This window comes from Saimiri boliviensis, chromosome 7 (genome assembly GCF_048565385.1).
Source record: "Saimiri boliviensis isolate mSaiBol1 chromosome 7, mSaiBol1.pri, whole genome shotgun sequence".
Lineage (NCBI taxonomy): Eukaryota > Metazoa > Chordata > Mammalia > Primates > Cebidae > Saimiri > Saimiri boliviensis.
The window spans coordinates 60,895,532-60,967,620 of record NC_133455.1 but is presented as its reverse complement, the minus strand read 5'-3'; the positions used below and the strand labels follow the sequence as shown (position 1 = coordinate 60,967,620).

The window sequence follows — 72,089 nt, the reverse complement described above, 5'->3', positions numbered from 1 at the left end:
TTTGGCTTTTGTTACCATTACTTTTTGTGTTTTAGTCATAAAATCCTTACCCATGCCTATGTCCTGAATGGTTTTGTCTAGGTTTTCTTCTAGGGTTTTTTATGGTATTAGGTTTTATGTTTAAATCATTAATCCATCTTGAGTTAATTTTTTTATAAGGTGTAAGGAAGGAATTCTGTTTCAGCTTTCTGCATATGGCTAGGCAGTTTTCCCAACATCATTTATTAAATAGGGAATCCTTTCCCCATTGCTTGTTTTTGTTAGGTTTGTCAAAGATCAGATGGTTGCAGATGTGTGGCATTATTTCTGAGGCCTCTGTTCTGTTTCATTGAACTATATCTCTGTTTTGGTACCAGTACTGTGCTCTTTCGATTACTGTAGTCTTGTAGTATAGTTTGAAGTCAGGTAGCCTGAGACCTCCAACATTTTTTTTTTTTTTTTTTTTTTTGCTTAGGATTTTCTGGGCTATGTGAGCGCTCTTTGGGTTTCATATGAAGTTTAAGGTAGTTTTTTCCAATTCTGTGAAGAAAGTCAATGGTAGCTTGATGGGGATAGCATTGAATCTATAAATTACTTTGGGCAGTATGGCCATTTTCATGGCCACTTATAGCATTGAATCTATAAATTACTTTGGGCAGTATGGCCATTTTCATATTTATTTTTTCTAACCATGAGCATAGAATGTTTTTCCATCTGTTTGTGTCCTCTCTTATTTCCTTAAGCTGTGGTTTGTAGTTCTCCTTGAAGAGGTCCTTCACATCCCTTGTTTGTTGTATTCCTAGGTATTTAATTCTCTTTGTAGCAATTGTGAATGGAAGTTCACTCATGATTTGGCTGTTTGTCTGTCATTGGCATACAGGAATGCTTGTGATTTTTGCACATTGATTTTGTATCCTGAGACTTTGCTGAAGTTGCTTGTCAGCTTAAGGCAATTTTGGGCTGAGATGATGGGTTCTTCTAAACATACAATCATGTTGTCTGCAAATAGAGACAATTTGACTTCCTTTTTTCCTAAAGGAATAAGCTTTATTTCTTTTCCTTGCCCGATTGCCCTGGCCAGAACTTCCATTACTATGTTGAATAGGAGTGCTGAGAAAGGGCATTTTTGTCTTATGCCAGTTTTCAAAGGAAATACTTTCAGTTTTTGCTCATTTATTCAACATCCTTAAAGAAAAACATTTTCAAACCAAAATTTTATATACAGCTAAACTAAGCTTCTTAAGTGAAGGAGAAATAAAATGCTTTGCAGACAAGCAACTGCTGAGAGATTTCATCGCCACCAGGCCAACCTTACTAGAGCTCCTTAAGGAAGCACTAAACATAGAAAGGAACAACCAGTACCAGCCACTGAAAAAACATACCAAGTTGTAAAGCCCATCGATGCTATGAAGAAACTGCATCAACAGGCAAAACAACCAGCTAGCATCAAAATAGCAGGATCAAATTAACACATAGCAATATTAACCTTAAATATAAATGGGCTAAATGCCCCAATCAAAAGACACACACTGGCAAATTGAATAAAGAGTCAAGACTCACCTCCTGTACTCAGGAGACCCATCTCACGTGCAAAACACACATAGACTCAAAATAAAGGGATAGAGGAAGATTTTGCCAAGCAAATGGAGAGAAAAAAAAGTGCAGGGATTGCAGTCGTAGTCTCTGATAAAAAAGACTTTAAGCCAGCAAAGATCAAAAGAGACAAAGAAGGGCATTACGTAATGGTAAAGGGATCAATGCAAAAAGAAGAACTAACTATATTAAATACATATGCACCCAATACAGGAGCACCCAGATATATAAAGCAAGTTCTTAATGACCTACAAAGAGACTTAGACTCCCACACAATAATAGTGGGAGACTTTAACAGTCCACTGTCAATATTAGACAGATCAACAAGACAGAAAATTAACAAGTATTTTCAGGACTTGAAATCAGATTTGGACCAAGTGGACCTAATAAACATTTACAGAACTCTCCACCCCAAATCTACAGAATATACATTCTTCTCAACACCACATCACACTTACTCTAAAATTGACCACATAACTGGAAGTAAATTGCTCCTCAGCAAATGCAAAAGAACGGAAATCATAACAGTCTCTCAGACCACAGTGCAATCAAATTAGAACTCAGGATTAAGAAACCCACTCAAAACAGCACAACTACATGGAAACTGAACAACCTGCTCCTGAATGACTACTGGATAAATAATGAAATGAAGGCAGATATAAAGATGTTCTTTGAAACCAATGAGAATGAAGACAAAACATACCAGAATCTCTGGGACCCATTTAAAGCAATGTCTAGAGAGAAAATTATAGCACTAAATCCCCACGTTTTCTTATTACAGCATAATTTTATATTGATATTGCCAATTCAAATTTATCATTACAGAATTTTAACTTATTTTGCTTTGTGTTTGTATCTTTTTAAAAATTTTATACTAAAAAATCTTGGCTCCAAGTAGCAGTAATGTAGTCATTTATTTGCTCATCATAACAATATCTATGCTATAGTTTAAAAATGCCAATACTAATAGTACTACTGGCAGTAAAATTACTTAGTGAGATATTTCTTTAAATGTTTTGTTGTTGTTTGTTCGCAGAATATATTAAACTATGTATAATTTCAAAAGTTACTTTAAATTATTCTTTGGTTATGTTATAAATTTTATACATAAATGCTTATGATGGTTTGATTTACTACTTTTCAACTTTATGATAATGCAAAAGCAATAAGCATTTAGTACACTTGTTGACTTACAATAGGGTTACATGTGAGTAAACTCATCGTCAATTGAAAATACCATGTCAAAAATGCACTTTCAATTTGTGATCGTTTCAATTTACAATGGGTTTACCTGTATACAACTCCAATATAAGTTGACTATAAACTGTACATTTGAGTGCTTTCTTTCTATTTGTGTTAAATTTTGGTGTTCACTTTACTTTATTTTACATTTAATTTTGCATATGTGAAGGACTTAGTTTAAAACCATATTAAAAAGTCAACAGAACATACTTTTGTGGCAATATATTCTAAGAACTCTCATGCTCATTCTTATCCCACCTCATTTTCATGTTTCCTCTATAGATAACCATTTTCATTCATTTCTGTTTTATCTTGGTTTTCTTTTGCACACATAAGCAAATATATATATACATGTTATTTCTCCTTGCTTCTTACACACAAAAGCAGCATATTATAATATTGATTAATATTTCCCTTAATTCCTTAAGGACCTAGAAATAGAAATTCCATTTGACCCAGCAATCCCATTACTGGGTATATATACAAAGGATTATAAATCTTTCTACTACAAGGACACATGCACATGAATGTTCATAGCAGCAGTGTTTACAATAGCAAAGACCTGGAACCAACCCAAAAGCCCATCGATGATAGACTGGACAGGGAAAATGTGGTATATATACACCATGGAATATTATGCAGCCATCAAAAACGATGAGTTTGTGTCCTTTGTAGGGACATGGATGAACCTGGAAACCATCATTCTCAGCAAACTGACACAAGAGCAGAAAATCAAACACCGCATATTCTCACTCATAGGCGGTATTGAACAATGAGAACACATGGACACAGGGAGGGGAGCACTACACACTGGGGTCTGTTGGGAAGTGGGGGAGGGATGGGGGTGGGGAGGTAGGGAGAGATAGCATGGGGAGAAATGTCAGATATAGCTGAAGGGGAGGAAGGCAGCAAATCACACTGCCATGTGTGTACCTGTGCAACAATCTTGCATGTTCTTCACATGTAGCCCAAAACATAAAATTCAATTAAAAAAAGCAAAAAAAAAAAATTCCCTTAACAATATAGCCTAGATATCAGTCCACACCAGCTCATAGAGATACTTGTTCTTTTCTACAGATGCATCATACCCCGATGATGGACCATCATTTCATTTAGTCCCTTACTTGTAAACATCTGGGTCATTTTCAATATTTTGCTATCACAAATAACACTGCAATGAAAAACTATTGTGTGTGTTTCATATTTGTGGAGGTGTAGCTGAAAGTTAGATTCCTAGAAATTTAGATTGCAAAAGGAAAGGGAGATTTGATATGTAGTTTTCTTAATTGTTTCTTCATCCTCTTCTATAGAGGTTAAACCATTCTGCAATCCCATCAATATTCTATTAAATGTGCTATTTACTATAGTCTTTCCAATAAAACATAACTTCAAGCATATGAACGTCTGCCAGTCTGAGAAGTGAGGGATAATATTCCAGTGCAATTTTAATTTTTAGTTATCTTCTTTGAGAGTTATTTGCATTTCTTTACTTTGTTTTTGTAGAGGTGAGGTCTCATTATGTTTCCTAGGCTTGTCTCAAACTCCTGGACTCATGCAATCCTCCCACTTTGGCTTCACAGAGTGCTGGGATTACAAGTTTGAGCCACCACACCAAGCCAGTTATTTGCATTTATTTTCCATGAACTATTTTTATGCTTTCTTTCTCACTTTTATATTGAGTTTTTGGACTTTTTCTTCTTGATTGTAAATAGCTCTTTATATATGAAGGAAATTAGCCCTTGGAGTTGCAAATATTTTCTGTTAGTTTGTCCTTCATCTTTTGACTTTTCTTATAGTGTTTTAGTTTTTTATACTACTCTTTAATACACACAATGATATGGGTATATCTCATGCAAACATCTGTTATTTTGTGGAATTAAATTTACTATTTTTTAATTGCTGGTTTATCTTATGAAATAACTTAGTAATTTTACTTAGCTTCCAGATTATAAAAGAATTCAATGTTTCTTTTTGCCATTTGTATGATTTATTTTCAGATTCATTTATCATTATACAGTGTAAAGTATGAATATAATTTTATCTTTTTCAAATACTATTTAGTTGCTTTAACATTATTTATTCCACCTCATCTATCCTCATAATTATTTAACGTGCCACTTTTATCATAAACTAAATTTACAGGTGGACTTGAATCTATTTATAAAATTCTTATCTATTTATTCCTCAATGTCATGTTGTTTTAATTATAGAGGCTTTAGAATATGTTTTTAATGTCTGATAGCACTAATCCATGAGTAACCTTGGACTGGACACTGCACCATTGGCTCCTCTGGTCCTCAGGCCTCTGGACTTTGATTAATTACACCACCAGCTTTTCTGATTCTACAGTTTGCAGATGACATACTGTGGGACTTCTCAGTCTTCATAATTACATAAGCCAACTTCTATAATAAATATCCTCCTATATATCTCTATATATCCTATTGGATCTGTTTCTCTAGAAAATTCTAATACACTGTTATTGATTATATTAGCTTTAGAATTGATTTTCTTGGCCAGGCGCGGTGGCTCAAGCCTGTAATCCCAGCACTTTGGGAGGCCAAGGCGGGTGGATCACGAGGTCGAGAGATCGAGACCATCCTGGTCAACATGGTGAAACCCCGTCTCTACTAAAAATACAAAAAAATTACCTGGGCATGGTGGCTCGTGCCTGTAATCCCAGCTACTCAGGAGGCTGAGGAAGGAGAATTGCCTGAACCTGGGAGGCGGAGGTTGCGGTGAGCCGAGATCACGCCATTGCACTCCAGCCTGGGTAACAAGAGCGAAACTCCGTCTCAAAAAAAAAAAAAAAAAAAAGAATTGATTTTCTTAGGTTTCTTCACCAAGTAAAATACCAAATTGGGGTCTGATGTAGATGCTGAGGGACTATCTATAGATTTTTATTTTATTAATTATTTTCTGATTTTTCAGGAATAGATATATAATTTCATTCAAGGTGCTTTGGTGTCTATGAAGATCATTATATAATTCTCATTATTCCATTTCTATATTAATTTATTTTTATATATAATGTATATGTTTATGTGTATGTGACTTAAAGTGTGTGTGTATGAGCATGTGTGTATTACTTTAATTAACTTGATCATAAACACACATAAATGCTGACCAAAATTAATATCAAGTCAGTTCTGTCTGAATGTAAAGCCAACTGCAAATATCTCTGTCTCCAAATGGAAAAGAAATGGGAGGTTATAGGCAGCAGCACTGTTAAATGTTAAAACTTTATTTTTCAATTTGGCTGTAAAAATCATTAAATAAAATTCATAAATAATATATGAATTGTGATGAATAAATTTTCTGTATGTGTACATTGGAAGCTATACAGCCATAAAAATTAATAGATTCAACTAAACTTAATAATTTAGGTACATTTCATAAACAAAATGTTGAGTAAAAGAAGCCAGACAACAAGTAGTGTATACTGTTAAATTCCACTTACATAAAAGTTCAAGAAGGCAAAAAAACAAAAAAAAAACTATCCTGTTAAAAGTCAGGATTATAGTTACTATTCAGGGAAGAGAGTAGTGGCTGGAAATAAACATAAAGGGGGCCTCTGAAGTGGTAATGTTTTGTTTTTTGATCTGGGTATTTGGGGAATCAATTTCTGAAAATTCATTTATCTTTATACTTACTGTATTAGGTATTGATTTTTTGCTTAACAAATTACTCAAAACTTAGAGGTTTAAAAAGACAATAATTAATTATTTTATTAATTTATTTGAACTGGCAATTGGAGAGAGCTTAGCTGGGTAGTTCTAGTTCAGAACTTCTCATGAGATTAGTCAAGCTGTTGGAGGGTGATGCATCATCTGAAGGCTTGACTGAGGCTAGAGGATCTACTTTCAAAATGGCCCATTGCATGGCTATAGGCAAAAAGCATCAGTTCCTCACTAGCTTTTGGCAAGAGGCCTTGATTTCTCACCACATATATTTCTCTATAGGGCTGCTTAAGTGTCCTTACAGCAAGATAGCTGGCTTTCTTCAGAGCCAAGTGGCTCAAGGGCAAAGAGAAAGTCACTGCCATTTATGACCTACTTTTGGAAGTCACACATTTTCAGGAATTGACCTTGATCACTTTCTATTCATTAAGAGTTAAGTCACTAACTCTGATCCACAGTCAAGGGGAGTAAAATTAGGCTTTACTGTTGGAAGATGGAGTAGCAAAAAATTTGTGGACACATTTTAAATCTACCATACTTACAGGTCATTTTTCTGAATATACTTCCATTAGAAGTTAAAATAGTGCAATTATTAAATATTCTTTCAAACAAACACTGTTAGGGAGAGAAGTCCTTCTTCTCCATATCTAACATTTTTTCCATATTTAGGGAGTTTCATTACTTTAACTCTTTAAGCATCTCAGCATGCACCACAACCCCTGCACCACCCTAGCATATTGTCCTTCCTTCCCAAGGGGAGGTAAAGTGATGCATTTAATGGTCAGTTGGGTATGAATTATCAGGACCTGCTTAGCTTAACTCCTCCTTTTTCACCTTTGGATGTTAACATCCCTCTTGGAATATTTGCTTCATGGCAGGATTTTGTAGTTTGGGGAGTTTTATCCCAAGACCCAACGTTTGGTACGTATGCTTTCCACACTGAGAAAAAAAAATTGGGCGTAGAATTTATAAACAAATGTAGTACGTCAAGAAGCTTTTCATAGGGTTTGAACTCTTGAACCATGAACTTGAGTATCACATAACCACCTTTTGTTGTTTGGTAAAATATTATTCCAAGAAGGTGTTTTTTTTGTTTTGTTTTGTTTTGTTTTACCATTATATAATTGACATTTAACTGTTACAACGTGACATAGGCAGCTGACTGCTGCTATGGCTATTAAGTACATAGGCAAGTGGCTATTTTACAGAAGCAGGAATGTGCATGTGGATAGCTACACACAAATAACCTTTGGGCTGTGTAGGTCTGTTATAGCATGGCAGTGGGAAGATTGGGAACATACAAAGAGGTACAGTTCAAATCTCAAGAGAAGTATGTGCCACTAGACCATTCTAAACTTAACGATGGAGGCTTTATAATGTAGGCTGCTGCATCTTACTTTGCAAGCATACCTGAGGCAAAGATTCAAGTCTAGGAAGAAGATAATCCTTCCACATTTGACAATGGAAGACAGAACAATGTTTGTTACTTTAAATGCAAGACTACTGAGTCCTACATACACTGTAGAACACTGGGGAAATAACAGCTGTAGATTGTTAGAGACAGTCTCTAGAAAAGTAGCACTCAATCTTGCATGTCCTTCACATGTACCCCAAAACGTAAAATGCAATAAAAAGAAAAGTAGCACTCAATCTGCTGCCCGAAATTCCACTCTGAATTTAGGATCAAGGAGGAACCCCTGGAAAGACTTTCTTTGTCTATTTTATGTTTCTATAGTAGAATACCACAGACAGGGTAATTTATATAGAAGGGAAATTCATTTCTTACCCTTCTGGAGGCTGGGAAGTCCAAGGTCAAGAAGCCCAATCAGGTAAAGGATTTCTTGCTGTGTCATCTCATGGCAGAGGGTGACAGGGCAAGCCAACATACACATGTGAGAGTGGATGTACGAGGGGTCTGAACTTGCTTCATAATAAACCCACTCTCACAGTAATAAACTTACTCCTGCAATACTTTCATTCATGAGAGCAGAATCCTATGGTATTGGGAAATATATATTTAATCTTTGACCCTGTTTTTTCTGGCATACCACTCTTAAAATCCTTAGAAACTCCAAAATGATGTCTATGGTATCAGTGACCAGCCTCCATTCTGGTGCATCCAGCCCCTAGGCAGCTTCAGGATGGAGGCTGGTCACTGAAAAGGCCAAGCAGGATTAGAAGGCTGGGACTCCCTCAGCCTCCAGGAAGAGGAAAAGGGCTGAAAGTTATCACTAATAGACAATGATTTGCCTCTAGGAAGAGGAGAGACGCTGAAAGTTATCACCAATAGCCAGTGATTTAATAATCATGCCTTTGTAGTGAACCCTCCATAAAAACCTAAAAGGACTGTGTCAGAGAGCTTCTAGATAACTGAACATGTACATGTCAACAGGAAGGAAATAAGAACACATCCACATGCTGGGAAGGTAGTGCACCCCAACACCACCAGCATAGAAGCTTCTTTGCTTGTGACTCTTCCAGGTATTACCCTGTGTATATCTTCATCTGGCTGTTTATTTGTATCCTTTACAATATTCTTTGCAATAACCTGGTACATGTGAGTGTTTTCCTTAGTTCTGTGAGCTGCTCTAGCAAATTAATTGAACCTGAGGAGGGGATTGTGGAACCCCAATTTATAGCCAGTTGGTCAGAAGCATAGACAAAATAACCTGGGGCTTGCACATGGCATGAGAAGTAGGCAGGGTGGGCCTTGGGGACTGAGTCCCCAACCTGTAGAAACTGATGCTATCTCCAGGTAGTGTCAGAATTGAATTAGAGGACAGCCAGCTGCTGTCTGCTGCACAATTAATTGCTTGCTTGTTGGTAGGGGAAAACCTCCACACATTTGTTCACAGAGGTTTTCTGTGTTGATTGTTGTTGCAGAGTGAGGAATAGAAGTCATTTTGAGTCTGAGTGAGATTTTCCATACCCAGCCCTGATAACCTAATCAACTCTGAAAGGTCCCACTTCTCAACATTGTTGTACTGGGGATTCAGTTTCCAGCATATGAACTTTGGGAGACACATTCAAATTATAGCAATAACTAACCTTCAATTTGTGAGGTTTGTACACAGTTTCAAGAGTGGAAAATATTTCAGAATTACTAGGCATGTTTCAAGGCGAACCTGTTATTGTAGGTAGCATGTAGGTGCTTTAAAGAAATGTGCCTAAGAAAATTTATGGAATTCAACAGCACAAGAAAAAAAGATACTAAGGAGAAGAAACTAGTTTTCATGGAACACCCACAGGTTAGTGGTTCTCATCCTCAGCTGTACATTATACTCACTAATTAATTCAAAATGTCTGGGGTGCAATCCAGGCATCAGTGTTGATATACTCCCTTGAGATAAAGCATGAAAAGTGTCTAGCCTTGAGCCTGACAGATAGCTGACATCTACTAAATAAATGTTGACTCTTGTACCAATTTCCTCTTCCACATATCATGGTCTTTCATTTTCCATTGAGGATTGAGTTAATTACATAAGGAATTTTAACGATTGTTCCATCATTTTTTCCCACAACAACAGATAATCCAACATTGCAACATTTATAATGTAGGCTGCTTCATCTTACTTTGCAGCATACCTGCAGCAAATATTCAAGTCTAGGAAAAAGACAATTCTTTCACATTTGACAATGGAAGACAGAACAACGTTTGTTACTTTAAATGAAAGACTGCTGAGCCCTACATACACTGTGGAACACTGGGGAATTAACAGCTGTAGATTGTTAGAGACAGTCTCTAGAAAAGCAGCACTCAATCTGCTGCCCCAAATTCCACTCTGAATTTAGGACCAATGAGGAACGCATTGCAAAGTAATCTGTCAGCCTAAGAAAAGTCTTATTAAATGGCCATTTTTGTTTGGAGACTTAGTGTTCCAATAATTTCAACTGCCTTTCCTTCTTTTCTGCCTCCCCTGAGTAAATATTGTAAGTTTCCCAAATCTTTAACTAGGACCAACATTACTATAATTTGACCATGAAGATATTACATATGAGAGTAAGCTGTGTAGTAAGAAAAATAAAATTTCTGCTTTCCATTTTTCAAATATATGGTGTTTCCAAGATATTTTTAGATCTTTTATGGCTGGATGCTTCCCAGGAAAGAAAGTTGGCTCTTCCATCAGAAACTCACTCATTTTATCTAAGGAATTTTAGATCTTTAGATCTTTTGAAAGTGCTTTCCAAAGTCGAAAATTCGGAAACACTGGGGGATAATTAATGAGGATAAAAAAGGTATTGGGGAGTCAGCCAGCATCACACAGAGCCAGGGCCACAGCCTGTCTTAGAAGCCGCAGTTCCAGCTTCTAGACCCATGAGACTGCCTTGTTCTCAATTCAACCAGTACTGGCCACGTCCTACTACTCATTACACACATTTTGATAGATATTTTATTTCTGAATAATTTTTGGGCTTAGTTTGCTTGACTTCCCTGTTTCTATATTAAACATTTTTTGATTATACAAAAAAGTCCAATTGCCAGTTATTACGGCTTTCAGTTATAAGCTTCCTAATAATTTCTTGCTTGTTTATAACATTCCAGATAATTTTCATCTCTAATGTTGCCATGAACCCTAACCTGTTACCCAAAAGCATGATCTCTGCAGAGAACAACATGTTCTATTGGAATCACTTGAAATAGTATTACAAATTACTCTTGGAGATATTGTGAGCCAGGTGCAATGTTGTGTTTGCCTTAGTTGTTGCTCTTGGTGCTGCCACAACTGATGCTCAGACTGTATTAAATAGACCTGACTTATTTGGATATCACCTTGCCAGCAAAGCTGATGGAACTATCACTCCACTTGTCTTGATGCATGCTGTTTCACATTAGGATGATTCTAAATTACATTCCTTTTCATTTACTGTCTTTCATTCTATGCCACTCTGTTCCTGGCCTATTGTTCCTTCCCTTTTTAATCTCACCATTTGTATGATAGCTGTATATCAGCCTTGGAAAGAGATTCTTAGTAGATTTATCCTTCTGGAGAGGCGTTATTGTCAAAATCCATTTCAAAAACTAAGGGCTTTGAAGATGAAGTTTAATGGGCCTAAACTTGCTTTGAAGTGTAAAGAAGCTTCATAATCAAAAACAAAACTTGATAAGTGTATACTTAAATACTAAATGTAATTATTCTTACAATAATAATGATACTAACTCTACAATTTGTATATATTATCTTATTTAATCTCACAGCAGTCCTGCAGAGATTTCTTTTAACCTTGGTCTTTGGATGAGGCACAAAGAAATTAAGTAACATGCCCAAGATCACTCAGCACTTCGATGGTGAAGTCATTATTTTGAACCCTGACGAATCTGAGTCCAGATTCAACAGCTCAATCACCACCTATTGTAATAGAAAGAGAAGGCTGGGCACAGTGGCTTATGCCTGTAATCCCAGCACTTTAGGAGGCTGAAGCAGGTGGATCACAAGGTCAAGAGATCAAGACCATCTTGGCCAGCATGGTGAAACCCCATCACTACTAAAAATAAAAAAAATTAGTTAGGCACAGTGGCACACCCCTAGTCTCAACTACTCGGGAAGGCTGAGGCAGAAAGTATCGCTTGAATTCAGGAGGCAGAGGTTGCAGTGAGCTGAGATGGCGCCACTGCACTCCAGCCTGGAAACAGAGCAAGACCCTATTCCCCCCGGCACCCCTCCCCCCAAAAAAGAGAAGATTAAAGTAGTAACTAAATAAATTCCTCTCATGAAAAAGGACAGGATATTCTTATTTCATCTCTTGGAATTAAGTCAACTGGTAGTAAATCACAGGTCTTACCAACTTGTATTTATGGATGTGGTTTAATTTCTTTTAAAATATGTGAACCATTTATTATTTTATCCAATAAACATTGGTTGGGCAAACATATGTCAGTTACCACAGTGTGCAGTGGTAGGACAGAAAGTTAAAAAAAAAAAAAGACACATTTTTGACCTCAAGTTGTTCCCAATCAGGTAAGAGTCAGATTGAAAATAAATCTGAAATAGAGTGGGAGTAATGTTATGAAGGGAGTATACACAAAATATAAGGATGGATGGAAGGACACCACTTTATGTGGATTTACAGCAATAGTCAACATACTCTAATGTTCAAGTATTATTCTCAGTGATTCAGCTGTTCAAAAAGGATTTAAAATCCTGTTTCTTAGCCAAATCAACTTTTCCCCAAGAGATGGAGAATGGTATTGTGGCTTAAATATAAGCTATGAAGCCAGGATAGTGAGATGGGATAGTTCCCCCTTGACTCCTTCACAGGACTCATGAAGTGGTGACCTGCTTACTTAGCCTAGAATGCTCAAACTCCTTGAGAGAAGGGGAACACATAGGTGAGCGGGTGCAGGAGCTGTGATAAGTGCTTTTGGGTGCTGGCAGGAACAAACCCCTTACCAGCCCAGGGAAGTGTCTAGGGGTTGTCCACAACCTCTAGAGCCACAGAGGGCAGGTGTTACAGTGTGCTGTTTTAGCTTTGCTGTCTACAGACAAGTGTTAAACAGTTCAGTGGAGAGTTGGTGTGACAGCCTCTTGCACCTGCATCTGGGTCCAGTGCCCAAAAGGAATGAGGTCACACGGACTTGAAGGATGCTGAATGTGGAGATTCTATTGAGTGATGAAAGTAGCTGCCAGCAGGATGGGGAGCTGAAAAGGGGATGGAGTATGAAGGCAGTCTTCCCCTGGAGTTGGGCCGAACTCCTCTCCTACCACAGTCTCTGATGTCTAACTGCTTCTCCTCTCGACATTCAGATGCTTCTCTCTTATGTGTGTATGTGAACTGAGTCTGGGGTCTGGGGTTCTTATGGACACAAGAAAGGAGGCATGGTGGGCCAAAAGGCAACATTCAGGTGGGAAAACAGGGATGTAAAGTTATCATTCAGGGCTATGGGGCCAGGCTTTAGGGGGAAGCCCTTGCCAGGGACTCTACCTTCTTCTACCCAGTATTTTCCTGCCTCCTGTCTATATCAGTAGCAGAGTTTGAATCCTGGCCCTACTGATTTTGAGTAACTTACTTAACCTCACTGCATTTCAGTTTTCTTATCTGTAAAATGAGCATAACTTTAATAATAGAATTATTGTGAGAACTATGAAATGAGTTAATATGCATGAATTATTTAGAATAGTACCTGACATATAAGTACTATGCTACATGTATTATTGTTATTGTAATTATAAATAAAAATATTTATATTCAATGGAATATCTTTATAAAATTAAAATGGATACTATTCTACAAATGTACTATGATGTTAATAATACATCTTGCTGAGCTGCTAATATATTCTAGGTACCATGCTAGGCTCTGGCATAATAATTTGATTCAGCAGCTCAGGAGTACTTAGGGAGTTTATAATAAAATGCAGATAACAGAAAACTAGTCAAAATCTATTAGGATAAGTGATATTTTAATATAATATGCTATGAAAAAATATAAATAAATAAATTTCATCCTGAATCGATTCAGAAAAGCTTCACAGAGTAGGTGACATCAGAGCTAGACCTTGAAGGAATCCAACAACATGAATATGAAAGTTGTTCTGGGCATAGGGAGCACCATGGCAAAGATGTGAAGGGATAAAAACAGGAAGTCGAAGGCTCATGGGGTGCATATGGAAGAGGGTCTGCAGAAGAACAGGGCATATTAGTCCATTTTCATTCATACTGCTGATAAAGACATACCTAAAACTGGGCAATTTATGAAAGAAAGATGTTTAATGGACTTACAGTTCCACACGGCTGAGGAGGCCTCACAAACATGATGGAGGGCAAGGAGTGGCAAGTCACATCTCATGCAGAGCAAAGAGAGAGCTCGTGAGGGGAAAGTTACATTTTTAAAACTATCAGATCTTGTGAGACTAATTCACTACCATAAGAACAGAACAGGAAAGGCCTGCCCCTCTAATTCAATCACCTCCCTCCAGGTTCCTCCCACAGCATGTGGGAATTGTGGGATAAGATTTGGGTGGGAACACAGCCAAACCATATCTTTCTGCCCCTAACCCCTCTCAAATCTCATGTCCTCACATTTCAAAACCAATCATGCCTTCCCAAGAGTCCCCCAAAGCCTTAACTCATTTCAGCATTTCTCAAAAGTCCACAGTACATCTCATCTGAGACAAGGCAAATGCCTTCTGCCTACGAGCCTGCAGAATCAAAAGCAACTTAGTTACTTTCTAGATACAATGAGGGTACAGGAATTGGGTAAATACAACCATTCCAAATGAGAGAAATTGGCCAAAACAAAGGGATATAGGCTCCATGCAAGTCCAAAATCATGCAGGGCAGTCAAATCTTAAAGCTCCAAAATGATCTCCTTTGACTCCATGTCTTGCATGTGGGTCATGCTGATGTAAAAGGTGGGTTCCCACAGTCTTGGGCACCTCCACCCCTGTGGCTTTGCAGGGTACAGCCTCCCTCCAAGCTGCTTTAATGGGGTGGTGTTGAGTGTCTGCACCTTTTCCAGGCATATAGTACAAGCTGTCAGTGGATCTACCATTCTAGGATCTGGAGGTTGGTGGCCCTCTCCTCACAGCTTTGCTAGGCAGTGCCCCATTAGGGACTCTGTGTGGCCACATTTTTCTTTCTCACTGCCCTAGCAGAGGTTCTCCATGAGAACCCCACCCCTGCAGCAAACTTCTGCCTGGATATCTAGGTGTTTCCATAAATCCTTCGAAATCTAGTTGGAGGCTCCCAAACCTCAATTCTTGACTTCTGTGCACCTACAGGCTTAATGCCACGTGAAAGCTCTCAAGGCTTGGGGCTTGCACTCTCTGAAGCCACAACCTGAGCTGTATTTTGGCCCCTTTTAGCCATGGCTGGAGTGGCTGGGATGCAGGAAGCCATTTGTATTTCCTAGGTCTCTGAGCCTGTGATGAGAGGGGCTGCCACGAAGACCTCTGATATGCCCTGGAGATATTTTCCCATTGTCTTGGTGATTAACATTCAGATCCTTGTTACTTATGCAAATTTCTGCAGCCAGCTTGAATTTCTCCTCAGAATTTGAGATTTGATTTTCCATCACATTGTCAGGCTGCAAAGTTGCCAAACTTTTATGCTCTGTTTCCGTTATAAAACTAAATGCCTTTAACAGCACTCAAGTCACCTCTTAAATGCTTTGCTGTTTAGAAATTTCTTCCCCCAGATACCCTAGATCATTTCTCCCAAATTCAAAGTTTCACAAATCTCTAGGGCAGGAGCAAAATGCCACCAGTCTCTCTGCTAAAACATAACAAGAGTCACTTTTGTTCCAGTTCCCAACAAGTTCCTAATCCCCATCTGAGACTACCTCAGCCTGGACCTTCTTATTTTAATCACTATTAGCATTTTTGTCAAAGCCATTTAACAAGTCTCTAGGAAGATTCAAAATTTCCCACATATTTCTGTCTTCTTCTGAGCCCTCCAAACTATTTCATCCTCTGCCTACTACCCAGTTCCAAAGTTGTTTCCACGTTTTTGGGTATGCAACGCTTCACTCTCCTGGTACCAATTTACTGTATTGGTCTGGTTTCATGCTGCTGATAAAGACATACCTGAGACTGGGAAGGAAAAGAGGTTTAATGAACTTGTAGTTACACATGACTGGAGAGGTCTCACAATCATGGTGGAAGGCAAGAAGGAACAAGTCATGTCTTACATGGATTGTGGTGGGAAAACAGAGACCTTGTGCAGGGAAACTCCCATTTTTAAAACCATCGGATCTCATGAGACTCATTCACTATCATGAGAACAGCACAGGAAAGAGCCACCCCATAATTCAATCACCTCCCACTCCTATTATTCAATTACTTCCCACTTGGTTCCTCCCATGACACATAGAAATTGTGGGATGAGGTGAAATTTGGATGGGGACACAGCCAAACCATATCACAGGGAAAGGTGAAGTTGGCACTTATGAAGGATCTGGTAGTCATTGGAGGAGTAACCTTGAGGGAGAATAATATAACATGATAACATCTGCGCTTTAGTTAGATCATTCCTGTGGCACCATGGGAAATGGATATGAAGAAAAAAAGAAATGTAGAAAACCCATGACAAGATAATTGCAATGATCCTACCTCAGGATGATTCGGAGATATAAGGTACTATGGAAGTGACAGAAAAGCAGAGCAATGGATAGATTTGAGAAGCATTTGCTAAACTTTAATATACATTTTTATGTATCTAAATTAGTACAATTGTACAGTCTTAAGCATAATGAAGATAATTCCTACATTTCTGTGAATTGAAAGCACCATCTACATTGAATCATTAATTTGATGAGAGTTTACTTTTATTTTGTTCTTGCTATGTTCCTTAAGTAATTTAATCAAATTTAATATGTTTTTAAATATTGTGGGTTGGCCTTGGAAACATGAAGGTAAAGAATGAGCCTATACTTAAATCTGAATTTAATTTCCTTCAGGAGAGTAAAAGTTTCTCTCATAATTGCCTTCAGTACAAAAATATTAAGTTAAAGCCTGGGTGAACTATCACAAGCAAATAAATGTTGACATTTAAAAATACCTACAGCAGAATACTAAACACATTTAAGAAGTTAGCAAATGCAGAGATTCTAGTAATGGTAGGGAACTTAAATACCTTTTCAATAAAATTTATCATTTGAAGATGAGGAAACTGAGTGACTTGCAAAGGATACACAAGCAGCAAGCAGTCAGAGCCTGATCTAGGACTAACTCCAATCCAATTCATCTTTTAACACAGACTTTACTGTCTCCTAACAAGGACATTTTGTTATTCGTATGTGTGATTCCCTAAAGCAGGATCTCTCCATCTCAGCAGTATTGACATTTTAGACTAAATAATTCCTTGTTGTGGGCATGTACCTGTGCATTGTAGAAGGTTTAGTAGCATTCCTGGCCTCTGCCTACTAGCTACTGGTAACATCCCCCGATACCCATTGCAGCAACCAAAATGTCTCCAGATACTGACAAATATCCTGAGGGGCAAAATGTCCCCCCTCCAGTAAAGAAACAACTGCTCTAACTCCTCTAGATCCCTAAAATGTTGTGAACTTGAGCTCAAAGAGAAAGAATCCCCAAAATTTCTCATATAATTCTAAATCTCAGCTACACTTTCTGCAGTTTTCATAGCCTTTTCTCAAAAAGTTCAGGATCTGTGTGCCTGCTCTCTGGCTCTCCATTTGCTATGACAGTCTTGGTAAAAGAAAAATCGTTGACAAATTAAATTTAACAGAGTTTAACTGAGGAAAGAATAATTCACTGGAGTCAGAGAGACTCCAGCACAGTCAGGTGGTAGAAGATTTATGGACACCAAGGGAAGCAATGCACAGAAAACAGAAGTGAGGTACAGAAACAGCTGGATTGCTTACAGTTCTCTGTTTGCCTTATTTGAACTGAGTTTGAATAGTTGGCTGCCTTTAGCCAAAACTGAGTGAGTGGCACAAGAGTAGGTTAGAGTCAGTTTATATACCCAGTTAGGTTACGGTTCACTGTTCACAGAGAAAGCTTTAGGTAAAACTTAGATATGTAAGGAGGCATTTTTGGGCTAAACTTAGTTTAACAGTCTTTTCTCTCTGTCTGCTCTCAGCCCAGTCCTTGCCATTCCCAGCTCCGCTTTGGATCAGAGGAAACCAAATTTTCTAGGTCCTCTTGTTTTGTGACTTCTAGGTGGGTTCAGCCAATGGAAATCTGACAGAAGACTGCAGTGGGCAGGAGAGAAGCCAGGGCACTTGTCTCTCTCCTCTCTCTCTTCTTCTGAGAATGAGTGCTAAGTCTCCATGGCTCCTGTTCCTGTTAGTCTTTCTCTGGAATCCAAGCCATGGACCATCTTGCACAAGGTGGCCCTGGATCCTGGGCTCTGATAACATTATCTCCATTCCCCTGTCCTAAGGGTAGCAGCAACTCCTACTGTTACTAATCTCTAGTTCACCTTGCCTCCCAATTGACTTTTTACATTCCATCCCCTCTGAAAGCAGTGACTATGGATTTAATTTTCCCCTCTAAAATTTGTATGTTGAAATCTCCATTGTGGCTAAAGTAATAAAGTAATTAATGTTAAATAAGTTTATAAGGGTGGAATCCTAAACTGATAGGATTATTGTCTTTATAAGAAGACACAACAGTGTGCACTCTCTCTCTCTGTTTTTACCTTGTAAAGACACAGCAAGAAGATGTTCAATGCAAGCCAGGAAGAGAGCACTTACCAGGAACTGAATAGGCCAGCACCTTGATGCTTGACTTCGCCAACTCCAGAAATCTGAGAAAAAAAAAAAATGCTGTTATTTAAGCTACTCAGTGAGCTGTATTTTGTTATGGGATCCCAAGCTAATACAGGAGTTCCCTGTATAATTTTTTCTTTGTTTGAAATAGCTGGAGGTTTTCATTTTTCTGTCAACCTTGACTAATATAAGTTCTTTATATCATTGATACTATATAATATTTATTGAGCCTGTAATGTACCTGACATTATGCAAGATGCGTTAATATTCATTTTCTTATCTATCCCAAAACACTGTAACATATGACAAATGGTATGACATAAGGAGCACAGATTTCAAGTCACTTAGACTGAATCATAACTAGTCCACTTACTAGCTGCATGACCTAAGAAAAGTTAATCTTTTTAGGACCTGTTTTCCTTATCTGTAGATTGGTCTAGTAATAGTATCAAACTAAGAGGGTTGTTCTGAATTAAGTAAGTTACTCTGTAAAGTGCTTAGAATATATGTAGGCATGCAATAAGTGCTCAGTCTTTTATTTTTTGTAGGGGATGCATGGCAACAAATTCAGACTTATGTACATGGCATCTGGGTTGGGGTATGGAAAATTACTGAGGCACTGTGACCCTGAAAACAGGACAGGGAGTGGAGTGGGTGGTGTGACAAAGAACGCTGAAATCAGTGTCCTGAGAGTGCAATTTGAGTGTATATAAGGTCACAGGTGCCTCAGTAACCCACCTCAAATGAACATCTAGTGGATATTTGTAGTTAATACAATCCCTTTCAGTAAATACTTGGCAGACGGATGCTGGGGTGGACTCTCTCAGAAGAGCTACTCCCTAGCCCCGCTCAGCTGGAACTGTCTGAGTACTTCATTCTTGGTGTTCACTGCAAGCTATAAGCTCTGTAACTGGTGCCCCTGATGTGATCGCCTTGAATTTATGCATGAAGGTGAAGAGCTCATCAGTTTTTGTGGAATCCCCATAAGGGACAGTCCTGACTCCCACCAGGAGGATAGGATGCATGCATAAAATATCAGGGGCTAGGTTGTCATGGGTCAAAAAATGATCGAAGAGCAGAAAGTATTTTTTTAAACAGTGCAACAGCTACTTAAGGCTATCCAGGGCACTGTAGAGCCTGGAGCCCTATACAAGCTTATGCTTTTAATTCAGCAGGAATGCCTTTGGTTTTCTGATCAAAGAACCTTAGATTTAGAGTTACAGGAGCAGGTAGATTGCTGCCTGAAAAGAGGATATAAGCAAGGTCGTTTTACTAATGTTACTATTTTGACTACCTGGGCGCTGGTATGCTGTGCATTGAATCCTCTTTATCTGCCAGATTGCGGTGAGTCAAACTGCCCATCTTCTCCACCTGGAGGGAATTCAGGAGATTTAAAGGAGAAGGAAAAGCAGAAATCAGAACAATAGAGAGAGACTTCTCTGTCCCCTTCATTTCCTTCTATGGGGAATAAAGAAAAGATTTTTTTCTAGTGAGGAAAATGATGGACTGGAGCCTTTTCCTCCCCCTATAGAAAAGCTATTGCCCTCTTTTCATCCACCCTTAAAGGGTCCTGCATTCATTGGCCCTGTTCAAGCAACAGTGTCTCCCATCCCCCTTGAGGATATTGGAGGCTGCCCAAGGGACGATTCTTGGATAAGAACCCTGGTCACTGAATATCTATATGATCGGGTGGCCACATCTCCTTGACAAATTTCCCTGCTGGAGGAGGGCCTCCAGGAGGGAAGGAAAGTGGCTGATTATGATTGTTTTCCTAACATGCAAGTTCTCACTTCCTACTTCCACCGTCAGCCTTTCTAGCCTTGTCTTCTTTCTGTTTCCCTGGGGCGTAAGGGAAAGTTGTATCCTGCCTCCTGGGTTTTATCCTAGAAAGCTCTGGCTTTCTTGCTGCCCATGGAAGCCTGGGGCAGGAGAGTTGCTAAGATGTCATCAGTGCCCATTTGGTCACTGGCAGTCTGGGCAGTTGCCCCTTTCTTGGTTTGTGGTGATGGAGGAGAAACCAAGAGGCACAGACCGAGTCCCCGGGTGGCTGCAGGCAGTTCCAGCCCGGTCCTAAGGATTCTTCTCACCATGGTCATGTGCCTTAGTATCTGTGCCCAGAAAGCGGCCTGTTGCTTGCTGTGCTGCTGCTTTTCCTAAACTGCCCTTCCCTGCCACCCCTCACATGTCTCAGCTGACAAGTAATTCCATGTCTTCCCTAGGGAAAGGGCTGAGACACAGTCCCTGTGCACCCAACCTTATTAGCCTAAGGTAGGCAGAGGAGTGTGGAGCAGCCTAGAGTACAGAGCACTGGGGGAGGAGCCCGCTAATAAGGGGTGCTCTCCAGTAGCCAGATGACAAATACTAGGCTGAGGTGGAGGAGCCCTGCCAGCTGCTGTCATCTTCAGAAGATAAACACAGCAATAAGGAATGTTTGTTTCTCTTTTTTATAAAATGTTTAAAAACACTGAGGCTAGGAAACGTCAAAGCAGACCCAGTGCTGCATATGTGCTTCTCCCTGGGCCTCTCTGATTGAGGATAGTAAAAATAAGAAAAAGCTCAGTATATTTTCGGTATCTTACCTAACAGGGTTGGCTCCAAGCGTAGGCGACCCAGAGGACAAGGGGAGACGTCTTCTCCCAGCCTGTTACCCTCTTGCCTCCTGCCTCTGTGCTTAAACACGCACTTTTCCACCTGGTCATTCTCTAGCCTCTTGCTCCCACGTGTAGTCTTCCTTCCTTCCCCTCAGGGTAAGAGTAGCAACAGGTGGCAGGCTGTTAGAAAGAGGCTAAGGAGCCTGGAGCATATAGGAAGAAACCAGCTACAGCCCTGCTTTCTCAAACTCACTTCTAAGACAATCCAGCTAAAGGCTAATGCAAGAAAATAGCCAACACCTAAAGACATTTTAAAAAGTTTTTTGTTTTCTTTTTCTTTTTTTTTTTTTTTTAAACACGTTTAAGCTAAGTCAATGCCTGTTTATTATCCTGGTGACTTGCAGTCACATTTTAATAACTTTCAAAGGCTAAAAAATATGGTAAAAATCACTTAAAATATTTATCCCTTCCATGCCTTAGTTTAACAGATAAGCTTTATCTTTTGTCATTTCTGTATATTATGTGCTATTTACCTGTCTCATAATCCCTCTAAACATATACAAAAGATCACAGATTTAATAGCTTCTCTTATCATAAAGGGACACTGGCATTGTGTCCAGTTGTCAGGATGTGATCCTGCTATTCTTTTCCTACCAGTAAGCAATAAACAATTTCATACTCTCTTCGCTTGTGATCTTAATTGGCAAGTAGCAATGGCTGACTTTACTGGTAATATTAGCTTTCATTTACCAGCCTCTAAGCTTGTGAACTTTTTACAAACTGTGCCTGTTAAATTTGCATCTATTGTTTTCTCTAAGCCCTTGCTTCACGCCACTACGGTCTTTAGAGATGGTCCAGAAAAAAACTGAAAAGCAGCCATAATGTGGCAAAATGCCATGCAAAACTGGCAACACGAAATCCAGGAACATTTTAAAACTACACAACAGGTAGAGTTAGGTGCCCTGATACTGGTCTTACAAACTTTTCCTCGCCAAAACATAAACATATTTAGTAATTCTGCTTATGTGGTGTATAGTATTGCTCATTTAGATCTTGCACATGTGAAAGGCATTACTAATGAATCTTTACTAGCTTTGTTTCTGTGCCCGTCATCACCATCTTTACATCACCCATATTCACTCTCATTCTAGGTTACCTTGTTCCGTATCATAAGGGAATGCTCGAGCCGATGCTCTGGTACGACCACAAATGTGGTTTGCAGATTCTTCTGCATTTTTGCACACTCAAGCAGATCATGCTTTTTTTCATCAGAATGCCTGCAGTCTTAAACAACAGTTTCATTTGACACTTGCTCAAGCTCGCACGATTATTGAAACTTGTCTTGATTGCCAATGGCATTTTCTCTCTTCTTTTTTCTTAAAGCTTAGTGTCAACCCACAAGGTCTAGTGCCCAATGCTAGCCAGCAAACTGATGTTACTCAGTATCCACCTTTAGACATTTCAACTTTCTCCACATTACCATGAACACTTATACAGGTTTAATACATGCTATCCCCCAGACCGGAGAAAAACTAAAAATGCAATTGCTCATTTGTTTAGATCTATTATAACTTTAGACCTTCTACAGATGATTAAAACTGATAATGGACCTTACTATCTCAGTGATCAATTTATGTTTGCATTGCAACTTTAACACATACAACATAAAACTGGCATTCCTATAACTTAACCAGTCAGGCCATTATTGAATAAGCTCATCAAACTCTTAAAGTATATCTTAATAAACAAAACAGGGGAAATATGGGTCTCTCTCCTTGAGAACAGAACCTGTCATTGGAGAATTGACCAGCAATGATGGTGATGGCTTGGAAGACATCAGACATTACCTGAGGACAGCTAAAAATATTGGATTAACAAGCAACTACCTGGCTTGCTGCCGTGGAAGCCCCTGAAACTGCAGAGAATTGGTTTCTTATGTATCTGGTGGTAACGGGGAAACTTCTGAGAAAGTAAGACAGGCATGGATGTTAGGGTTGCTGGTAATATGTGTCCTTTGCCAAGTGGGATCAGCTCAAGAATATGTTTATTGGAGTCATGTTCTGAGTTACCCTGTTTTTTTTTTTGTTTTTTTGTTTTTTTTTTGAGATGGAGTTTCACTCGTTACTCAGGCTGGAGTGCAATGGCGCAATCTCAGCTCACCACAACCTCCATCTCCTGGGTTCAGGCAATTCTCCTGCCTCAACCTCCTGAGTAGCTGGGATTAGAGGCACTCGCCACCATGCTCAGCTAATTTTTTTGTATTTTTAGAAGAGACAGGGTTTCACCATGTTGACCAGGATGGTCTCTATCTTTTGATCTCGTGATCCACCCGCCTTGGCCTCCCAAAGTGCTGGGATTACAGGCGTGAGCCACCACGCCCGGCCATCTAATGATACTTCTTGGACAGGAGATCTTATCCCCTTAAATGAAAATTTGGGATGGATTAAACTTAACGACTCCTTGACTTTATTGTCTAGCAATCCTCCTCTTTGTTTTTCTACAATAGCACATGACAAGTGTGTTACTCTCATTCCTCAGGAGTATCTTTACTATCAGTCCAAAAGGGATACTAAGCTTGCAAATTTGACCTTTATTTCTGCTGTTAATACTAATTTTACTGAGGTCTCTAATGAAGCTACACAAGTACCTGAACTTCCTATATGCCATCCAAGTACGGACTGGTGATAGAAGTTTGAGGCTGTCCAGTGGTCTCCATGCAGACAACCTGTGCCGTATCAGGGGCTTCTGTTTGAAAATGGAACTTCACTTGATTGGGTCCCCCATTTTTATCTTATATCTGCAAATCAGACTATTGGTTTTGCGAGTTTCCCTAGTAGTTTTAACACCTGGTCAGAGTATGGACTTTCAGGACCAATATTACAACTAAAAGGTAAACAAGCTTAAAGCCGGCTCATACCCAAATTTGGAGACTAGGTTTTCCTTTTTTGAATGGGTTCTTTCACTTGGTGAGTACATTACTAATGGTGGCAACTATACCCTCTCTTTGCAGAATAATGTTACTGAAACAGTCTTGATTTGTACTACACACCCTTATATACTTCTGTTTGGGCAAGGTGTTCCTAGTATAGAGCAGAATCAATCATTTTATAGTATTAAATTCTCTTCCAGTAGCTGGTATGCTACATGCTTGTCTTATCAAAACATTATACAGTTAGATATGACCTATGTCATGATTTAAAAAAGGCATGTAGAATTGTGGCTACATGTAAATTTAACCAGCAACTGGGAAGGAGATTCCACCTTGCAGTTATTTAGAAAAGCACACCTGCAAGGGGCTTATCACGACCATTTGCCTTTTCAAATTTTCACTCTTGAGTGTGAATTAAAGAAACAACTTGAAGACTGGTCGCAGCAATTACAAACAAGTACCCTTCACAAATTACAAGAAGGCTCTCAATGGTTAAACCCAAATACTTGGTTGTCTGGGTTAAACATACGCCTTTGGGTGATGGCCACTATACTTATTCTTTCTTGTATCTGTTTGCTAGGCATTTGCAGATGGTTCTGTACTGCCACCCAATGCATCTACAACCAGGGAAGAAGCTAACTTTGCGTTGGATGGCCAGCATGCTCTAAGAATTAAAGAAGGCAGAGATGTAGGGTTTGCACAGCAACATATTTAAGCTTATGTACATGGCATTTGAGGTTGGGGTATGGAAAATTACTTAGGCACTATGTATGTTATTTGTGCATGGGGATGAAACTTCTTGACCCTGAAAACAGGACAGGGAGTGGAGTGGGTGGTGTGATAAGAACACTGAAAACAGCCTCCTGAGAATGCAGTTTGTGTACAAGGTCACAGGTGCCTCAGTAACCCACTCAAATGACCATAGTGGATGTTTATAGTTAATACAATCCCTTTCAATCAATATTTGGTGGACAGACGCTGGGACGGACTCTCTCAGAAGAGCTACTTCCTATCCCTGCTCAGCTGGAACTGTCTGAATACTTTGTTCTTGGCATTCACTGCAAGCTATAAGCTCTGCATTTTTAACTACAATTTGTGCCTATTATATGCCAAGCACAGCAATAGGTACTGGAGATATAAAGACAAATAAAAAAACTATCAATGCCTTCAAAGAGTTTGAGGATGCTAACAGAGGCAAACACATGAAAAGATAATTTAATAAAGTATGCCAAGTTTATTGATAGATTTATTATCAGAAAGCTAGCATGATGAACAGTGAGGGTTTGGGACACATTTGACAGGGTTTGATTCCTGGTTCTGCCAATTACTAATTGACTCTAAGCAAGTTATCCATATCCTTTGAGCCTCAATGTTCTCACCTGTGAAATGGGAATAAGAGTACCCACCTCAATAAGGATACAGTGATTAGAAATGAGATAATAAAAGCAAAGATTTGGGTATTGTTCCTGGAAGATGACATGTATTCAAAGGAGAGCTGTTTTTATCATTAATAGAGAAGCACAGACTAAGGGGGCCTAACCCAACCCAAAGGTCTCCCAAGTTTCCTACTGCCTGGCAGCCATTCTTTTTTTTTTTGAGACAGAGTCTCACTCTCTCACCAGGCTGGAGTGCAGCAGTGTGATCTCGGCTCACTGCAACTTCCACCCCCTGGGTTCAAGCAATTCTCGTGCCTCAGCCTCCCAAGTAGCTGGGATTACAGACACGCACCATCACACCCAGATGATTTTAAGGTGGGGTTTCATCATGTTAGCCAGGATGGTCTTGATCTCCTGACCTCATGATCCACTGGCCTTGGCCTCTCAAAGTGCTGGGATTACAGGCGTGAGCCATCGCACCTGGCCCCTTGGCAGCCACTCTAATTTACCTGACAAGAACTGCCTACCTTAATGCTTCTCCTCCTCAGAAGATGAGACTGAGTCTATTATACTTTTCTAGTATGAGCATAAATTAGGACAAGCCCTTTAGAAAATTTCTTGACACCAAATCTATTAAATCTAAGCATATACATACAAAGCAGTTCCACTCTTGCATATACAGCCAGAAATGAGTACATATGTGTTCCAAATGACATGTAAAAGAATGTTTATAGAAGCTTTATTTATAATCATGACAAACTGAATGCAAACTATATACCCATCAACAGAATAATGGAAATACCTTGTGATATATTCATATGTGTTCCAAATGACATGTAAAAGAATGTTTATAGAAGCTTTATTTATAATCATGACAAACTGAATGCAAACTATATACCCATCAACAGAATAATGGAAATACCTTGTGATATATTCATACACAATGAAATATTACATAGCAATGAGAATAAACTACAGCTACATGCAACACATAGATGGATCTCACACACAAGATGTTGAGCAAAAGAAGCCAGAATGCACACTTTATCATTCCATTTAGAGGAAGTTCATAAGCAGGCAAAACGAGTCTGAAGAAGTCAGAAGAGTGGTTACCTTTAGGCAAGTATTTACAGAGAGGGGCAGTCTTTTGGCAAATGTTTACCAACCAGTTCTCCAAAAAAAAAGAAGGAAAAGAAAAGAAAAAGCCCTGAATCCTGAATTTATAGCATTTATCAGTTTCTAATAGCATAAATACTCCCAGCATGGTAGATTTCAAGCTACCAATGTGATGTTATTGAACACAAAGTTGGGAAGAGACGTATATGTGTGCAATCCGCTCAGCAAGTTGGTGTGAGCCAAATACAGCACACAACTGAGAGGCGGCATGAAGGAGAATTCTGGTGTGCTGGAAATGTTCTGTATTTTTTCTTCTTTTTTGGAGATGGGGGTCTTGCTTTGTTATTTGGTCTGGTCTCAAACTCCTGGGGTCAAGAGACCCTTTTGTCTCAGCTTCCCAAGTAGCTGAGCTTACAGGCATGAGTCACTGTGCCCAACTCTGATGTTAGTGCTTACATAGATGTACACATATTCACGGAGCTACGTATTATGAATTATCGACTATATTGTCTGTATATTATACTTCTATAAAAAGAAAATTTTTAAAATATTTCTGAGAACCTGAAAGAAAAAGAAGTTATAACTGTTGTGTCCAAGAGGAAGATCCAGACAGGTATCAGAGAAGCAATGGCTGGAAGGTGGGCACTCAGACCTATTTGTTCCCACAATAGATATGCAGCAAAAGAGAGACACTATTAGTAGTTCTGACATTAATAGAAACGAGATGGTGACTCTTTTAGCTGGATCATTGTCAATTATTTTAACATCAGACTTGATTCAATTGTATCACCAATGATTGATACATCACACAAAAGAGTGTCGTTTCTGAAAAACCCCGGATCCACTGTCTATGGCCCTGTCAAATTAGAGATGATTATTCCACTGGGTGGCTCCAGAAGAACATTTTAAGCACAGTACCACCTGAACACAATGGTCAGACACAGAAAAGCACCAATGTAAACAGTTACTTTTATTTTGAGTAAAAATACACATTCATATCATTTCCTTCATGTCCCTCAAACTTTAAATATGTTCAGTATGTCTAGAAGGTATATTTGGTCTAGCTAGCTGAGATATTTTAAAAAGACAGCTGATCCTGTTGTACATAGCACTAATATATTTAAAGTTAGAAAGCCAAAGCAAAATTTTAAAGGGGTTTGACTGACGATAGCTTGACACGTCCACAGATTCATTTGCTCCCAATCTGGCAATACAGGACCATAGAAAACACCAAACCAAGTATCTAGAGAATAAAATAGCAGGATTAACATGGAATTTAAGGGAAAACACTGGACATATTATAAATAAACACAGAGAACACCATATTTGAAAAGATTCTGTATACTGACAGTTCCAATCTTATCTAAGTTACCTTTCTTGGGAAATTAGAGGTTCCATGGGACAAAAGAGCACTGCAAAAGCTCTCCGAGTTTTTTGTGTGTTTTAATCAGCATTTTTTAGCTGGCCTCTACTTAACTGGCCATATATAACTGCACAGTAGCAGCTGCCACCAGAGGACCCCCTCCCTTTTCGGGAACACACACATTCTTCTGCAGAGCGTCTCCTAAGAGCACTGGGCATCTCAGGTCCCTAGGGGCTAAATATATGTACTGCTTCCATAAAAAGGTTATGATCATCTGGTTTAAATCATCTGCATAAAAATCAAGGAGTCTAGAATTTCTCTTGCTGTAGTTTTAGGCATTTCCAAGAGGAATAAAAAATGAAGTAACTTTTTTTCAAAAAGCTTCTAAACTATGGGGAATAGCTTAAATCAGGAATTTCCTTTGAAGTGAGAAAGCACAGCTGAAAATCTGGGGCATAATTTCCACCCCATTAAGTAGCTCTCCCAAGAATGAGGGACCCCAAAATTTGCTCTAATTGGTTGGAAAGTTAGTGACTCGCACGCTATGTCTTTGACGTAGAAATGACAGATAGGACCTGTGTGCATTACCAATAGAAACTTTCCTCCTTCACCAGCCCCCTTTGAAGGGAGGATGGAGGAGAGCAAAGTGCCATTTATGCTGAGTCAACTCAAATGCTTCTACTGTGTTAAGACTTTCTGCTTACTAACACTTTCCTGGAAATATAAATAACCATTATTTTTTTCTTCTTAAAAAGGTTGACAACAATTCCCTGCAAAACCAATAATTTCCATTCAAAATGTTCTACAATTCAAGACTGAAATTTAGTCTTTTTGCCTTGCTCCCGAGCCTTAAGTCTGTGGGACAAGTATCAAGAAAGAACTTATTTTTAATGGGAAAAAATAATGGAATAAGACAACTTTCACTGCTACATCCTTGAAATAGAAGCCCACCATTTATCAGCAGACTAGACAGTTAATATCACACTTTCTTGCATTTCCTTGTCCGTGAAAAGAACCTTTATCATTGTTCAGAAAAATAGCACATAATTAAAAGAGATTCGTCATTTTATAATGTATGCCAAGACTCATGATAAATTTGCTAAGAGGTAAGAAGCAGTCTAAAAAAATTGTGAAATTATCATTTTTGTTTTAACTGGTTTATTTCTAGGACCTCTCGTCAGGATAACTTTTATCCTACAAAGTGACGGCTCTCGGTGCATAGCTCTTTTTTTTTTTTTTTTAATTTAAGCAAGGAAAGTGCTGATCATTTTTTTGTGCTTGTAAGTTGCTATAGTCAAATGAGGAGAGATACAATAGTCTTGTTTTAAGCTGGAATAATGAGAATTCCAAAAATGTCTATAGATAAATTTTTCTTGCAGAATAAGGTATTTTGCATAATTTTTAGCATCCAGTATGACAAGAATCCCTTAGGTATATAGTCTTAACAGAGCCTTGAAAACAAATATTGGCCCACCTCACTAAAACCTATGCCTAAACATACTAATGCCAAAGGTCTAAATGTGGGAGAGTCTTTTGCTATATGACATGTTTCCGTGGAGATGATCTGAACATATTTTCTGCAGGAAGATATTTGCTTCTGTTTTCTCAAAAGTAGTTTTTAGAACAGATTTTCTATCTCTGTGTCTTTGTGTTTTTTTGAATTTGAACTTTGGAAACAGAGAAAAGAGGCCTAAGTCATAGGGCAGTAGGCTACTTGTACTAATGATTGTAAGACGAACTATAAAGTGCACTTTTTGGATACATAATTTATAGACTGGGTATCAGAAGACTTTTTGAATCTCCTTTTTGAATGAAAAAGGAGATTCTCCTTTTTGAATGAAAAAGGAGATTCTCCTTTTTGAATGAAAAAGGAGATTCTCCTTTCAAGCCTTCGAGGGAGGGAAGGTTTTAGATTGAGGAACTGTGTGACAATTTTTAAAAGTTCAAACGGTTATTTGAACCAACTATTTACCATATCTGCATATAATCTAGAAATCACATCAAATTTGACTGGTCTAATTAAAAAACCAGCTATATTTTATGATAGCACCACAAAAACTCTATACCTATAAATTACTGTATAGAATGTTTTTATTAAGCAATTTCTCTGAATATGTCTTTAGAAGAGCCAATAAAATATTTAAACTTGTAATTAATACATGGAATATACCAATTTCATAAGATACTGAAATGCATTAATCTTTATAGAATCTTATTTTCCACTAGATGTATTTAAATTCTTGAAAATGCCTTTGACAATGACACAAAAGATTTCTTCAGTCTCCTCAATCAAGTATGTCCTTACTTTTTCTGGTTTTGCTAATTGAGGGGCATCTTTGATTTGAGCTAGTGATAGTCAATTGTCAGGACTTGGGTCTAACATGAAATATAACTCTTACATTAAATATCTCATTTAAAGCATGCTCTCTCAATCATTCATTTAAACTTTATAAAGATGTGTTTTATGTATTACGTGTGTGTGTGTGTGTGTGGGTGGGTGTGTGTAGGTGTGTGTGTGTGTAAATACATATATATACATGATTTGTTACTCATTTTCATGGCCATTAGTCCTATTTATAAATTAACATAAACCCAGAATACAAAGCAGAGAAACAAAAGACATCTTACAAAATGTAGAATCAAGAGAAATAGACCTAATCCATAGCACCATTTGACTTTCAATGTATATGAGATCTAAAGAAAGATGGCCATAACCTACCAACAAAGAATGCTTCATATTTAGACCTATTCATCTGGACTATAAGAAAGTAATACCCCACAGTTCAATTTGCTGCTAATAGTCCCTATCCTTTCTCTAATAGTTGCCTGGGAAATTTCACTAGCACCCTAAAGAACTGCTTAGAACACTAAATTGCTTCATTCCCAGTTAAAATTTCTTTCTAGCAGTGATGTGGCATGAGTAAGAGGAAGAACGCTACCAGAAAGCCCAAGGAGTACCTTGCAGTGTTCCATGAGGGTGAAGCACAAGTCACTCAGATGAGCTAAGCAGCTCTCACAGGCATTAACCCGGGAGATACCTCACATTATTAAAATTCTTGCTAATGCCTTGGAATAGGATTGTGAGTGAATTTAATCCACTGGATATCAAAATTACCCAAGATTTGGGATGATTCCAAAATGCTTCTCTGAAGCAGTTTTAATTCATGTTCTTGGCAAAGATTTTTAGGCCATGTGAAAAGTGTCTTTCAGGTGTTTTTTTTGTTTTTGTTTTTGTTTTTGTTTTTGTCTTTCCTTAATTCAGAGAAAGTTCATCAAGACAAAAGTCCTGTGCAGGATATTTTTCCAACATCAATAATTAAAGTCATGAAAGTTAGACATAAACCTCAATTTTCCTTGATAATTTGTTCAAGTGAGTCAATAGTAAATAGTACTTAAGCTGAGGAAATCAGAGGCAATTGCCTCTACCATTTAGGACTTGTTAGATTTCTCTAAAATGCTATGAAGTTACAAGGAAACAGCTTCTCACACTCTTAATTAAGAGTTTTTATTTTCTGTTTCAAAATCAGAATAAGAAATTGTAATGGTCAAATTTTGCTTTATTTGGTACTTTTTCTTCTAACTTAGGAAAATTTTAACCCCTGTGCTAGTTTTCAATGAGAAAAGGGTACCTGTCACTAAGAACTATGTGAAAATTAATTCTATCTTTTCCCCAACAGAGAGGTCATTCAGAAGCAAGAGTCTCAGCCATGCTCACAGTTCATAAAACTAATCTCCTCCTCAGACTCCAGCTAAATGAGGTAGATGATGGGCCTTTATTGTCCAGTGCTTTTCTAAAGCATCTGGGTTTTTTTTAATGGTTGTTGTGTTTTTTGTTGTTTATTTGTTCACCATCAATATTTGTTAGAATTAATGAACAAGCAAGGGAGTAAATGAAGAGTCAATAATACAAGATTATACTGTACCTCAACAACTGCTAGTCCAAATGCTATTCCAATAACTATAATCACATTTTTTGCCAATAGGTTTTTTATGAAAGAAATACAGGGCTGTTAAAAAACAAAACATAAAAAGTTACCTCTCAGAAAGATTCGACCTTATATTAATCAAAATTTTTATTCATCTGCTTGACTTTTTACATTGCTATCAAGAAACACATTCAGAAACAAGGAACTGGGTTATTTCTTTCACTCCCTGATTCACCTTTGCTTCACAAGGTTATAACTGTTGTGGTTTGTTTATACATTAAAAAGCATTTGAGGAGCAAAATTTTGCTTGACTGCCTAAATGTTGATTCTAGGGATTAATAATTATAAATAATGATTTTTCACCAACATATCCTCAAGTGATAGATTTTATAATTTATACTATAAATTTTATAGTCGATAAAGCTATACATTTTATAACATAAAAGTATAAATAATTTTATCTTAACTTTACTTATTTTAGAACTGATACCACCTTGATTACAGATTTTTTATGTATGTAATCTACAACAGAGAGGTTCCTGGTTGAGGTTTTAGCTAATAATATTACAAATTTTTATTTTTAAAGCAAGGTATTTTCTTTCTTTTTTTTAATTTGATACAGGGTCTCCCTCCAGTCCCCAAGCTGAAGTGCAGAGATCTTGGGTCACTGCAGCCTTGACTTCCTGGGCTCCAGTGATCCTCCCACCTTAGCCTCCCAGGGGGGTGAACTGCAAGCATGTGCCACCATGCCTGGCTAATTTTTGTTGTGTTTCATAGAGACAGGGTTTTGTCATGTTGCCTAGGCTTATCTTGAACTCCTGGGCTCAAGCAATCCACCTGCCTCAGCCTCTGAAAGGGTGGGATAACAGGTGTGAGGTCATCATTGCTGGACAAAACAAGATACTTTCAAAATCCCTTAATATTTATCAGGGTTACTTTTATCTTAAAAAGAAAAAAATTACCATATCTACCATTATGCCATTACCTTAGATTTAAAAAAAAAAAAGAGGATTTAGGAGTTGACTCTGCTACATTTTTGAAATGTATTCAATCCAGCATGCATTATAACTTCAAGAATTGTAAATTATGGGAAGAATTTTTTAAATGAAAAAAGACTACACAATATAATAGTGTTATTTTTGTACTGCCTTAAAATATATTATCCCTCTGATGGTCATATATGTGCAAAGGGCTAACAAAATATTGCTATTTGTTAAATAACATAAAAGTCCTCCAGAAGGCTAAATAATCTTTCCTCTTCATTCCTGAATCTAATGAGTTTCTCCATTCACATTGAATCCAAAGTGGTAAACATTCAAGGAAATCATTATGTCATTTAGGGTTAACAATGAGGTTAATGATTATATGTACTGAGTTACATTCATTATGTTTCAGGGATTTTTCTCTTCCTCTTCCCTAAGATAATGAGGTTATCTTGGCAAAAGGAAGAGAAGGAAAAGAAATGTGAATTATGGTCATTTCAGATTTCTTATTTTACCAGATTTCTTGCCAATGACACATGGCAGATGGAAGTATTTTATGAATTTACAACCTTCCTTTTAGGAAACCGGTGTAGCTATCAGCCTATATTCAGCTGAATTATGTGTGAACCTACAGAAAATACCTAGTAGTTTTTTTAGCATAATTCCAGAGGCTTTTCAGAATCTGTCTTGAGAAAAAATATCTTTGAGTTGAATTTGAACGAGAGACAAATAGCAATCTGCAATTGAATTTACTGATTTCCTCATTATCCTAAGTGGAAACTATGTTCATTTACACCATGTTTATTTCCCCTTTTCCTTGTAAATATTGTGTCACTAACATTAGGTAGGGAGGAGGGGAGCAAGGAGAATGTAAAAGTAAGAATCCAACTTTTTTTAGTAATATTACTTTGACAATGAAAAACACAGTAACACTGTAGTCTGGTAGATTACTTCTTGAGTTACTTTAAATATTAGCGACATACATTAAGTATTAATGACAGCAATTCCCCTTCAGGGCAGAGCCTCTTTAATTTTGATAAGATCAGTGGAAAAAATCAGTAAGGATAGGGAAGTTTCCTCTGAGATACTCTCTATTTCCTTTTATAAATTAATCTCAGTATCAGTTACTAAATCAAAACGATTCTAGATTAAAAATAATCTTTGGGTATTATAGATATTAATATTAATTCATTGTGATTTACAATGGTTTTTCATGTATGTGCCTCCCAACTAGATTATAATATCATAGAGGAGCCAGAAGCATTTCTGATCCTAGCAAGGGTCTGTCTGACATGTAGTAGGCACTGAAGAATAACAGCAAATAAATGAAACACTAATATCAACAGTAATTTTTGTACACATTTCTTCTAAGCAGAAGGAACAGCTTACGAAGGGACAGATGTCATGTTCTTCATGAAGCCATACCCTGAACCTCATAGACTAAGTTAGATGGGGTTTCATAACAGCTTGCGCCCATCCCTATCCAATAAATACCAGTGGACCATTGGATGCAAGTTGCCTAATTATCTTTCTCTCTTTCTTAGTTGAGCATCAGCTCCATGAGCGCAAACATTGTGCTGTGTTCAGGAATGGATTTCCAGTGATTGGTAGGCTTGGCACATAAGAGGTGGTCAATAAGTATTTGATGAATTGATCATTAAGAACTAGGACATCCACATATTAACATTCACAAGTCACATAAATATGACATCTACAACACATAGACGATTAACTTATCTTTTTCAATTGACATTAAATGTTCGAGGTAACTTCTCAATTTCAGTAAATCGGTAGCTGTCAATAGCATACAGAAACGAAACCCTTAAGTGTATTGGGAAGGACTCGGAGTCCTTTCTTTAAATCTTGAGAAAGAAAAAACGTAATTTCTTGAGAAAAGAAAACTTTGATTAGAAAACAACAAAACAAATTAAAGTGAAAATTTCACGTTGAAAATTAAAGTGAAAATATTGTTTTCTAAAACTTACATTAAAGTAGAAAAAATACAGGAGAATAATGATTAAAATCACCAAAGAAAGGACAAAATAAACTTTTTTTTTTTTTTTGAGATGGAGTTTCTCTCTTGTTCCTCAGGCTGGAGTACAATGGCATGATCTTTGCTCACTGCAACCTCCACCTCCTGGGTTCAAGTGATTCTCCTGCCTCAGCCTCCCCAGTAGCTGGGATTACAGGCATGTGCCACCATGCCAGGATAATTTTGTGTTTTTAGTAGAGACAGGCTTTCTCCACGTTGGTCAGGCTGGTCTCAAACTCCTGACCTCACGTGATCTGTCTGCCTCGGCCTCCCAAAGTGCTGGGATTACAGATGTGAACCACCATGCCCAGCCCAAAATAAACTTCTTTGTTAATTTGTACTTTGCCTCCCATTGCAGTAGAATGTTTCTTTGACCTATTAAGTTTGGGCTTAAATGATGCCAGACTCATAGAAGAAATGAAGTCTATCTGCTTTGATCGTTAAATAAGAATTTTTTTTTAATTTGGGAAATTCCTGAGATTTTTATGTCATGATTCCCAAAATATGTGATAAATTTTAATTTTTTGTAGAGACTTCCATTGTGAAAATAAAGTAACAAAATTACTTATTGTACCAAATGTGATTTAGTTCTCACCTGTTTGTAAACACGTTTTCCATCATAATCGGTGCATAGTTCCTGTGCATCTTGACATTCACATAATTTGGGATATTGTTGAAAATTATTTCCCCAATCCGAAGCTCCATTTACCAAACCACAGCATTTAAACTGTTTGATAAAAGGTAGAAAGAAAAGCAGTCAGTAAGAAGACTAAAAACATTGGCAATATGTTAAATTAGAAATTTCTGAAATCATTATTAAAACGGTGATTGTGCTAAAATACCATGTAAGTCACCTTTCACCTTTCTAAATGTAGAAGAAAAAATTAAGGATTTTTTCATTTTGATCTTTACATTAATGATGGAAAAATGCAGTTGCAGATTCAAAAATCTGAAGAAGTTGGGAAGATGAAAAAGTCACCTATAATTTTTAGTGACAGAAGAGAGGGGCCAAGTCAGATCTGTGTAACTTAGACATTGTCAAAGAAGTTTCCAAAGAATTCACAAGAGAGTGAAATACATTTTCTTAAAGAATTGTTTCTCAAAAGACACATGAATTTTTAAAAGTGAAATTTCCACTCCATGATCTCTGATCACTTTTGAAAGAGAGGAGGAAAAAAATGACAGGTATTGCAAAGACCAAAATAGATGCTCAAGGAGCCTCCCATAATCTTGAATTTTATGAACATCTTTAAAATATGGGTGGGAACACAAATGAATAATTAAGATCTCAGAACAATATTAGCCAAGTTACAGCCCCAGAATAAACTGATCCATGGAAAAACACTAAAAAGAGAGGAAAGAGGTTTTGTAGCCATGTTTGAGGAAGAAAAACCAGGAAGTGATAACCCTGAGAATCAGGGCATGAAGTACATGATATTATTAGATGGGAGATAGATAATTATTGCCGTCTTGCTTCCATCTGCTCTATAAGGGGGAAAACACTTCGTGTAGAAATGAGAGGAAAAATACAACTATATAAAACAGAGCCAAGAATGAGTGATTTTCCCAGCTCTGATACATTGCAATGCTAAGATATTAAAAGAATTTTCATTTCCTGGGCAGTGATCATGTTTATTAGCCATGCTAGTTAAACCTCTGTGCCAAAGTTTGTTCATCTGTAAAATATAGATAATAGCAGTTGCTAATAATAGCATTTAATTTACAGATTTATTATAAGGATAAACATGAGAAAATCCATGTAATGATAAGAAGTCCCAGCTTGAAGAAAGCACTCAATAATGCATTTTCTTTTTCTGTTTTTGTTTTCATTGTTTTCTGTAGATGTTGTTTCTGTTATGCTCTCACAGGAACATGATCTATTCATCATTGTAATCACTGAATTGAATAAATAGAAAATATCTTTTCAATTCTGTAGCTGATGTAGAGCTAGGAGTGATGATTAATATGCTGGAGAATAGAGTCAAATTTCAAAGATAGTTAAACAACAGATATAAACCAACAAATTCAACTGAGGCAGATATGAAGTCTTGTACTTGGGCCCAAAGACTGAGTTACACAAAAACATTACTCAACAGATGTTTATATGATGAACAGCTGGAAATTTCAGTTTGTTTCAAGGTCAGTACTACCAAGGAGGGTACTCTTGAAACAACTTTCTTTCCTGTTCCCATGGTAGACATGATTCATTGTTTATTCTTCCTGACTACATAATCTTGGGTGGTATTAATTAATACAGACACCCTCTGTCAAATGTAAATTAAGTTCCACTATAAAATTATTTTCTCACTCATAGATCAGCTCATATTTGGAATATGGTAGACCTCAGGACTCCTTACGGAGTCATAGAGACATACTCACAGATGAGAGGGTAGAAGTTAAGGTTAAAACTTGTCACAATATTGAGTCACTAGACTAGAGATAGGAGCAGTTAGGGAAGAAGTTGGTCAGGACTTGTTGAAAGTGGCAGAAACAGCTGAATGAAAAGGGTACTATGCACGGAATGATACAACACCTCTAGACAAATAATCATGAGCAAGAATACAAGAGGGGTGCAAATTCCACCAGTATGTTTACAGGAAATTTCTGTTGGAGATCCCTGAAAACCAAAGCGAAAGCTATTCAGTGTCTGCAGCTTCTGTCAATGTGTTATGGACTCCAGGTCAGGTCATCCAGCCAGAGTTTGTGGTGGTAGGATTCTTATCCCAAAGAAGCATAACTATATATACATATATAAAAAGCATAGTGGAGAAGAAGAAGGAGAAAGAAGAACAGGAAGAGGGAGGAGGAAGAGGAGAAGAAGAAGAGCAGGAAGAGGAGGGAGAATGGAGAAGAAGAAGAAGGAAGAATAGGAGGAGGAAAGGAAGAAAGAGGAGGAGGAGTGGGAGGGAGGAAGCAGGGAGGGAAAGGAGGGAGGAAGGGGGAGGAAGGGGGGAGGGGAGGAGGAGAAAAAAAAGAAGGGGGAGAAGTGGGACCAGGAGGAGGAGAAGAAAAGGAGGTGGAAGAAAAAGAAGAAGAAGAAGAAGGAGAAAATAGAAGGGGGAAGGAAGAGGAGGAGAGGAAGAAAAGGAAGAAAGAGAAGAAGAAAAAAAGAAGGAGGAGGAAGAGAGGAAGAAGAAGGAGAAGGAAAGAAGGAGAAGGAGGGAAGAAGAAGACTCATAATGGACATTTGAAGAAATGTAGTCCTATGAACACCAGGAACTTCAGGTATAGGATTTCTGTACAAGAGCAGGAGCACTTCACGAGAACGTACTACAACAAACAGAACATTTAGAAACCCAGGATTGGCCCGGAGACCTTGAATCTGGGGAGATGTGCAGCAAATACGGCTCAAGACCTGAGCCAGAGGCTCAGTGATTACCTCTAGTGTATTTTGTACTGGGTCAACATCCTGGGAAGGGTCTGGGATCCTCAGCCCCACCCAGCAGAGATACTTAGGCTGCATAAATTCTTCCTGCTTTAAGTCTGTTTTAAGCTGGCCTCTAGAGTAAGAATAATCCCGGAAAGGAGAGAATCAAAGGATACAGCTACAGGGGAGCTAGGAAAACCACATCAGAAAGAAAGTTAAAACAGGGACTGACCCGTATCAGGTTTCAGCTTTTGGAAATGATGCTTTAACCAGAATTTTTACAAGCCAAAGTCTATCCAAATAGGAACTAGTGAATGTTCTTGGGGAAAAAAATGTCATCTGATAAACAGTTTGAGAAACCAAGGATGTTTCCACTTGAAAAGCAAGGATTTTAGGAGTGGAACAATAGGCATTCTCAAAGAAAAATCTATTATATATAATAGCATCAATATTTTTTTCCTCTGAAACTCTGGAAAAACTAGTACTAAATGATGTAAATCCTAGGAAGGCAGATTTTGTTTCAAACTAAGAAAGAACATACTAATCACCAGACTTGTGTATAAGCAGGATGGGCAAAAATCAGTAAACTTTCACCCCTTTAATATTTCATTTGAGGGTAGATGACCGTAAATGTAAAATATATTTATCAGTGAGAAGTCAGAGTAAATGACCTATAAAATTCAAGCCTCTCCTAAGATTCTGTGAATTTCCATGACATGCATAAAGTGAATACTACTACAAGTAGTTAATGTGATAGAAATTCAAAATGAGGATGGCATGGTTGGGAGGAATTCCACAGAGTACCTAACATTTTTGTCAAACTTTAAAGTATATATCAGAAAGAAAAAGTAGTAAGAGCACTCCAAGGATGGAAATCTATGCAAAGAAAGGAAGGGACCCTGAGTACACAGACCTGGCTGGACTAGAGTTTACTCTAGGGAGCAGTACTTAGTAAAGTTAAAGGATTTGGTAGGAGCCAGATAGTAAAAGAGCTCCAATGCCTACCCAAATTTTGACTTTAAAGAAAAAAATGAGAGGATAGTGTATTGATTTAAAAAAAATAATAGACTGGTCAGACAGATCTGGGTTCAAATTTTCAAATTCCAACCCCATCACTTGGTAGCTGTTAGACCTCCCTAAATCCCAATCTCCTTATCTGTAAAATGGGGTTAATGAAGATAATGATATTACCCATCCCATAGGGTTGTTTTGGGTATTAAATGAGCTACAGGATATAAAAACTGCACATAGTAGCAATTAATGTTAGCTATTACTATTTTATGAGACAGAGAAGCAGTGAAGGCTTAGAATGAGAAAAAGAGAGGCTAGACATGGTTGCTCATGCTTGTAATCCCAGCACTTTGGGAGGTCAAGGCAGGAGGATCACTTGAGATCAGGAGTTTGAGACCAGTCTAGGCAACATAGTGAGATCCCTGTCTCTACAAAAATAATAATAATTTTTAAAAAGGTAGCCACATGTGGTGTTGTATGCTTATGGTCCCAGCTACCCAGGAAGCTGAGGTGGGAAGATCGCTTGAGCCCCTGGTGGTCGAAATTGCAGAATTGCAGTGAGCTATGATTATACTACTGCACTCCGGCCTGAGTGACACCCTGTCCTTAAAATAATTAATAATTTTTTTTTGACAGAGTCTCACGTTGTCACTCAGGCCTGAGTGCAGTAGTGCAATCTTGGCTAACTGCATCCTCTGCATCCCAGGATCAAGCAATTCTCCTGCTACAGCCTCCCAAGTAGCTGGTATTACAGGCACGCACCACCGTGCCCTGCTAATTTTTGTATTTTTAGTAAGTTGGGGTTTCACCATGTTGGTCAGGCTGGTTTAAAACCCCTGACCTCAAATGATCCACCTACCTCAGCCTCCCAAAGTGCTGAGATTATAGGTGCGAGCCACTGCACCCAGCTCACTTATTTTTTAAAAAGAAGAGAGAGAGGTTGTGTGCCATGGCTCACCCCTGTAATCCCAGCACTTTGGGAGGCTAAGGCAGGTGGATCACCTGAGATCAGTAGTTCGAGACCAACCTGACATGGTGAAACACCATCTCTACTAAAAATACAAAAATGAGCTGGGTGTGGTGGCGCATGCCTGTAGTCTCAACTACTCAGAAAGCTAAGGAAGGATAAATCACTTGAACCTGGGAGGCAGAGGTTGCAGTGAGCAGAAAATGTACCACTGAACTCCAGCCGGGGTAACAGTGTAAGACTCTGTCTCAAAAAAATAAAAAATAAAAAAAAAAAAAAAGGAGAGAGAGAGAGAAAAAAAAAGGTGATTCTCAGACATATTACCCTTTTAAATGGAAAATATTAAAACTATTATTGATTTAACTCAATTGAGGCTTAACCTGTCATAAACAAATCTTCTTAATTTCTGTCTTTCAAAACTGCTTTAGAACTTCGTATGAGGTGAGAAAATAATTACAAACATTCTTAGATTTTTCTTACTGCATGGTGACAGAATAATCAATCAAAATCTGCAAAATGGAGACATTTTTTCAATCTTTAAAAAATATGTGAGTTAAAAATTAAACACAGAAGAATTATGTCCAACTCTCTAAAATGAACAACAAATTCTAATTACCTCTTCTTGAAAGCCAATTATGACTTGTTGGAATTCTTTCCCACTTCCATCTGTGGTACTCAAAAGCTTTGTGTTTTCATAGAGAGTTTCATTCAAGATGCGATCAGACTGAAAATTGAAAAGTACTTTACATTATTCATGCATGTGGTAGTATTTCAAGTTTTCAAACTTTTTCAAAATTTTCAAACATCTGTGCACACACCTCAGGTTTGAAAGCAGCTCCTAGGATACCTGCCGCCACCTGCAGTAGCAGGATCACAAGCAAGCCTATGAAAAACTGAAGAAGAGGGAAAGAAAGATACATTATCCTCAGTGCATTCAGTAACATCTGGGGACATTCTGGCACAGCGCTTCTCTCCACAGCTCGGATTACACCACAGTGAGAGTGTCAGTCACACTCTTCATTTAATCCACTTTTTACTTCAAGCTGAAAAATTTTAGTTTATTACTACCCAGAAACCTTTGTTTCAGAGATTGATTGAAGAAAACGGTTCAGATAAAAAATTCCCGAAACAACTATTGATATCTGTATGATATTGACTAGAGGGAAGTTTGAAAACTTAGATGAGTTTATTTGAATATTATTTTCTTCCTGCTCTTTCTTCATCAAACACAAACTAACACAAACTCAGACCTAGCTTTGAAACAGCATTTTCACCACTATCAGAATCATCTGGCATCTTGTTACATACACAGATTCCTGAAAGCAGCCTCAGATACACTGAATCATAATTTTGAAGGATGCAGCCCAAAGATGATTATTTTTTTAAAACAAGCTCCTTGAGTAATTAAATTCACCACTTGCAAATGAGGCCTTATTGATCAAAAAGCGATCAGTAGGAATGTTATTAGAATCTCTTTAAAACTCTGTCCTTACCGTCCCTTGTAATAAACAAAGAGTTGTAAACATTTTTTTCGGGTACTGATATAATCCTCATTTTATTAGAGGAATAAGTTTAGATTAGATCTGATAAACTTCCATGTCATATTTGTATCTGATAAACACTGATTTTTTTCTAATATGTTTACTATATCCATTTTCTACTATATATGTTAAAAGTAAATGCCTGTGAATTATCCAAACCCAATTTATCCTCCTTGATGCTCTCTAAGAGAGAATTCTAATTATCTTATTCCTTTAAACTTTGTTTAGCATAACGTATAGAACACCCTATGACCTTACCACAACCCACACTTGGATTCATCTTGCATCATTTACTGGAAACAGTGTTTGCCAGTCTCCTGCCATGCCCAAGGCTTCTCAGTTCCCAAACACACCAGCACCATACTGCCAGGTCATACTGCCAGGTCATCTTCCCAGAAAGCTCTTCCTACCTTCACTCATACAAATACCTTATTCATTTCTGCCCTGGCTTGAAAGTCCCATCCCCTGTCCTGCCCTTTGCTTCTGGGGCCACTCCCACTGTAGCTATTTGCTTACTTGTTAATCTTCCCTAGTAGGTTCTAAAGGTCTCATATATCATTTAGCACAATACTTGGCACATAGAGGTATGGCAGTAATGTTGAATGAGTGAATGAATGAATGGATGAATCATTAAAATTTGTCTCCTCTCAGAGTATCCTCCAGTTTCTAAGCCAAACCAAGCCAAATGTAAGCCATATTAGCTTCCACAATCAAACCTTCTAAAGAGAAGTTACAGTTAGAATTTCACCAATCATGACATGTTCTTTTAACAGACAATAGGGATGGGAGAGAATCCTCTGGAGTCTCAAGGTTGGACACTGGGATTTGTTTGGAGAACTCACCAGCAGAAGCATGCAGCGACTTTCTCTTATAGCACCACAGCATCCCAGGAAGCCCAGAATCATGATGACGGCACCTACAGCAATCAGTAGGTTTACAGCAATATAGGGGCTAGAGCCTAAATCTTCAGAGCTGAGAATCTGAAATAAAAAAAGAGATTAATGGCAGAAAATCCCTTTCCTTGACGTTTATTTTGTTAATTCAAAAAATATCCATTGAGTGCCTACTATGTGTCAATTCCTGTGCTAGGACCCTGAAATACATCAGTGATCTTAAAAAGTACAAATCCTTACCATCATGGAGCCTACATTCCACTGAAGTGCTCCTTGCCTGAGTAATGTTTCCAACCTTATATTTTTCTAAAATGATATGTTGAAAGCTGGGTGGAAGAAATATAATAAGTTTTTTTAAACCCTATTTTAAAAAGCTTAGGACAATTACTTTTACTCTTCTTGATGTGATCTTTGGTTCACATATTTTGCGTATTCTACATAAATTAGCATTATAAAGCATGTGTTGTTATGGTTTTTAATTCTTTAAAAAGTTCAAGTTCTTTATTGATAGACACAACAGTATGAATGAATTTCAGAGTCATTACGCTACGCTAAAGAAGCCACAGAAAAAAAGTAAATACTTTCTGATTCCATTTACATAAAGTTCAAGAATAAGCAAAACTATAGTTATAAAAATCAAAGCAGTGCTTCACTTTGAGCAAGGCAGAAGGGAAAGCAAGAGTTAACTGAAAAGGGACATGAGGGAACTTCCATGGGTTAATAAAAATGCTTTGTATCTTCATTAAAAAAAAAAAAAATCCAGTTCCTGATATTCCATATCAATTTTATCTCTTTGGTTCCAAAAGTCATAGTCCATAGAATCATCTAGAAACTCTTTATTTTTACTGTTAATGAGATATGAAGAAAAAAAAAATCCTAGGGCCTTTTATAGTGGGAGGGCTACCCATCAGGCATAATTCAGTTCTCCCAACAACACACACATACTTGTCTTCATCACCCTCATAACACCTAGCCTCAGTCTACCTCTTGTCCTCCCTAAGTGGATTTATCCAGAAGTAAATCACAATGAAAAAAGTAAAGCCTTGTGCGTGTGTTATGCATAAACGCTATACGTAGCCCATTTGTCTTCTATCACTTCTATCTACTGGGCTGTCTCTAGAGAGACCACTAGTTCCTAGACTAACTCAAAACCTCTGCCTCCCAGAATGGGCTATATAACATGTACATCAGCTCCCTTAATAGTCAATACAAAAATGACTGCTACTGCTCTAACAATATTTTTCTTTTTCAAGGTTTTTTAAATCCTCTTATTGCCTAGAGGAAACTTTCATTCAACAATCAATAGGAAGGAGTGTGCTGAAGTTATAAAAGCATTAAAACAAGTATCTGTATTCTGTCAGGGTCCTAATAAATAAGTGTGTAAACCTGGAACAGTCATCCAATCTATTGAGCTCCAGTTTCCTCATTTATAAAAGGGGATTGAGTCAACCTCTGTGATAGCTAAGGCCTCCTTTGTCTCTAAAAGTCTTTGCTTAGAGATAATGTTTCAATTTACCTAGTTTGAAAGCTTGGTTATGTCCTAAAGATTTTCATTTGATTGGGCTTTTGTTTCTTTGTTATTGTTTTCTTATTAATATCATAGCTGAAAAATCAGTTGTGTTAATAAACAGGCATGACATTGGAATCAAAACAGATGTGACACAAACAGCAGTGTTAGGAAACCAGCACTATGGACTTAACACTAAATATTGCTTCACTAGAATACTGCGGCCAGTACAGGCAAACCCTACAAAAGGATGTAAACCACGCTAGCTGGGTTAACAGAAGTTAGAACAGCTATCCCAGACAAATAACAGCTCAAATATTTACACGTGAGGCCAAGAGAGCATGATCAGCACTTGCGCAGCAAGTAGTGAGATGCTTCTATGATGCTAGGCTGGGCAGGGTAACCTACTGCCAGAGACTAGCCAGAAAGCAGTGCATTGATTCTCTAGTGGCCATTGTTCCAAGGCCAGCCCGACAAGAGGTTATTCTTATTCAAGAATGAAGTGGAAATCTGAGTTCAGATGTTTGCACCAGGGGAGACACAGGAGGGTTTGAAAAGCTGTCTCGAACGAACACTGTGTCCCTGTGTGTCTTAGGACAACAGGAGAATTTAAAAGACAGAGAAATGGAGCTGGGCCTGAAAGATGAGGACTCAGGAATCCTCTTTGGATCAGAGGGACCTCCTGGGACAAGAATGGCTGCCCATGTGCTTTTCCTCATGGTGCTAACTTTATCCTGAGGTAGAAAAAAGGGTCCCTGGGAGATACTGAGATACTTCAGCAAAAAGATGTCATTTCCCTGACATCTGACATCCTCCTTTTGCATGTTTATGCTCACGTTTTTTCCTTCCAAAACAGCTACCTCTGTTTTTTCACTAATAAGAAATTCAGCTCTTTGCTCAGTCTTGATTCTTTGTCACTGGCTTGAGATAAACACAAATCAAGCCAATTATATACATGTAAGTCAAGCTGGTTAATGTTATCCTGGCAGACACTGGCTTTTGTTCAGGGTGAAAGGCTGATGAAGCATGAGGCAAAATGTAACTAAAGATGCTGTCTAGCTCTATTAATTCATTCATATCCCCAGATGTGGAGTAGCACCCTCTCAAGGACAATAGTTCCCCTTTAATACATTCAATATGTGCCATTTTTTTTTAACAGACTAAACACCAAATTTGTTTGCCAGAAGCACTGGGAGGGAAAGAAAGTATCAACGGGAAGTAAAATAATAAAATAAAATAAATTGCAGGCTGCACACACATCTTGAAGATGCCAAAGCAGCCTGTAAGTAGGTGACTGTTAATCTCTGGACTTAATTATGAGTCCCAAAGTAAGACTTAGGATTCTACAGGATGAAAATTCTGCACATCTTCAAATGCTCTTCTTGGTCCCAAACACCAGAACTCCAGGCTGTCATGAAGTCACAGTTAACAGTTACCAGTAGAAAACAATAAGTGAAATCCTGATGGACTAGGATGTTACTAAAAAGCTGCCACACCATCTCCCACCCAATTTCTTCACCATGGTGAGGCACACAATGTGAAAGCCGCTAACTGCCACTGTGGTTCTCTGGGCTCTCTAAGGACAGAAAGTGAATTTTAAAAGGAAAAGAACAACAGGAGAGAGAGGGAAAAAAAACATCCAGAGAGATGAAGTGAGAAATAAATTTTTAGAAAAGCCACCCACTGTAGCAAGAAAACAGAGCAGACGTTAATTCCCTTTTCATCTTTCTTTCCACTGGGTTGTGTTCAAAGGTATTTAGCTGCACCATGGCATAATAATGTTTTAGTAGAAAATGCATTTTCCTAATTGCTGGCTTAATAATCTTGCAGTAATTATCAACTTGGAATCAAATTTCTTCTCAGAGAGGAGAAATTCTCTGTATGTAGGCAAATACCTTAAAAAAGGCTCTAGCAGTAGAAGAAGTGATCCTGAATGGTGGCAAGAGCCCAGAAAACAAGGAACAAATAAATGGCTCTGGATGTGTTAGAATAAGAATTTGCCGGGAGGGATGCCCCAGAAAAGAAGAGAGGAGAGAAAAGAATAAAAGCACGGGAGCCAGGAAATGATGCCAGGGGGGCATTATGTTTCATAACACTGACAGCATAACCCCTGCGCACTCCCCTCTTCCTCTTTCCCCCGATTCTTTCCACATTTGTGATAATGTGGCATCAAACAGACGCCACACGAGTGGAGTCCAACAGCTGAGGCCGGAATTAACCACACGGAATACACTTCCTCCTGACCTGTAGAACTGGGTTAGAGCTTTGCCACGGGTCATGGAATGGTGTGTGTGGGAGGAAAATGGGTTAGGTTAATCTTATACAGATAGCAAGAATCTGGACATCCCCAGCTAATTACAGAGTTACACCAGCTCAGTCAGCCACTAGTGGCAGGCGGTTACCTTCACTGTCAGTTGCCACAGGTAAATAACAACTATCCTTGTACTTTGTTGCCTTTAAAACACAGATTCGTGGCTGGGCGCGGTGGCTCAAGCCTGTAATCCCAGCACTTTGGGAGGCCGAGGCTGGTGGATCACGAGGTCGAGAGATCGAGACCATCCTGGTCAACATGGTGAAACCCCGTCTCTACTAAAAATACAAAAAATCAGCTGGGCATGGTGGCACGTGCCTGTAATCCCAGCTACTCAGGAGGCTGAGGCAGGAGAATTGCTTGAACCCAGGAGGCGGAGGTTGTGGTGAGCCGAGATCGTGCCATTGCACTCCAGCCTGGGTAACAAGAGGGACACTCTGTCTCAAAAAAAAAAAAAAAAAAAAAAAAAAAAAAAAAAAAAAAACACAGATTCAAATTCTTCTTCTCCAAAAGAACGTCTCATCTTCTTTCCTTATGGACTAAACACCTTGGAATCAACTAAATTATTGTCAATATCTTCTATTATAAAAATTATTCTTGGTGAGAAGGAGAGGTGGCCTGTATCCTCAAGCTGGCCTTAAACAAATAGTAAAGGAGGACACTTTCCACTTTGGCCCCTTCCCACCTGCATTTCATTGAATTTTTTTGAATTTTTTGAATAACACCTCCTCCATTCTCTAGAAGGATTTTTCCACACCTAGCACAGTGCTAGCCACATAGTAATTTTGATTGATTGAACTGAATTATAAAATCACATAACAGCAGAAGTGTTTATATGAAGCAGTCAAGAAAAACCCTTTAGACATGTTTATTACTATTATTGTCATAACTTTCATTATTATAAAAGAAATAAACTATGTTGGGGAAAGGGTGACTTGTTTTTACACATTTACCTCTTGAGTATCATCGCTTACTCGTATCCATATTGCTAATGCCAGGATTACGACACCACATAGCTGCAGAAAAAAAAAAATTAGAATACAATTAGGATCGAATGAAACTAATTCCACACCCTCCCATCTATCCAGCGACAGCAGCTTATCATTGTCACAACCTGGAAGACGTAAGTTAGACATACTCATGTACAGACTGTTGAAATGTTACATTGTAATTTGTAAGTTTGATGAGAATAACTCTATTTCTCATCCACAATTCACTCACAGGTCTATGGACAAGAAGTTATCTCTATTAAGCCTGGAATGATTATTTTCCATGTAATTCTAGCCCTATGTTTCTGCTAGCATACAAAAGAAAAGTCACAGTGGTTTAAAGAAAAAATATCCTTATCATGCCTCTAAGTTTGTTTGTGAGAAGCTATATTGGACCAGGAAAATGGCGAATGACTAATCACCATTCACTCAAGATTCAAGAGGAAGGAAGAAGTTGGGATAGGCAGAAAAAAGTAGAAAATTTGACAAGATGTGCAGTTAAGTAACAAGGCTATATAAAAATCAACACTTTTTGAACCCAGATAAACTCTTAAAAACAAGTTCTTTTAAGTGGTAATGTTTACTCAGAGAAAAGGAACAATGAAGGACAGAACTTAAATTCTTAAATTCCTTTAATGACTTTACCAGATTATTTAATTTGGACCAATGCCAACACAATAAAATGTAAAACATATTTTACTTTAGTGTAAGGAAAAGTCTTGTCTTTCACCATTTAAAAAAAAGAGTTATGCATTGTAGCTTCAAAAACAAAAATCAAAGATCTATTATGAGATAGAGATGGTAAGAGCCAGACTGGTACCATACCAGACACAGCAGGCCTTGAAGGACTTAGACAATGAGATGAGAGGAAGGTTATAGTAGGGCTAAAATTGTATTTACATTTTAACAGTCCATTATGGATGAAATACTGTCACAGTATATTCTAATAGTCTTAAATTAAAAAGCAATTACAATATTTGGAATCAGGAAAAAATATGTTAATTGTGCTATTTTTGATGGTCAGTCCTTGGTTACAGGTTTTCATAAAATAGCTCAGTTGATCTTTACAATTAATCCTGCCAGGTAAAATGATCATTTTTATTTTACAAATGCAAAGACTGGAGCACGGAAAAGCCAAGGGACATATTCCAGAACAAGAAGGGGTAGATTCAGGATTGGAATCTCAGTCTGTTTACACTTTGTCTCCATTCCCTTAATTTATGATAGAAGAATTTCTGCCTTATTATAGTTCTTGCTATCTTATTTCCTCTTTGTTTCAAAACTCACCATTTAAATTTATTCATTGCTATGCCAAATGTTTACATATTTCTGCTTCATAAAAATGCCTATAAAATACTTGTTGAAATGTCTTTTTCTTAAATATTTATCTAGTGTTAATTCCTACTTCTTTGTACGTATTAACTTATTTAATCAACACCACAGACCCACAAGCTAGATACTACTCCTATCCCCATTTTTACAGATGAGGACAATAAAAGCACAGAGAGGTTAACCATTTTCCCCAGAGAAGCACAGCTACTGATGAAGGGGCTGACATTCAGCCTGCTCTATCAACCAGTGGGCTCTAACGCTTTAGCTCCATGTTAATTACATAGGGCCAGGCAACCAATATATTTACTAAATTCATACATTTCAGCCATTCTTAGGTTATCATCTTGAAAGATTTCATCAATGGACACAATAAAATATAATTGTGTCCTATTCTTTTTAGTGTACCACTATCTCAGGGTTATGTCTGCTTTGCCTCCAATCTTTTAATTGCTCTCAGCACATCCAGTCTCAAGGCCTGAACATCGCATAAAATACAATGATGAATACTGAAACTCTGGATCCTGGAATCTCCCCAAGTTCCAACTTCTTTCTGCTCTCTTCAAACCTCCTCAAGCATTGGCTTCCTTCAGTTACTAATACATTCAGCTTTACAATTTGGCTCCTCCCTATGACTCATTTGGAATTGATAATATAACTCATTCTGCTTTCCTTCATTAAGAGCTGGCCTCTCCGTAGCTCTCTGTCTCTGGTCATTATTCCACTGCATTCACCAGCCAGAGGCCCCATGTTTCATACTCACTCAGACCCCTAAGGTACCATAAGCATCTACAATATCCCAGGCTTGAACTAACTGAGAGGAGCATTTAAAAACTGGGGCATTTCATCTATTTTTGAAACAAGACTCAGAGAAATAGGTTTTGTACCTGTAATTTATCTATTACCTGCAGTACTTACAGTTCTCTAACTTGCATCAAACGCCAGCATTAGTGATCAGGAATAACTTTCACTTTTACATGTTTTTTTTCAGTTAGTAATTCTAACAAATGGAAATCACCATATACTTATGTGGTATATTTCAAGTTGTCCCTGAAAAGAACCTGGTCTGTTTAGATTAAATGACCATGTGTATATCTAAGAGATATTTCAACATCTGGCTCTACTTTGCAAAGGCTCAGTTTTGCAAGTTATACCTGGAAGAACGCATTTGAAAACATAAGGCCTTGGGCATCTATAAGAAAACCACATCAGTGGGATCATTAAAATTTTTACTTAAGTAAACATTAGGAATGTGACAAATTGCTAACTTCCTGTGAAGAATGGTAAAACTCCAGCTGAGAGCTCTGAGCTGGGAGTAGAAGGGAGAGTAAAAGTAGGAAACTTCCCTAACCTCAGAGATGACTCCTGCTGCCTATATTTTAATTTGAAATATTGATGTCACCTGTTGGCTAAGAAGTTATCACTGGTTTTTGTAACTGTTGCTCTCACTGAAAGATTCCATTTCAAAATCTATTATATAGAGATTGTAAATCCCACCACATATGCTGGTGATAGGAATAGCCAAGGGACATTACAAAGGTCTAACTGAAACCTACAGCATCATAAAGACTTGTCTCTATTATCAGAGAAACAAACAAATAATATAACCATAAAATGATAAGAGCTCCTGCCTGGTGTGGTGGCTCTTTGAGAAGAGAGTCACCTGTAATCTGGCACTTTGAGAAGCTGAGGTGGGAGGATCACCTGAGGTCAGGATTTCAAGACCAGCCTGGACAACATGGCGAAACCTCATCTCTACTAAAAATACAAAAAAATTAGCTGGGTGTGGTGGTGCATGCCTATAATCCCAGCTACTCAAGAGGCTGAGGCAGGAAAATCACTAGAACCCAGAAGGTAGGGGTTGCAGTGAGCTGAGATTGTGCCACTGCACTCTAGCCTGGGGAACAGAGTGAGATTCCATCCCAATAATAATAATAATGATAAAAATCAGAGCTCCCCAGGAAAGCAATGGTAATATCTGGGTGTGGTATGATACAGACCTCTATAATCTAACTTAAACCCTATCAAGGTAGGTAGGTAAATAATCCTGAATCTGTAACCTACCCCTTTCTAGACTATCTTAGTTATTTTGATAATTCAGATCTATTCCAAGTTTTTGATTAGCTGTTTAATGAAACACTGACCTCTGATGTCTTCACAATAGCTATTAGCACTTTCCAGGATGTTTTAATACCACAAAGACATATTTTAACTGTTTCATAATTTGAAGATTGCCACTGGTTTGGGTGCTTTGAAATATCTTCAATAAAGTGGGAGCCATGCATTTATTAGCATATTAATATTTTGGTTTGTTTAAATATGCCATATCTATTCTGAATTATATAAGAAAAACAATGACTACAGTTCTTTAAAGAAAATATCAGAACTTCTTGGAGAAATAGCTGATCCCAGGACTGGGCAGAAAATAGGCAAGTGATGTGGAACATGTCAAAACAAATACTATAAAGGTAATCAAGTTATGATCATTTAAAAAGAACTTGAGTTATCTTGAAGATCCTGCTGGCCAGAGATGGAACAAATTGCACATTAATAAAGGTAAATATTACAATAAAGTTGATCTATCATTTCATAAGGATACTTAAAGAAATATTAGCTTATCACTGTTGGAAAACACTAGTAACTTAAATCATCACTTGCGATATGGTACGTAAAGAGTAAGAAAGAAGTATTTTATGCCACTTGAAAAAAATTAAAAAGGGGATACCCAGGAAATGAAACAGTAAATGAGAAATTTCTCCTTACAGAAAGTGTTCCAGCTAATAAATAAAGAAAAGTTGATGAAACTAGAATATCATCCCTTTGAACCTCTTAATGAACTAATGATGGATTTTGGCACTTGACCATCAATGGCTATGAACATCACAAAAGAGGGACACAATCAGACATCCAGTGCCTCCTGATAAAAGAATACAAAATCGCTTATGATTTCTGTGCCCAAAAAAGGACCATTTTATCAGGCTGCACCACAGGTATGCAAATAGCAATATCCAGAAGGTGGGTAATGTGATAAAACAAACACACACCAGTGCATAACATTTCAGTAGGGAGAAAAAGAGATGTTGATTGAAGGAGAATCAACAGATTAAAACTGACATGAAACGTACATTAACCAATCACAAAGTGTGGACCTTATTTGGATCCTGATTTTAACAGGAACATTTATAAAGTAACCGGAAATTTGAACCCTGGATGAACATTTGACAATTGATTTAAAAATTCTTATTAAGTTTTTAAAGTGTAATAATGATATTGTGGTTACATTTTGTTTGTTTCTTTGTTTTGTTTTGAGATGGAGTCTTGCTTTGTCACCCAGGCTGGAGTGCAGTGGCGCGATCTTGCTTTACTGCAACCTATGCCTGCTGGGTTCTAGAAATTCTCCTGGCTCAACTTCCTGAGTAGCTAGGACTACAGGTGTGTGCCACCATGCCCAGCTAATTTTTTGTATTTTGAGTACAGGCAGGGTTTCAGCATGTTGGCCAGGCTGGTCTCAAACTCTTGATGTCATGATTCACCCTCCTCTGCCTCCCAAAGTGCTACAGGCATAAGCTACTGCATCTGGCTGTGATTACATTTTATAAAAAAACTATTACCTTTCAGAGATATATACTAAAGTGCTTACAGACAAAATTATATATCTAAGAGGTGCTTCAAAATAACATGGGGTGGGGAAGTGAAGAGAGTATAAATGGAAAAAGATTGGCCATCTTTCTGTGGCCACTGTGGCTGCACAATGGAGTTGATTACCTATTCTGTCTTCTTTTGTGAATATTCAAATTTATCCATAAGAAAAAAAAAAAAGCTAGAAACAAAACCAAACAAAAGGATACAGGACTTTCTTTTTTTATATATCCTACTCCCAATGTTTAATCAATTTAAGTATCTCAAGGGAAGAAATGTATCAGAAATAACTAAAAAACTGGCATATATGTAGCATGAGCTACATTTAATATTTGCATTTAATAAAAGGCAGCCCATTAAAAGGAAAGTACAAAGTACAAACCTTTATTTTACTTTTTAAAATATTTACTTGCTTATTTAAAATTCACCAATATATCTATCTGTACTCATTAGCCCTACTGATTATTGAATGAAAAGTCAGTCTGTACGACAAAGCTGTATTCATGTAGTCAAGTTTAATTAAGTTCATCATTATTTTAATAGAACAGAAACATAGCAACACTATGAGATGCCTGTTTACTAGAGACAACCAGGTACAAAAACAAAACCAGAGTTCTTTCATCCTTGGAGTGGACAAGCTAGCTTTTATTTCAGTATTACAAAATATTTTTTTCACTTAAATACTTCGGGCTATTTCCACTGACTGATATTTAAACAATCTTTAATTGTACCATCTACGCTAAAAATGATAAGGTCAATTTCCCAACATCCCAGCCTGCTCTTTTCACACCTTGTTTTTCCATTTTCCATTGATAGATGCCACCTATTAATGTGTTGGTTATGTCTTTGTCAATGGACTTTCAAGAGAAACATAACAAATTGTTAAAATATAAGCCCTGTCAATTAAAAGGTGGGGTGTTGACACATCAAAATACTAACTTTAAAATGCCAATACATACATATATATCCACAGTCTTGGTTTGATCTTCTTATGATTTAGGAATTTTATCATTTCCCCTTCAAGTTTTTCAAGACCCATTTGATTTTTCTTTGAGGTTCTGAAAATGATCTTTATTTTTCCACACCTTGCAATTCACCTGTTCAAACCCAGAGATGAAGGGAGGGAATCAGTCAGGCTCTGGATGGAATCGGACCATGTTTTTACCAGAGTCCTTAGTTAGGGAGGCCTGCTTGATATACAACTAAGGATAATTGTCCTTTAATTAAGGGATATTTTTTCCTTTGTGATTGTTTTTGCTGTAATATCAAAACATTTATGAAATGTTTATCCTCACAGATTCTGAAGTGCACTTTTTTGAGTCATTGGCTCATTTTCAATTACTGAAATAACCAAAGAAATAACAAACAAATCCAAACAAGTACATGGAAAATACATTTTCCCCTTCTCTTATTTCTCTAGTGTACAGTCTGTTCTTGTTTACGATATTTATATCAAGATCCTCTTTCTTGCATAAAATTGATAATTAAAAGGAAAACACTTACCCAGAACACGAAGTTGAAGATAAACATAGAATATTTTATACAGCCACTCACACCTGCCATTTCGGAAAAGGATTAGGACTCCAGATGCCGTGAATTTAACTATTCGTTACAGGTTTGTCCTGCAATATGCTCTGGAACAACTTGCCTGCAGAGATTTCTGTGCCCACGGCTTCAGAGCAGAAAGAGAAAGCAAAGAAGAAGGAGGAATAAAACAGTTATTAAAGTGGATAAAAAATTAACCCACACATTTAAATACCGCAAAGGCTATCTCCAGGCGAGTATGTTCCTTTGCTTGTCATGGCTCCTGGGGCACTGGGCCAGGATATTTATGATTCTTTCTCAAAAACAGCCTCCTCTAAAGTAAACAGATATCAAGTGAAGGAAGTGGCACTGGATCAGGCGAGAGAATGGCACAGTGCTAGTAGGTTGCTGGCTTTCAGAAACCACTGCCTGACTTCCCTGCCCTCTATTTCGACTGTGGGGAAATAAGGCTGTTATGTTCTGAGTTAAGTGGACATCGTATCTCTACTCATTTTTGCATTGCATTTTCTCAATACTACAAAATTTCTTCCAAATGCAATAACATGCATTTAGAAATCTGCAAAATATCAAGGTTTAGACATAGCAACCATTTTTCCGGAATAGTAATCAGAATAGTAAACCCAGAATAGTAAAACAACCATTACATGTATCTGCCCTCCAAAACATCTAAATTTATTTCAAAACAATTTCAGAGCTGCCTTAAATGCACCACGGTTTCAGAAATTGTAGAGGGAGAGGCAGCCTCGACTATTATGATTAGACCATTTCCTTTTTATCTTTATTTCTTTATGATGTAAAAGGAAATAGATCATAAACTGGCACCGCCTGCTCCTATTATGTTCATTTTATAATGCGCAGTTGTTTTGATAGCTTGGTTTGTTTTTAAGGTGGATGCTGTACTTTCTTTTCTCTGATATTATGTCTAGCAACAGCTCCTCTCCACCAACTCAGTTTCTGGATTCCAAGTCCTCTTGGACGAAAAAAAATCAGAATGGGTAGGTGGTCATGGATCAGTGACTGTAGATTTTACTATTTGTTTCTAGTGCTAATACAAGGCAGCTGTCTCAGGTAAAGGCAAAATTATCTGACATAATCAGGGAGGTGTAGACTGCTTTGTGTAAACAGCCTGGGTCATGTTAGTTTCCACATCCTGTCTCCCCCTAAATAAAGGAACCCTCTACTTTAAAAGGTTGTTGAGAAAATTATTCCTTAAAATCTTTCCTAAGTTTCACACAATAAATAAGCATGAACTCCTTACAAAAGAAAAATATTATTTCTAATTTTCACTGACATCCAATGTTTTTAAAACAATCCCATTCCCTGACTACAAATACAATATATTTTAATGCATTATCAACAATAATATTTACTGTTAAAGACAAAGGCCAGATTTAGGATTAATTCCAAAAATAATGGCTTAATAGATAGATCAGCACTAAAATTGTTTGTATTCTATTTTGTTTCCTACTAGAAAATGGAAATAATTTCACAATATTCTATTGAAATATTATTCTATAAAGAATAATCTATGGTTGAAAGAAGAAAGAATTTCATATTGAATGAAAACTAAAATTAATTTACAGTCCCAGAAATGATTTAGAGGCTAAAAATGTTGTTAAAAATTACAGATTTAAATGCTGCTTTGTTGACAAGAATGTGTTGAATACCACCAAATTTTAGTTTGAAATAGATCTTTTAGTGGATGCTGAATGTCCTTAAAAGGAATCCTGTATAGTCTTTAGTTAAATCACTCGTGAACTCCGTAACACAAAAATCAATGAGTGTGTGCTTACAGGAGAAGGACTCTGTGTAATAGAACCCCCAGTCCAGTTCAGAATCTATACGAAACAGTTCACTCCTGGAAATTCCTATTCCTATTAATGTTATAATCACACAACACTCTCCCGAGCTGAATTTGTAGAGGTATTTTTTATTCTTCTTTCTTTCTATCCAATCACTCTTAACTGTCTGTATAGCTCCTAAATTTCTGTCGAAACTATTTCCTCCATCTCCTCCTTTTTTGCTGTCATTATTCAGCCCTTTATCATTTCTTACTTGAGCTGTGTCAACAGAAGCATAGTTCATTTCCCTGCCAGCCTCTCCCAGCTCCTCTCTGCCTTGGCACTTTAAAACGCTTTTTGAGAAACTTATTGACTAGGCAATTCCTCTGATGATAAAACTGATCTAAGGATATTTTCCTTTTACCTGTAGGATAAATTTCAGATTCCTTAAAGTAGCACTTAGAGCACATGGCAACCAAGTCCTCCATCTACTTCCCAGAACTTTCTCCCTCCCCTTTCTTTCTAGGCAGCCTCCACTTCTAGGTTCCATAATCACAGAATCATTTCCCAGGCCTAGAACACACCTTCAGATTTTATGCCCTGTTCCTTCTGCCTGGAACATCCTTTCCCTCCTTCTCTATTGCCACACTCCTGTGGAGCCTTCCCTTCCTCAACCTCTGTCCCCACTCTGGGGAGATTTACTAGCTTCTCAGTCCTCAAGTCCATTATTACTTGAACAGACCTTTAATCTACAATTGCCACTATATCACATTTATTTGTCTCTCTCCCACATTTGATCCTATATGCCTGAAAAGCAGAAATCTTACCTTATTCACTTCTGTACCTACAGTAGCTGGCATTGGAGCTACAGAGATTTGCAATGGCAGCGAAGCTTCCCAGAAAGCTCAACTAGTGATTTCCTCATAAGGAACTACCAATATGCTACCTATCTCTTAAAAAAATAATTAGTATTAGGTAAAGAAAAACAGTTTATTAATTTCAGGACTTGTCAGAGCCTTTAACGTTCTAATATTCAAGGAGGTGACATATAGCAATTCTGAAATGAATATCATCTCAGAACATATTTTTGAATGACATATTCAGGACCGGTGTTACAGAACATACATACATACTTACAGAAGCCCTGTTCTAGACAAACTCTCACTCTTACACCTGAGAAAAGAGCAGTGCACGCAGATTGAGTATCCCAAGTTTACAAAACTGGTTAGTGACAGATTTTCTTCTAGAAACAAGGTCACAAGATTATCAGATCAGTATTCTGTCTACTGGTGTCAACTACCTCTTGAGTTCTGCAGAATGAGAATAAGTCATTTAATGCCCTAGATATTGAGAAATTTTCATATAACAGATATGTTAATAATGGTGGGAGGTTGCAGGGGTTGGACATTGTCAGTAATAAATGTTGAACCCTGTGAAAGAGGCCAGTAAGAAAAGAAATGGAGAGTGTGATATTATAAGAAGAAATGACAATCAAGGGAATGAACAGGAGGAAAATCTAAGTCAATTTAGATAAAGTTTTTCTAATGTTGCCATCATGCCAATTATTACTTGCAGCAAATGCACAGAGTAAGGCACAATAATTCCAATTTGATTAATCGTGAAAAGTCTCCATGAGGCAGTTATCAGTGAACTAGATTTTAATAGCAGTATGGGAACCCTGGTAGGGAAAAGAGAGAGAGAGAGAGATTCCTTATGCTCAAGGTGGAGGAAAGTACATGAGTAGAACCATCAAATATCCTACAGAAAATATGGCATTTTCTCTAAGTCATCAAGCAAACCAGGCCTACATTTGGGACTTGAACCAGAAATCAAGCATAGATAGATGGTTCATATTTTCATCTTGATGTGATCTTTTCTTCCATGAGATAATATTCAAAAATTTATTCAATGGATATACTAAATCTTTACCATATTCCAGGCACAATACTAAGTGCTGGAGACACAGCAGTTTACGAAACAAGATAAAAATCCCTGCCCTCCTGGACCTTACACCATGGTGAAAAGATAACTTCTTTGCATTTTTGTTTCCAACATCTTGTTACCCAATGTATTTGTCCATGGAGTAGACAGTAAAAAAACAGTTCATGGGTTGTAGAGAAAAGATTATTTTTTCTCTTGTATTTTATATTCTCCCATTATCATGGTCCTTCTATACTATTCATTTTTTATGACATTATTAATAATCAATTCACATTCTCAAAGGCTAAGAGCAGCAAAAAAAAAAACCATAATGTTGAGATTTATCTTCCTTATGACTGTACTGAGGGCTGGATATGTAAAGATATGAGATCATACACGCTGAACAATTTGAGTGAAGGGAAGATTCTGATGCTTTTAGCATGTCTCATTTTGAAAAACCCTTTTTCTTATTTTTGGAAAGTTGGAGTTCTCACTTAGGGGTTTTATGGTCTCTTTTATAGGAGCAGAGCCCTGGCTCTTGTGCTCTGGTCCCATTCCAGCCTTCCTGAGACCAACATTCTTCTTCGGCTTTCATGTGATCCCAATGCTCTGTTTCCTACCCTGTGTGCTTATGGAGCCTGGCTCATAAAAGCCTTTTGTATCCTCACTGGGAATGCACCAGATAAGAAGCACCCAGTATGAGAAAGTTGCCTTTCCTCTCTTTGCAGGACATTTTAAAGCAACTATCTCTACTTAAGAGTATTAATTCCAGCTCAGAACTAAGTAAGGGTTAGAATTGTCATTGTGGAGTAGCAATACCATGTTTATAGAATGATTCCCAGTATTCAATATTCTTCCTCTTTTATAGATATTTTTATTCTAAAATATGAATGACTTGCATCTGGATATAAATTTATCATATAGGACACATAAGGAAAAATATGGAAATGTGTATGAAAGAAACAGACTTTAGATCACCAAAATACATATGTATAAAGAAAATTGAGACAAAATGGTGCAGTGATTAAAAATGCAATTTATAATCACTGCAGATTAGAGATGCTATGGATTCTTACTAGGCCTCACTATAACAGTTAAACTTCTTTTACTCTTTCAGCAAGTAGAGAAAGAAACCAGCTGCTGGGTGGGAACCAGGGTCAGATTCTTGGCTTGGTAGCCCTGAAGTTCTACTTTGCCAGCCTTTCCAGGGGTGATCTCCTTCTTGGGAAAGATTCACTTTAAATGCTCTTACAGAAGCCAGAATGTCAATCTCCTAGTTTGTCATGAGAAATGCACTCATCAAACTATCCATCCAGCATAAGACAGTAGCTGATCAGAAAACTCTCTCCCTAGAGAGAGAGAAAAAAAAAAAAAAAAAGCAGCATAGAAGCCAGAGCATACACAGATGGTGTCTTGGGGTATACATTTGGTAAAGGAATCCGTGTTGCCAAGATTTGATATGCTGACAAGTCTAGAACTATCCCAGAGATCCAACAGCCAAACCTTCCAGAAGTGTTCAGTGGTCTTAGCATCCTCTCCCTAACATTCCTGTGATATACCACCAAATTCTTTCTTCTTGAGGTTGCCTTCTCTGCACTCCATTCAGCCCCTGCCCCCTCTCTGGTCACATCTATCTCCAGACAAGGGGCCATGATAATTGACTAGGTTTTCATTTACCAGACTGTAAATACAATTCAGTCCTGCTTCCAAGTTCACATTTTAATTGCAGTTTAGATATTTGTAAAATTCTTCACTTATACAAGATTGATCACTTGGTCCATTCTTATAGATTTTACTAGTTGACTTGCCAGAGGTTGATCTTATTTTTCTTCTCTCTAAATGAGGACTTGTGCCAATGCACAGGCTACAATATTCAACAAGAAAATAAAGAATACAAAGCAGGGCTTTGTAATCACCAGGTCAGGATCATTGAACAGTCCATTTTTGTGCCGAATTATTTGCCTGGTTGTTTGCATTTTGAGTTTAAAGTTTAAATGCCAACCCGATTTTCTCTGAGTCCTCTCTGAATCAGTCCTTTGTTTGCTAAGTTCACAAGGTACACATTAACTACCGAACATGATTAGGTTCTAAGTTAACAGTGATTAAGAGGTACGAAAGTAAGTGGAGGCCACCAATGCAGAAGAAAAAAAAGAAAACAAATAGAATAGGCTGGCGATATTAAACTCTTGTATGGGACACCAGCTTCTCAAACTGCAGGAGCCAAGAAAATGTTACACTGAATTTAACACAGCCTTATCTTATGACTGGTCAGAAATAAACATAGACATTTTGCTCAAAATGCTAATTAGGATCTCACAAGTGACTAATTCCAAATTACAAAGATTTATTCAACCTCACACAATGGAAATATATTGCATGGCTATTCTGGTTCCCAAGGAAAAATAAAGTAACAGGAAGTCATTGTAAACGGTCATTTATGAGGAAATCCCAACCCTCCATTTCACACCTTTGTAAGAAGCAACAACATGTGTCCCAAATAAGCTCGAGTAGAAAATAACTTGATTTATGTTTTAAGAAATTTCTTTGTAACCACAGAGAGAGATATTTTAGGTGTTTTTTTTGTTTGTTTTTTGTTTTTTGTTTTTTTTTGTTTGTTTGTTTTGAGTACTTAGAAGACCTGATTTGCCCTTAATGTGAGAAGAAAACAAAAGAAAGGGCTATCCCAGGAAACCTGTGGCTGAATGCCTGAACCATTGTTCCCAAAAAGAGATAGTAACGGCCTGACTCCGTTTTCCTCACTGTGGCCCCAGATGAATAGGCCATCCCAATTTTAATCATATCCAGATAAAAGTGCATGTCTTTAAAAATACAACATCCAAATGCAGTCTTTCCAGAAGTCAAGGATGGAATACACCGTTCCTCCTAGAATTCTCTTTTGGTTTCCTTCTCCATTTAGAATCAGGCATTAATGCCTACTTCCTTTGCTTTCCTATTAATTGTTTACTTATTAATACCCTGGTTGATTCAGAAAGAGCTTCACCTTTGTAGGCCAAACGTGAGAAAGTCAGATTTTTTTTTTTCTTTTTTTCTTTTTTGTTTGGCCACCCTTGAGGGTCATTCAAATGCCTGCCTTTAGGTCAAACAAAGCCCAGAGATTGTTTTGCTTTACACAGAGTCACATTGTTCTCTAATTTTATGTACCCGAATCATTCAACCTTCAGAAACTATTCCAAAGGAGATCTTACTGGTCTGGAGGGTTTTCTTAATTATGGAAAGGACCCAAAATCTTTCTGCATGCTAATTTATTTGTATCATATTTCTACTTGGTGCTTCAGAGAGCCAGGGAATTCCTGTAAGTGCTCTGCTCTCTTTCCTCCTCACTCTTCATGCTTTCTTGAATACATGAGTGTGAAGAAGTAGTGTTAAGCCAGAAAGACTGGCCTAGCCAAGACCCCTCAAGAAGGAATGTGCAAATCTGGGAACACATTCCAGAATTTCTTGCTACCAGCACAGAGCCTGATGTATAAGAGGCATCAGCCAGAAATTTCAAGTTTCTCAAGAATCACTTTATTCTCAGCCAATCCCCTAAGGAGCTCTCTGAGAAGGAAATAGTTCATAAAGTAATTCTCTGTTCAGTAAAAGATTATGTCACTCCCCAGCTTTCAACCCTCTAATGGATTCCCATCACAATTAGAATAAAATCCAAAGCCACACAAAATGGGTCCTCAGCTGCCTCATCAACCTCATTGTGCCCACTCTCTCCCTTACTCATGCTGCCGCAGCCAGAGTGAACTACGTGCTGCTCCTTGGACTTGCCAAGTGTATTCCTAACTCAGGGGCTTCCCATTTCCTCCGCCTTCTCCACCGAATCCTCTTCATCTGCAGAGCTAGATAGTTTATCCTCCCCGTTGTATTTCATATCTGTTTTTCTTTTGTTTTCTTTCCTGCCTCATTTCTGGATGTCCACAAAATGGGCACCTTTCGTGTTGTTCACGCCCATATCCCCAAGGCTTGGAATATAGTAAGTTCTTAATAGATATATCTTGAATGAATAACTGAATAGCAAGTTACCTAAATATACGAGTTCATTTTTAAATAACAACAGAGAGTCCCTGTTTGTGTTCACCGTTGCATTTCTACTTCCTGGCAGAATGACTGGCAAACTGAAATCACCACTGCGTGCTGGGAGATAACATTGGCCAAGACTCAATTATTGTTACAGGCACATACTCCTAAGTTAGGTTTTCAATCTTGTCTACCTGTTAAGTAGGTTGCAGTTTGTCCACAAGGATTCAAATATAGAAGTATATACGGAGTCCTTCTCAGGCCATATCTAGTGCACTTTCACATTACCATACAGAAGTTATTTAGAAGCTAAGTACTAGATAAATTTACCGAAGGAGAAGGCATGGATAGATAACATCAGAACCCTGACCCTAACCCTGGAGCATACCAATATTTAAATTTGAAGAAAGGGGGAATAAATATATATCACTGAAAAGCAGTTAAGAGGAAAACCAGCAGGGTAGTGTACAGGAAGTCAGAAAAAGAAAGTGTCTCAGAGAGAGTGGGGCAGCTTCCAAGTGCTGCTGAGAAGTCTAGTAAGATGAGAACTCCCAGTCCCACTGGTTTTGGCAGCATGGGATTACTGCTGTCTTTGAGAGAAGACCATCCTTAGTTACACGTTGGAGACAGAGCACAAATGGAAAAGACTGAAGAAGGAATGAGAGGTATGAAAGTGAAATTATTTATTTTAGACAATTATTTCAAGTTTTGTTGTAAAGGGAAGCACTCGATAAATGTAAACTAGGATACCATGAGTTTATATAGTTCCACTGTCCCCTGGGAATTTCAGAGGGATGTGAAAATTTGTTCCTATATAAAATAAATTGAAGAGTTTCTTATCATATGGACAATTAAGATTACAATATTGTTCATGTAGAATTAAACTCTTCATTAATTATATCAAAGCCTGTAGTAAATCATGAATGCAGATCACAACTAAATTAACTTTAATATACAACAGAAAATTAGAAATAAAAGATTTCTTGGATAATAACTTTCTATAGGCTCTCAGATGAATCTCTCTCAAAACCTGTAGTAACTAGGAATTGTACTCTACATAATAGATAGTAGTGAGGAACATTATGTATCAATTGAATTAATAAATCCAATCAAACATTAAAAGTATTACATGAGAAATCGAGTGAAACCTATAATGAGAATTTTAATAGCTATATTATGTAACACTCCAGAGTCTCGGGCAACTTAGAAAAATATACACATAGTTACAATGGTTACCAGAGGTTGGGAAGGAGATTGGGGGGTTGCAGGGAGAGGTGGTGATGGTTAATGGGTAAATAAAAACCAGAAAGAATGAATAAGACCTATTATTTGATAGCACTACACGGAGACTATCATCGATAATAATTGTACATTTTAAAGTAACTGAAAGAATGCTATTAGATTATTTATAACTCAAGGGTAAATGCTTGACAGGGATGGATTAAAAAATACACAAACAAGAAAATGTAAGGTGAAGGAATAGATGGGGACTAGGTGGAGACAAGACTTCTCATTGTATATGTTTTTATTTCCTTTGGATTTTGAAGTATGCAAATGTATTAATTATTAGGAAAATTAAATTTTTGAAAGCACAGTGGTTTGATCCAAAGCTAAAGAGACAGATAACTGACCAGGTCTCAGCAGTCAGGCTGGGGTGGTGTTTTAGGTCTGCTATGGGTCATATCAAATGGAAAACAGCATGATAGAAGCTCTATGTTGGCCAGGTGGAAGCAAAGCCTAAATAAATAAAGGGAAAGCCAGTGACCAGGGGCCAAATCTAACATTTCAGAGAACTTTCAGGATGGGGAAATTGAGCATAATTATTATGATGTGATACAAGCAGGGAGATACATATTCAAGCACACTCCTGTATGAGCACCCATTCTAGGACAGGGGTTTTATTTCTTTTATGCTTTGATTTTTTATTTCAAATATTTCTGAGCAAAAAGTCCAATTTGGTACATGTTAGACTATAATGCAGAAGGAAAAAGATCTGGGAAAAAAAGAGTCAGTTCTGCTGAAGCTAGAAGCTAGTGTGAACAGCAAAGGGAGAGGGTTAGTTCCTCTTAAAGATCCTCCGGGTTTCAGCCCCAGCATTTTTCCATCTTTCCTGAGGTTTAACAGCCAGACACAAGCAGTACTTTGAATGTGGGTGGTCCCTCAATTCCCACCAGGGTAGGTAACTGTTCTCAATTTTGATGCTGTTTTGCCCAATATTTTGTTGTCCTTCCTAGTGAGTCACTTTTTCCTCTGTTTAACTTATGTGCCATACTGGTATCTTCATATGTCTCAGGACTTCAAACCTGATAGTTTGATAGCCTCAAGGCTGTCAAATTGGATTGATTTGTTTTTCCAAATAACCCAGCATCACCTTCTATATTTACTATTTTTTTGTAATTAATAGACTTCAGTTTTTAGAGCAATTGCAGGTTTACAGGAAAATTGGGCAGAAAGAGAGTTCCCGTATATTCTCTCCCCGACCTCCCACCACAGTTTCCCCAGTTATTAGCATCTTGAATTACTGTGGTATACTTGTTATTAATGAGCTAATATTGACATATTAGAGCTAAATAAAGTTTAAAGTTCATTCTTTGTGTTTCATTCTATGGATACTGACAGCTGTGTAAGACACCCACCTTGCAGCATCATACAGAGAGGTTTCATTGCCCTAAAAATCCCCTATGCTCTACTGATTCATTCCTCTGTTCCTTCTACTCCCAACCTCCTCCACCCTTAGCAACTACTGATCTTTTAATTTGTCTCCATAGTATTGCCTTTATTATTATTATTATTATTTTTGAGACCAAGTCTTGCCCTGTCACCCAGGCTGGAGTACAAAGATGCAGTCTCAGCTCACTGCAATCTCCACCTCCCGAATTCAAATGATTATCTTGCCTCACCCTCCCAAGTAGCTGAGACTACAGGCAACCACCACCACGCCTGGCTAATTTCTGTATTTTTAGTACAGACAGGGTTTCACCATGTTGGCCAGGCTGGTCTCGAACTCCTGACCTTGTGATCCACCCACCTCGGCCTCCAAAAGTGCCGGGATTACAGGCATGAGCTGCCTGGCCCATAGTATTAACTTTTACAAAATGTCATACCATTGGAATCACATAGTGTGTAGCGTTTTCAGATTGCCTTCTTTTCCTTTGTAATGTGCCTTTAAGTTTCCTCCATGTGTTTTTGTAGCTCAGCAGTGTATTTTTAATGCTGATTAATATCTCATTATATAAATATACTGTAGTGGCCAGGCACAGTGGCACACCTGTAATGCCTGCACTTTGGGAGGTCGAGGTGGGCGGATCACTTGAGGTTGGGAGTTTGAGACTAACCTGACCAAGATGGAGAAACCCAATCTCTACTAAAATTCCAAAAAATTAGCTGGGTGTGGTGGTGCACACCTGTAGTCCCAGCTACTTGGGAGGCTGAGGCAGGAGAATTGCTTGAACCCCAGGAGGCAGAGGTTGCGGTAAGCTGAGACCATGCGATTGCATTACAGCATGGGCAATAAGAGCGAGACTCCATTTCAGAAGAAAAAAATTGTATTGTAGTTTGTTTATCCAGTCCCATATTGAAGGCTATGTTGGTTGTTTCCAAGTTTTGGCCACTATGAATAAAGCTACTATAAACAGTCATGTGAAGGTTTTTATAAAGTAACAGTTTTTTTTTAACACATTTAGGTAAATAACAAATAACACAAATGCTGGATTGTATGTTGAGTATGTTTACTTTTGTAAGAAACTATCAAACTATCTTCCAAAGTGCTTGTACATTTTCACATGCCTACGGGCAATAAGTAGGATTTCTTAATGATCCACATCCTTATCAGCACTTGGTATTGTCAGTGTTTTTTTATTTTAACCATTCTAGTATTATTTCCTTGTTGTTTTAACTTGCAATTCCCCACTAACTATGATGTTGAACACCTTTTCATAGGTTTATTTGCCATCTGTATATCTTCTTTTGTGAGGTCTTTATAGATCTTTTGGCCAGTTTTTAAATGGATTGTTTGTTTTATTATTTCTCAGTTTCAAGAGTTCTTTGTATATTTTGGAGGCCAGTCCTTTGCCAGATAGGTGTTTTACAAATATTTTCTCCTCCCGTGGCTGGTCTTTCTATTCTCTTAATCAAGTTTGTTTTGATTGAGACAAACATCATCCCATGTGAAATGAAGGCCCAAAAACCATTTTGCTTTTGTTTTTGTTTTTACTAGTTTATTTTCCCACTTTACTGACACATGTTGTCACTTCTGGAATGACGTTCACCTCGTATACACCACTAATACCTTACTGTGCCTTACTGAATTTCTACAATCACTGCTTCCTTGAACTTTAAGATTTCAGTCTGTTGCAAACTGTGAAAGCTCTAAGGCTTTATCCTACTTGCAGACTAAGTTAACCCCCCATAGTTTGATGGTTGCTGTCAAAAGACATGAGACTCACTGGTAAGACACAAATGACCTTATAATTCATGGCATAGCAAGCTTTACAAGCTTCATGTTTGTCTCGATTCTCTTTGTTCCCCAAGTCGCATGAAGAGATGCCCAGAAGCCCAAGTAGATGATGAGTATGCAATAAATTTGTATCACATAGAAGGACTCTGAGGTTAGAAAACTCCAATCTTTTAAAGGGGTGCCTTTTCCTCTCCTATACAGGAGACACTATTTTTATCTTCCAAGATTGTTTGCTATATAAACATTCTTGAAAAGGTAGTCTGGAACAAAATCTGTCAACTCCTTTGCTCGAAGGATATGTAGAAATGTGAGAGACCCATGGAGAATTTTCTTCCAAAATAATCTTTCATCTCTCCAAGTCATGGTGAACTGCCAAAATAAGTACTGTATTTTTAAAAAGCTCCTTATACTTAGCAAAAATACCTGTAATTGTTCTCTATTACCTAAACAAAATATAACCTCCTTAGCAGAGCATCAAGACCTTTAAATATCTGTCTCCCAACTGACCTTTATAATCTTAATTCTAAAGCTTCCCAACATGTATTATTCATACCAACCAATAAAAACCTTTTCGACCTTTTTCTTGTTTAGCTCTATATTTCATTCCTTTAGGCCTCTCTGTCTCAAATGCTATGCCCATATCAACAAATGCATTGATACAATCAGACCTATTTGTTCAGGCATTAAATCAAATGATACCTCTCACATGCAACGTTTTTAAAATGAAACCTTTCCTTCTCCAAAGCTCTTCTAGCGCTTCCCCCCATAACTCAATTTAAGTACTCTCTATAAAATTGTCTGTTTACATTTCCTCTTTATTAGTGTGCAAAAAACTAGAGCCTATATCTCAATTTTGTGTTTCTTATACTAAGCAAGGACTATGTCTAGCAAGTATGAAGTGAATGAAAGAATATATAAATATTGTGATTTTTGCATTTTCCTCAGGAATTTCTAGAGAGAGAAGATGGTAAAATTTTAATAAACAATCATCCTTTATCAATAAACAACTGTTTCTCAACTCTCCAACTTTTTTCATCACTATAATAATCAGAGTTTTTTTAGACCTTCCTAGTATTTGACACAACCCAGTGCTTCCTTTTATTAAACCTGCTGTAATATTTTAACCTAATCTGAAAGTAGGAAAGCAAAATCAAAACCTGCATTCTGGCTTCTCAACATCCCTCTTTTTATCCCTTTTATCTCAACTAAAATCCTTCCTCAACTTTCCTAACTGTTTGACATCCTTTCAGTGCTTTCATCTAAGTATTGCTTATCATTAAGCCACCTTGCACAACCCAGCCCTCCCAAGAGGAGGGCAGGTTTCAATTAAGCTAACAGACAGCAGGGTGATAACAGTGTCCACTGAGATCAGAATAACACAATGTTTTCAAGAATGAAGGGTTCACAACTTTTTTCCAGAAACTAACAAGCGAGGCAGCTCAGCTTGCAAGGAAGACAAGGTGGCTCCATCACAGAGAATGTGAGGTGAAGGGTCAAAACAAGGGTGACAACTAGCTATCCAAAGAGAGATGCAAACCAAAGGCCTTTGGCAAAAGCATGGGCTTTATCTTCACAAAGGTCTGAGTTTTAAAGTATTTGCTTTTTACCAGCTCAGAGAAACTTGTTATTTTGTCTATTCAACAAATACCTTTTAAATTCCTAATAAGACAATAGTCAACAGAGCAAAAGCAATCTCAGTCCTGGTAGATTTTGCAGTCTGGCAGGGCATAAATGGAAACCAAATAAACAAGCAAATCAATTTATATTTACAAGTCAAGATAAATGCCATGAAGGAAAAGCACAAGGTGACAGAAAAGTTGGTATCTGTAAGAACCTACTTAGATTGCATGGTCTGGAAGGCCTCCTATTGGGAGATAATTTTACTTGATAAGATAAAATAAGCCAGCTATGCAAAAAGAGTCGAGGGGCAAGGAGGAGAAGGGAACATTTAATCAGGGAAAGTGAAAGTATTTTACCTCATCTGCAAAATGGGTGTTCTTATATGAGAGTTTACATATAAAGGGTTTGGCATAGTTCTGATGCATTGTAAATGCTCAGCAAGTGATGGTTCTTGTTATTGCTATGGCTGTTGACCTTACATACTTTTTAACCAGACTTTAAAAGCCTACAGATCACTGAACAAAATATTTTAAATGCTAATAGACACTTAAATAATAAGCATCAGCAGTTACATGTTTAAAGAAGAGGGAAATAGCTAGAACGTTATATACAACATAGAGAAAATCTCATAACAAACCCAGCATCTTCATTAATGTATGTGCTGATAATTAGGAATTTTACATTTGTTCTGTGAAGCAAGTAAAAATGTAATCAACATGTAAGCAAGCAGAATGTTTAATTTAATGAAGTAAACGTGTTGTTTTGAGCAGCTTTAACCATATACATTTGTATACAATTAATGTGTTGATTACAAATGACTGGAGTTTTCTCACTAAAGCAAGGCAAGATCTTACTCTGTAACACTTGATCTTTGCAAATTTGTATTTCTTGACAAAGTTTGCCATAAATAAATAATGCCATTAACTTAGACTGATTCTTTTCTTCAGTTAGTCCAAATTAGAGTTTTTTTGTGTGGCCAGTCCTAAGTTTACCTGCTTTCCTTTAGTAGCTTCTTATAATTTATACTTTGTAATTTTCAAGAAGGTAGTGAATCCAATTAAGGTGGACTTTTTATGGTTAAATGACCTTTGTAATAGTTATAATTTGATAAAGCTTGAAAAGCTGTTCAAGATATAATTTTCTTTCCTTTATTATTCTGCCAAATCTTCTTTTCTATAATCCTTAAGACTATTCCTACATCTCTGATTCCATATGCGCAGAGCTCCATAAGGGCCCCATATGATTCTCTACATACTTAAAAGACTTTTGTCTTTGTTGTCTGCCTCATGGGAGGAGACGAGTTGTTAGAAAAGTTGTGTAAGTTTTAACACAAAGACCTAGAAAGCAGCCTCCCATTAGACAAAAAGTCCCAAACCTGGCCTTAAATGATTAACGTGTTTTATCAATTTTGAATGATAAACTTGATGTCTCATAGAAAGGATAGTTTCAGACTACATCTAGAGTGTGACCTTTAGAGTTTATCATGTAAAATATTTTGAAATGTATAAAATCATCATAATTGTTGAGCAATGTTAAATGGTTAATTTTTAAAATAAAGATAATATCATGAATTTTATACAAATGTCAAGTGACTGTATGAAATATTTTATTTAAGTCATTATTAATGAATTAGTAAGAGGTTACAAGCAATGCAAAGGAGAAGTCAAAGAAAAAAAAATTGTAGGTCAAGATTATTGAAATGGAGGCAAAATTCTTGCTACTTCCATAATAAAGAAAAAAGGTAATTGAATCTCTACAGGGCTGAATCTAGTCAATTGTCCAAAACAACAATTATCATTCATTTCTATCAATTATCTACAATTTACAGCATTGTAAATAGCTCAAAGTCAATGAAAGCATAGAGCCTCCATAAAATCCAAATCAGATAACCTAGAAGAGGTTGTTCTAACCAATTCAATTTTCCACTGAAGCACAAAATTTTCCCTATGACACAAATAGTACATATACTTTCCACTGTTGTTACCAAACTCATTCGTCCACCCATATATACTAACATGTTCCTATATGCAGCACAGAAGGCTCGTCTCTGGGGACACAGAAGTGAATCATACATAATCCCTGTCCTCAGAAAGCCTAAAATACTACAAGGAGAGACATATGCAAAAAAAGTTCGGTAAAAAGTGTCAGAGGAGTTATAATAAAGCTTTATAGAGAGTGAAGTAGCAAAAGGAACAATGAATAACCTTCACTAAGTGCTTTTATGCCTGTACTTAATAAATGCTTCTTATATGATTATTTCCTTTAAACTTCATAGTTCCACATGGTAAGTTCAATTACAAACCCATTTTACAGATGAGGAATCTGAGGCACAAAAAAATTAAAGAAACACATCCAAGATCCCACATATCCTACGTGGGAGAGCCAGAATTTAGGCCTAAGTCTGATTCCAGAGCTCATACTCCAATCTCTGGACTTTGCTATTCTCCCACAAAAGATAAGAGTCCTTAATTTTACCTTGGGTGGAGGGTGAGGATGGGAAACTGGAGGAGAAAGTGAAGATGAATTTTAAAAGAGGACTGACGTGCATCTACAGGTTGGAGCAGGCGCTTTCCAGAAAAAGAGCCACATGGGCCAAGACACCGAAATCCGCAGTGCTAGGAAGACGACAGGACACAGAGCACCTCTCAGACCAAACCAAAAATGTTTCTATCTTTGATGAAAAACTGACAAAGAAGTTAAAGCTAGAGAAAACCACGATCCATTTTGCTTTTTAGAAAGAACTATAGTTTGGTTGTTTTTTCTCCCCCAAGATGGAGGATGGGAGGCATTGTTAGTACATCTCTCCCATTTGCAAAGATGAAATAAATTACAGAGATCCACACTGTGAGCTCCCCCCCAACCCCCACACCAAGAAGCAACACAGTAACTTAACAGGAACACTGGAAGAAACCACAGATGCTTTGAAAGAAGCTGCAGGCTGCACCCTACACTGTGAGCCAGGCTGAAAACTGTAAATCTCCAGCATGTGAGAGGGGGAAATCTCCTCCTACCCAGCAGGGGAGCTGATCTAGTGAGCGGTGGCGACGAGTAGATGAGAAGGTTGCTTGGCGTGGCCTCTCAGCCTCCAGTGGGGACTGAGGGAAGCCATTCCTGATCCTTCATCACAGGGGAGGAGGACCTTCCAGAAGTCTGCCACCTGACTCCGGCTGTCGCAGGTTGAGAGAAGCCCCCAGGTGAGAATGTCAAGTAAGGACGAACTCCTTTGCCAGAACCAAGGCCGGGTGGGAAGTGTGCTACAGCAGCAAGCGCGGGAGCTGGGCCGACTGCGGGGGGCGTGGCCTGAAGCCCCAGTTGCTGTCTTCCTGGCCAAGGCTCGTGGCTCATAGCTCAGTTTTGAGCTCTGAGCGCAGATGGTCTGGAACCACCTAGCTAGCTGTTGCCAGTGGAACACTGTAGCTATGACACCACCCGTGCCAAATGTGTGGGAGTTGGATGGGGCTTACTGCTGCCTCCTGCTCCCTACTCTCTCTGAGTACTCTAATGTACGGCAAAGGTTGCTGCCCTCCTCCCTGGAACACTACCCCAGCCCTGCCATCCCCACTGGGACTGCTGCTTGCCCTACACGTGGAGAGCCAGAGCAAAGACTTACTGGACCCAGCCCTTGCGTGGCTTTGAACCTCCACCAGCCTGGTAGCTTAACACAGAAGATGGAAATTTCGGGGAGCTCTATGGCCCCACCCATTGCTTGAGAAACCAGAGTACCTCCCCTGGGTAACATAAGGCAAGCACCAGTCCCACTGCTACCGCCATAGCTGGTGCTCTTTTGCAAGTGCCATCTCCTGGCTGGAGGCCAACCAACACAGTCCATCACAGTCCATCACAGCATCTGCAGCTAGAATAACATAGTATCCAGGAAGAAGAAAACTTGTGCATGTCCTTGGCTATCATCATTGCCTGCATCATTCTGGCTTACCAGGAGGTCCTGAGTCTGTCAACGTGACCAGTTCATTGCTACAGCTGGCACTGGAGAAAGCCAACACATGAAGGCTATTTATAACCAAAGACTCTCACATAGTCTATATCACTCTCCTGTCACACCCAGAAGAGATGAAGCTGGCACCCACTGCCAGGAGACTTGAGCATAGGTCATATTACTGGTTCCCTTGCAGATATTCCCCTGCACCAGACTCAAGTAGAGCAGACCCACTGAGTGGCTAGACCCAGAGGAGCAGCAACATTCACAAT

The 72,089-nt window shown here is 37.9% G+C and overlaps 1 protein-coding gene across 1 annotated transcript; it reads right to left on the bottom strand.

Moving 5' to 3' along the window:
- Positions 1-26,403: 26,403 nt before the first annotated feature.
- Positions 26,404-54,473, bottom strand: TSPAN8 (tetraspanin 8). The gene is made up of 8 exons (XM_003927801.4): positions 54,039-54,473; positions 47,532-47,594; positions 42,710-42,847; positions 41,145-41,219; positions 40,943-41,050; positions 35,577-35,708; positions 31,964-32,047; positions 26,404-27,920 (listed from the first exon to the last, which is right to left on the bottom strand). Exons 1-8 carry the CDS (start codon positions 54,096-54,098, stop codon positions 27,867-27,869), a joined length of 714 nt encoding a protein of 237 aa, XP_003927850.1. The 5' UTR covers positions 54,099-54,473; the 3' UTR covers positions 26,404-27,866.
- Positions 54,474-72,089: the final 17,616 nt, after the last annotated feature.

What these genes read in the sequence shown, in the direction of transcription:
- TSPAN8 (XM_003927801.4), bottom strand. Translation starts at nt 54,098, where the DNA reads ATGGCAGGTGTGAGTGGCTGTATAAAATATTCTATGTTTATCTTCAAC. An exon ending in GTCGCTGCATGCTTCTGCTG is followed by an intron (nt 41,220 to 42,709) that starts GTGAGTTCTCCA and finishes CCTCTTCTTCAG; the next exon opens with TTTTTCATAGGCTTGCTTGT. An exon ending in GAAAACGTGTTTACAAACAG is followed by an intron (nt 32,048 to 35,576) that starts GTGAGAACTAAA and finishes GTTTTTTAACAG; the next exon opens with CCCTGTATTTCTTTCATAAA.